We start from the raw sequence: 72089 nt of genomic DNA, 5'->3' as shown, positions 1-72089 counted from the left end.
ACATGTTTTACTACAGTGTAATGATCTAGAATTGTGTTTTCTCTTAAATATAACTACAAATAACCATCTCTGTTTAGAGGAAACATCCAAGAACTTTATTGATGCAAGACACAACATCGAGTCAGTCTGATGTTATGGAATCTGCAAACTGCAACGCATCCGCAAACTCCTCTACCACTGTGGCTTCACAACCCCCTTTGAAGCAAGCAAGGATAGAATCAGGGCTTAGCGTGTCACAGCAACGTGTGAACCAACTGGTGTTCAACTTTCTAGTTGATGATGTACAGTGCTTTTCACTGGTGGTGCAGCCATCCTTCAAAAAATTGATTGAGTGGATCAGTGGCGGGAAGAAAGTAATGTGCCGAAAAACTCTGATGCAGCGCATTGACAGAGAGTTTGCTGTAATGAAGGAATCTGTCATCTTCAAGCTCATTAATGTGGACACTGTCTGCATGACAGCAGACATTTGGTCAGCACAAAACCGCAGTTTCTTTGGGGTCACATGCCATTGGATTGACAAAGACATGCTGGAGAGACATTCTGCAGCATTGGCGTGTAAATGTCTCAAAGGTCGACACACCTATGATGCAGTTGCAGCAAAACTAAACGAAATCCATGCTGAATACAGTATTGATTAAAAAGTAAGTTAAATTGTCTGTGACAATGGAAGTAATTTTGTAAAGGCATTCCGTGAGTTTGGTGTAAGAGAAGATGAGTCAGATGATTGCAGTGATAAAGTGAGATTTTTGGATGTGAGTTGTCTTCTTCAGGAAGATGGAGATGGAGAGCAGTTTTTTCTTCCACAGCATCAGCGCTGTGCTGCTCATACATTAAATCTAATTGCCACCAATGAGATACACAAAGCAGCATCGCATGAGCCATCACGTAAGATATACAGAAGTGCCATGGCTAAATGCTCATCTATCTGGAATAAAGCACATAGATCTTCATTGGCCACAGAAGTGATTCAGGAGATTGCCAATATGCATTTTACTGTCCCATCAGTCACAAGATGGAACTCAGAGTTCAGGGCTATCACAAAACTTGCAGGTCTCCCAGAAGAAAAGCTGATGGAGATCTGTGATAAACTTGATGTGCCAAGGCTTCATCCACAAGAGTCTGCATTCCTTAAAGAGTACACAGATGTTCTGAAGCCTCTAGCTGTTGCCATTGACATTCTACAGGGTGAAAACAAATGTTACCTAGGATTTTTAATTCCTACTTTGCTTAGCCTCAAGACAAAGCTGTTTGAAAAGATGCCTCATTTGCTTTATAATGCACACATTGTCACCAGTATCAGTGAGGCCATAGAAGAGCGCTTTGGATCAGTGTTAGCCAGCCATGAAGCAAAGATGGCAACCACAACCCTGCCAATGTTCTGCTTAAGCTGGCTTAGCCCTGAGAAGAGAGAAGACATGAGGAGAACATTACTGCAGGAAGCTATTGCTCTGGAACCACTGCACAGTCCAGCTACAGTGAGAGATGACAACTCTGTGAAATCTGATGAGTCAGAGGAAAACTTTTTTGTCTTTAATAATGCCAAATCATCATCTGACAGCACAACTTATGATGAAGTCAGAAAGTACTTAGAAGATTCAGATAACAACCTGACTTCTCTTAAGGCATTTCCCATAGTTAAGAGACTTTTAATCAAGTACAACACCACATTGCCTTCCAGTGCTCCAGTGGAGCGTCTTTTTGTAATAATACAAAAAAAGCCCAAGATGACTGATGTGTTTGTGTGGACACTTTATCTGTTGCTCTATTGTCCAGTTTGATTTTTGGAGGATAAAGAGCACACACACCCCAGATTTAATTTCTTTCCCTAATTGCATTGATGGCTATGAGACACCAGTGTTTTTTTTATTTTATTAACCGTTTTAATAACGGTTTTATTGCCTATTTGGGTTTATGTATATGCTTTCAGGTTTTTTTTTTTTTTTTTTTTTTCAAGGCACTGTTACTTGCCAGCGTGTCCTGTTATAGCTATGCAAAGAGTTGATTCCTAAAACAGTATTAAACAATTTTTTTTTGTTATGAACTCTGGTTTTTTGATGGGTGTGCTTTAAAATTAAATTAATATGATCTTAATTCAAGTGATCAAAGATTTTGAAATTCTTTAGTTATAGTTTAGTTGAAAATATATATTAGAAACTTAAAAGTAATTAAAAAGTAATCAAATGTAATCAGTTACTTTACTTTTATAAAGTAATTGAAAAGTTACAATACTTATTACATTTTAAATAGGGTAACTTGTAATCTGTAAACTATTACATTTCCAAAGTAACCTTCCCAACACTGAACACGTCTAAGATCTATGGGTGATAAGGCTTTCTCTTTCTATGCTCCTGTCCTTTGGAATTATCTGCTTTTGAACTTAAGGACACTCAGAATTATGATGTTTTTAAGGTTCAACTTAAGACATATTTTTTAAACTTGCATTTGCTTGTTGATTTTGTATTGTTTTTTATTGTATTGATTATATTGTGTTCAGTGCATTGAGAAGCTGCTTTTAAAGGTGCTCTATAAAATAAAGTTTATTATTATTATTATTATTATTATTATTATTACAACAGCGAGCACAAACTAGATTAAATTATTATGTTTTAAATATGGATATTGTATGTGTTTGTTTTTTTGCGTGTTTATTGGTAACTTGTTGTTGTGTTTAACGTGTTACTAAGTAACGTGTTACTGTAATTAAATTACTTAGCCACTGAAAAAGTAAAGTAAGGGGTTACTTATAAAGTATTTGCGTTACACACAGTAAATCATTTCAGCAGTTCTAAAATCAATATTGAATTTGAAATCTAAATTTACAGTCTAAAGATAAAATTAAATGCAGCGTCTTTAACCCTCTGCACGCTAACCATTCACTTTCAGTCTTTCCTGATTCACAGAGAAACCTTAAATACTCAGATACAGACTAAAATCAATCGAATCTAAAAAGGGCCTACTTTTATTTGTGTACACTGACAATAACAACAAAACATTGTGCTTTTGCAAAAACAAAACAAACGGTGCAATTTCTGCCGTCTGTTTCTTCGTAATCAACTTTCTACATGTTACAAACTCAGCGAATATTTGGCACAGAGACATGAGAAATATGTCTATAGAAACCTTGTGTCTACTTTTAAATGAACGAATTCAAAACAAAAACGAATATTCTCTGATTATGTAAACCATATGAAACTAAAGCGAGACAGTCTTTCCCGTATCTGAGCTTTATGTGTCTACTTTTAAATGAACAAATTCAAATCGAAAACGAATATTATCTGATCAGTAATCCGTATGAAACTAAAGCGAGGCACAGTCTTTCCTGTATCTGAAAGCTTGAAGTGTCTACTTTTAAATTAACAAATTCAAATCGAAAACAAATATTCTCTGATTATGTAATGAAACTAAAGCGATGTGCAGTCTTTTTCCTTATCTGAGCTCATTGTATGCAGTCACCTGCGCGCAAACACCGTCTAATTTTCCGTCTAATTTTCCGTCTAATTTTCATCGTTTTTTGAGGGAGTACTGCTTTGTGTAATTTACTTCAGAAGAACAGCGCGATCTGACACGGCTTTATTCAGCAAAGAAGATAATTTAGGTAATTTATACTTACCTACATTAGTTAACGTTATTTTTACATAAACCTGTACGGATTTTACTACTTGGGCTTTTCCTGAACATCTTGCCAAACTGAAATGTATTGTTTAACTTTTCTTAAGCTTTTTTGTTATTCAGATATGTTATTATTCAGAGTATTTCTATTTGTTAACCAAAGGAGGTTACATTTTTTTTATAAAAATGTTTAAGTATTACAGTTGTTTTAAAGCTAAAAGGCTAAACTATTCTATTCTACTCAAATTGAAAGAATAAAGAGTTTAATTTCTATTAAGGTTTATAGGGATTTTAAGATGTAGCCTAATTAGCGATTTGAATAATTAAGTTACTTATTGAGTAACTAAGTTACTTTTCAGACAGAGTAATTAGTAAAGTAGTTTAAATACAATATTGATGATGTAATTAGTAATTAATTACTTTTTGAAAATAACTTACCCAACACTGGATATTGTCTTACAAAAACGCATCGATTCTCTACAGGAAGACTTTGTTTACCCCCCAGAGCCGTGTGAGACACTTTTTTTATGGATGGGTGCTTTTTATTTCACCTCTTTTGGACTGAAGCACTGCAACACCCGCTGAGTGCCATGAAACAGCTTGAAAGATCATAGACCATTTTTAATATAACTCAGACTGGATTCGTCTGAAAGAAGAAAGTGATATACAACTAGGATGACTTGAGGGTGAGTAATTTATAGCCATTTTAAATTTTTTAGTGAACTAACCCTTTAACTCTGGTTAGTTGGTTGAAGCAGTGACCGCTATATTGAGTAAAACTGTTTTGTGTGTGTTCCCACCGAGCGGCAACCTCCTGCTCTCTCTGGTGAGGCCAACAAGGAAGTGACTAATTCATCGACTGGCCGCTTGAGGCTGGCTGCAAAAGGGAGTCAGTCTCATAGACTCCCCATGTTAAACTGCCCAACTTTACAGCACAAAAAAACATGTTTACAGCCTGGTTCAAACAATGATTTTGGTCTATATAGCTAATTTTGCCCTTCATGACAACTGTGAGGGGGGTGAATTTTTTTATAACTCATCCGTTTAAATTATATTAAGCCTTAAATTTCTGCATAATTAAGGGCATGGTCACTTGAGTGACAGGTGGATTTCTACTGTTGACACTGCTGTCGAGCTAGGTGGGCATGGTTTCAGCAACCAACTCCCGCTTTTTTGCCCATTTTCGATTACCCGGGAGAGCCGCGCGGTGACGCGCTGCCAAGATGGCGACGGCCCGCTATGCACACTTTGAGTTTCAAAAACGCTCTTCAGGAGTCTACGGGTGACGTCATAGACACTACGTCCATGTTTTTATACAGTCTATGGTTCCCATTCACTTTTCTGACAAGCAGGACTGACACATCGCAAGAAGAAAAAATTTATATGTCATTTTAGTACCCCCTTACGACTGGGCATATGGTATGGTCGTTTCTATGCTCTACGGTCGTTTCTACATTTCTACTGCCTGTTTGAGTTAAGCCCAGGACACACTGCACAATTTCTGGCTGTCCTACGCGAAAGATTGCCATTGTGAAACATCAGTTTCTATGATCGTGGCTCAGTGGTCCTATGTCATACAGTGAGAGAGTTTTAAAGACGGCCATTGTCACAGTTTTTCGACCAAAGAGACCAGCATGATCATCGCACAGTGTGTTTGCTGCTATGACCTACATTTACTGCAACAAACTCCACAAAAAGTACAACTGCTAAACTGTGGTTTGCCATGCTCTTTTTGTTTACCACTAGCACATACTGATGTTTTATTCTTCAATTCTTCAAAAGTATAGTAAATAGAAATACTATGTTAATAAATATATTCTTAGTTTCACTTTTAAGGAATATACTAAACTTAAGCATACTTTTAGTGACATTTTAGTGTATTTACAGAAAACACACTTATGTTACTCTTACTTAAAGTATATTTTATGCCTACTTTGCATAAGAACATAACAAAATGATTACACTTTTAGTGGGATTTTAATGTACTTTATAACCATGTGTAGGCCTGCTGGAATATATTTTAAATATTTATGTATTCATAATTTTAATATTTGGAAAAGTACAATATTTTGAAAAAAATTAATAAAAAAAATAATTTAACAATGTATAAAGGTTTGTCAACTATTATTAAGCATTGCAATACTTAAAATCTGTTGTTTAATATGTTGTTCAGTTTTACTTAAAACGTTATACTTTGGTTGATTAGGCTGTTGTCGATTGCATTCATTTTAATAAGCTACTACTGAAATTCCCACAAGGATTTCAACGTCATATCTGAAATGCTTTAAAAAAAAAAAAAAAAAAAAAAAACTTCCGTTTACTTGTGTTTAAATTCAAACAACACACTGAATAAACCTGATTTGTTCAAGAGCCATTGAACGGCTCTGTTTGGTTCGTATGATAATGAGCTAGCACCGGAGAGCTTCGTAAATCAAATATGATGAGCGTGCAAATGTCCCTTGAATATGAATACAAGTCTAAATTAAACAGTTATATTATATAGAGCGATCGTGTATCTTTAGAGCACTTGGAGGAAACCACGCAATTCATATGGATTACTTTGGCAATGTTTTTTTTTTTTTTTTTTTTTTTTTTGTGATTTACTTTTTGAAACTTGAATATCTTTGGTGAAACGTCTTTCATCGGAGGGACATAAATCTCTCAGATTTAATTAAAATATTTCTTAGCATTTCTGCTTTAGCTTGTCTTGCGAAGATGAATGAATGTCTTACAAGGTTTGGAGCATCTTAAGGGTGAGTGATAACAGAATTCAAACAGAAAACTATGAAATTAATTAGAAAATATTGTCTTATTTTTACAAGCTTCTGCAAGCGTGTATGGCGTCTGGCTTTTGGAACCTCACTGTGACTTCAGGTAAGATTTGTATTCAATTAACGTTATTCGTCTGTGCCAGTCGTGTTTTTGACACATGGATTGGCAGAAAAAAAATAGTCATAACATGTACAACATTAACATTCTTTTATTTGCAAAATGAAGTTGTGTCTTTATTTCTGATTAACTGAACAATTTGGCTTCATTGTAATGAGGTTAATGATCTTTGAAAAAACATGTTTATGAAGATACAATTACATTGTCTTGAGCTGATTAGCCAATTGTGGTAGCGTTGTTGATTGGTGTTTATATTTGTTCAAGCTTGACAACCTTATTGCCTTTATTTTCTAATATATATGTCTCATTACTGGTAAGTACAAAGATCAAATTGTAAGAAGGGTTGCTGGGAAGGTTTTAGACTATATTACCGACCATGGTACATTGTTCTCAGCGTACTGTCATTCTTAAAAAGAAAACAAATCATCAGTCATCATTTGCTTTTTGTGTGTGGAATATTAACATTTGTTGTTTTTATGATCAGCTGCTATAGAAGACAATCTGAAATCTGAGTGCAAAGACAAGCAAGGGAATAGTAAGTATATTTTAATGTGGTATCACCTCTTATATAGAGATGTTTGAATCAGACCTATTGGAGGGTGATTCGGTGTCGAAGTGTCGAAGTGTCATTTCCAGCTGGCTACTTTGTGCTTCCTTTCAGTCATTCATGTAAAAATCTGTTATTTAAAAGTTTTGATGTTTTTTGTTTTGTTTTTTTGAACGACTAGGACAACTTGTACTTGAATTCTGCTCACTGTAAGTGCTGTTGTTGGGCTTCTTCTAATCTTATGTTCAATGTAACTTATAGAGTGCTGTACAGTGACGACAGACAAGAGGATAAGAATGGACACTCATACAGGTTATTCAAGCTTGATGAGGATATTGTAATCTGAGACGTCAACAAAATTCTAATGAATATCAGTGCAAATTATAATACATATATTAAATCATGGATGCAAAACTGTTATTGGCTAATTTTATATCAATTATTTTTCCCATTCCCATCCTGTGATAAAGCAGTCTTCAAATACTACAGTGTCTAAATTGCAAGCCCTTAGTTGCAGAAAATGCCAGTCGTACTCAAAGAAGTGACTGCATCCCACCGACTCCCCCTTGGTCAGTCCTTACTCTACTTCTGCCAGAGACTCGCAGGCCGTCTGCTACTGTACGCTAGCTTTTTAGTAATACAGATATAACTGAAATGTTCTACAAATTGGTAAGATATCTCTGCCATTTCAGTCTTTTTTCATTTATTATAATGTTTTTTGTGTAATGTATTAAAAACGTACTTGAGTATTTTTGTAGTAACACAAATATACTATAAACATACTTGTATTTCAAGTGCATTTTTAATACATTTAATAGTATGTTTTTGTTTTTCACCAAGGTGTAAATAATGCTGCTGTACTTTTTTACTGTACTTCATGAATATTTGTAATGTACAGAACAATATATAATACATTAAAGTTTTCTAGATATCAAAGCGTGTGCGTGTGTATATACTGAAAAGCAGCTTTATAATATACTAGTAGTGTAATGCTAATGCATTTCTAATGAGCTTAAATACAATTGAAATGTGCTTGAAGCACATTAAAACAATGCTTCAAATATACTCTAACTGTACTTCATGAAGTATTAAAAGTACATTTTAAATGTATTTTAAGAAATAGACTTAAATTGCACTGAATATACTTAAAGTGGTTCAATTTTAACACAATTTCAATATATTAAATATATTGCTAATAGATTAAATCAGCGTAGCGTAATTTTGGCAATTCTGAGCTGTACGCAGATGGCGTACGCTCTTCTGTATCAGCCACACCACAATGATGCGTTTTTTATGTGTATTACGCGTTGGTTTAAAAGCAAACAATGCATTGGCGGGTAGTGCGGGTGACACAGAAGAGCGTACGCCATCTGCGTACAGCTCAGAATTGCTGAATTGGTTTTGCTCTGATTCTTGGATGCATTTAGGAGAGAAATTGTTGAATAAAGTAGTTATTTTTGTTTTCTTCGTGTACAAAAAGTATTCTCGTTGCTTCATAACATTATGGTTGAATCACTGATGGCAGATGGACTTTTCATACTTTCCTGGACCTTGACACTGTTATTTATTTGGCAGTCTATGGGACAGTCTCAAACCTCCCTCTTTTCATCCAAAATATCTTAAATTGTGTTCTGAAGACGAACAAAGCCTTTACGGGTTTGAAATGACATGGGGGTAAGTGATTAATGACAAAATTTTCATTTTGGAATGGAGTAACCCTTTAAACATATCTTGAAATACACTTAATATACTTAAAGTTGTTTCAAAATAATACATTTAATATGCACTTAGTGTAGTATAGTTTAAATATTCAGCATCGCGTTAGTTCAGGCAGGCCACGTCAGTCAAGCTCGCATCATCTTGTTTTGCTGCTCTACCCGCTCTGTCCAAGCATGGCTGCATGGACAGGCGTGCGGAATGTTGCCCAGAACATAACTACACCGCCAACACTAACTGTATGCAATATAATTGTAATAAATATACTTGACAAAAGTGGTCCTGATTGAAATATTAAGTGTGTCTGAAAAAGCACAATTTAAATATATTTCTTTTCACCTGGGCAGCTAAGATTAAATGTGAAATAATGCAAATATGGCAAAAAGAATGCTGAGTCTAAAGCTAAATTCTATCACACAAATCAAGTAAATGTAGGCGGAAAAAGGATAAATATGGCAAACAGGAGAGAAGAAGAGGTATAGTCAAGATTGAGTATGCTCATACTGGACTGAATGACACACTGCAGATAGTAGGGAAGAGTAATGGATTATGCACAAGATGTCAAACTAAGGAAAATGTAATGTAGAACTAGGGCTGCACAATTAATCGAAATTAAATCGCAAAGGCAATAAATCGCGATTAGGCAGAAGCTGCAATTGTCATGCGTATCTTTTAGTGAAGCACAGTTCTGTGATCAGCCGTAAATCTCCATCCAAAGGCCAGAGGGCGCTCTCGCGATAAAAATCCAAATATGCCCAGAAGAAGAAATCCAGGAAATGCCTATAGCTGCAGCTGAATAAACAAGATTTAACTGCTTTCATTGATTCAACGTGACTAATAAACACACCACTACGGCAATATATGGTTTATCTGAGTTCTTATTATTATAATTCTTATCATAATAAAGTATATCTATAATGAAATGCTGATCGACATAGCCGTTATCACTGCTTAGAATACAATGAAATATTGTGTGCCTTAATTTTTCTGTTTAAGAAGCCACATCATCTCACTGAAGGATTTATTTCAAACACTCCACTGACATTTCAAAGTGAGTTTGGAGTAAAAAATTTTTATTAAATGTGGTATTTTAGCGTGCTCTCAGATGGAACAGCATTACTATACAGAACCATAGTTCACTGAGAAGATACGCAAACAGCTGTCATTATTGCCAACGATTTCGTCAATTTCATAATCCAACGATTATATCGTCTGCAATTATGAACACGATATTGCATAGCTTGTCAGATAACTACGGCTCTGTGTAGTAAATACTGGACCACCTGAAAGCAGGTGATGATGATTTACTGCTAATAACAGAACCGGCTTTACTGACTAAATGTGCATGACAATCTCGATTAATTGCGTTCGATTAATCGTGCAGCCCTATGTAGAACATGTTTTATGCATTAAATATCATGAATACAGACAGAAATGGCAGGAAATGGAAGAAGAGAATGAAACTAAAGATATTCTTAGAGAATGAGGGATGAAGGAAATAGACTCAAAGCTTTGTGTATATGCCTTAAAAATTTAGGATTAATAAGAAGAATCCAATTTTTTTTATTATTAAATAAAGTTTCTGCTAAGTTCCTCTACACACTCATGTACAGTAGATGGCAGAATGCAATAATTTCAAGCTGCAAATGGCAGAAAAAAGAAGAAGTAGAGTCACTAGGGCTGCATTCCACTCCACTTTCAGACATGCATTGCGAACTTCCCTAAGCACTTCCCCTCGTGGGAATCCCCACTGCCATTTTTAAGTGCGTTCCACTTTGTGAAGTGGACGAGGGAAGTTTATATGGACAAACCTACGACCTCTCGATTTTGACACAGGGAACGAGTTTGCTTCATGTGAACACTTCATGCCGCTCCATTGACCACAATGCAACACGGTTATGACGTCATCGCAGATCTATTAATTTATCCCCACCCCAATCAACCCTATAATATATAAATGTTTTTTTGGTTTTTTTAAACATTTATAATATCCCAAGTGTCACAAGTCGGTCAGGCTCACCACCCAGCCAATCACAACGCACCCTCTCACCTGAGTACTAATCAGCAGCACCTGATCATGATTACCTCATCAGCTCTACACTACATATAAGCACATACCTCAGTCACTTTATTGTCCGATCTCGTTGCTACTACACGGAACCCTCCAGTATCTAGCTATTTGTATTGACTCTCATACCAGCCTTGCTACTTACCTCTTTGTCAAACCCAATTCTCCTAGACTCCTGTGTTTCTCCAGTGTGCCTCCAGCGAATCCTCTTCCAAGATCTCCTCTCCAGTGTTACCCTGAGGTGTGTGCAATGGATCCTCCATTCTGGTCACCCCACCTGCTTTACGGAGTAAGCCCTTATCCAACCAAGTCATCCAAACCCTGCTTAACAGTTCCTCCGGACTCAACATTTTCCTCCAGTTCCTCCAGACTCGACTGCTTCTCAACATTTTCACATACATACCTGCTTTTATAATAAACCTGTTGAAATATAACCTTCTGTCCCTGAGTCCGTTTGTTACAGAAGATCGGACCAATACAGAGGATGAGCAAACCGGACCCATTCCAAGAGCTGGTGAATTCGCTACGGTGAGTGTTACAACCTACCATCCCGCCAGCAGTTTCTCCGGCCCGGTCTCAACCATCACAACATACCACTTGTTCTCCACCTCGAATTGTGTATTTAAGCCCGGTTGTCAGACCAGCACCCTACGCTGGTGCGGTGGAAGAATGCAATGGGTTCCTCCAGTGTTCTCTCGCCATACACACCCAGCCTCAATTATATTCTTCAAAGCAAGCTAAAATCGCCTTTGTGATTTCGTCCCTCACAGGTCCCGCACTTCGATGGGCTGAAACAATCTGGTCACAGGCTGGTCCTGCAACACAATCTTTCCAGAATTTCATCACACACTTCGGGGAGGTATTTGGTACAACCAAGGGTGATTCATCAATTGGTGAGCAACTTTATAAACTCAAACAGGGCAAAATGACTATGCATGAATATACCCTGCAGTTCAGAACTCTGAAGCGGCCAGCAGATGGAATGAGGCATTGCTGATCACCGCGTTCTGGCAAGGTCTAGAACCCAGACTCCGCCTCCAGCTGGCAGTTTTATCCAGCAAGCCACCAGATGTTCTAACCGTCTACAATCTTGCCTCCAGGAATGCTCACCAGCCAGCCTTACACCACACTACCACCGAGCTGACACCCAAAATCCTCCTGAGACTGACCCAGAACCCATGCAAACAGATACCAACCGTCTGACACCCAATGAACGTCGAAGAATGACCCAAGGTTTATGCCTCTATTGTGGCACTAGTGGGCATCACATTATGGCCTGTCCACTTCATCCTCCTCGTCCAGTGGTGAGTTTTCTACGACCAACACCCATTAAAATGTATCCACTCACCACTACTGCCCATCTTACTGCTGCCCACATCACTCTTCCAGTTACCGCCCTCCTTGACTCTGGGTCAGTCTGGAACTTCATCTCGGCAACTTCTGCCACCAGCTCCACCTACCGACCTCCAACAATGAAACCACCTACCAAGTAATCTCCATCACAGGCAAACCGTTAAGTCGAAGGCATGTCTGTTCATGTGTGGGTCCAGTCCAGCTGACGCTCACCCTGCTGCACACGGAATCCATCAATCTCCTCGTCCTCGAAGACTCCACAGCAGACATCATTCTGGGTTGTCCCTGGCTGGTGCAGCACAATCCTATATTATCATGGGCATCTGGTGAGATCTTACGGTGGGGTGACCAGTGTTTCCCTTTGTTTTCCCAATCATCCAGCTCCATTGAAGTCACCTCATCAAGACTTACCCCTGAACACCACCTCCATTGAAAGCCCTCCTGAGAAGCGTTCAGTCAACATTCCCTCATGCTACAAGGAATTCCATGATGTCTTCTGCCCTCACAAAGCCTCACAACTACCTCCTCACTGCCCCTGGGACTGTGCGATTGATCTGATTCCAGGTGAGCCAGTGCCTTGTGGAAAGATCTATCCCCTCTCATTACCAGAACAGAAGGCCATGCAGGAGTATGTGGAGGAAGCTCTTAAACAAGGCTACATCGTCCCATCCAACTCCCCTGCCGCATCTAGTTTTTTCTTTGTGGCGACGAAGGACAGAGGCTTGCGGCCCTGTATAGATTATCGTGCACTCAACCAGATTTCTGTCAAGTTCCGGTATCCTCTTCCCCTCGTCCCAGCGGCACTTGAACAACTCCAAGGAGCCACCATATTCTCCAAACTAGATTTACGCAGTGCATATAATCTCATCCGCATACGCAAGGGAGATGAATGGAAGCTGGCATTCGTGACCCCTACTGGCCACTATGAATACCGGGTCATGCCGTATGGTCTAGTTAACGCCCCTTCCATCTTCCAGGACTTCATGCACGCAGTGCTCCGGGAGTATCTGAACCGCTTTGTCATTGTGTATATTGACGACATCCCCATTTACTCCTGGAGCCTTGAAGAACATCGCGTGCATGTAAGGACTGTCCTATCCAGACTCAGACAATTCCAACTCTTACTAAAAGCCGAAAAATGCTCCTTCCACCAATCTTCAGTGCACTTCCTGGGGTATGTAATTGGAGAGACAGGAATCCACATGGACGAGGGGAAGATAGAAGCAATCACTTCCTGGCCACAACCATCCACAATCAAAGAACTCCAATGCTTCCTAGGTTTTTCAAACTTCTACCGCCGTTTTATAAAGGACTACAGTGCCATCACGAGTCCCATCACCAACCTCCTACGTAATAAACCCAAGTCTCTGTCCTGGACTCCAGACGCCACTGAAGCCTTCACCACCCTGAAACAGGCCTTCACAACCACTCCCCTCCTAGTCCACCCAGACCCAGAACTTCCCTTCATAGTGGAAGTGGATGCCTCTACCACCGGAGTGGGAGCAGTTCTCTCCCAACGGCAGGGCTCTCCTCCTGGACTCCATCCATGTGCCTTTTCACGAAAGCTCAGCCCGGCGGAGAGGAACTACGACATTGGGAACCGAGAACTGCTGGCCATCAAGTTAGCATTAGAGGAGTGGCGACATTGGCTAGAAGGCACGGCTCATCCGTTCACCGTACTTACAGATCATAAAAACCTACAATACCTTAGAGAAGCAAAGCGCCTATATCCCCGCCAAGCTAGATGGGCACTCTTCTTCACAAGGTTCAATTTCACAATCTCCTATAGACCTGGTCCTCGTAACGTCAAAGCCGATGCCCTGTCCTGACTCAATGCTTCTGAAGAAGGTATGGATGAGCCTGAAAATATAATCCCTATTCAACTCATTTCTAGTCCTATTCAGTGGACCTCAATGCCAGTCATTGCGGAAGTCCCTCCTGCTGCTCCGCTGGGCTGCCCCACCGGACGTCAGTATGTTCCACAGACCCAAAGCACTCCACTCATTCTGACCACTCATACCTCCTTCGGCACTGGCCACCCTGGGGCTGACGCAACTTTCTCGCTGCTAAAGGACCCCTTCTGGTGGCCCAACATGGCAGGAGACATTAGAAGGTTCGTCAGGGGGTGTACCGAGTGCGCCACTTCCAAGAGTCCCCATCATCTTCCAGCCAGCAAAGTGCATCCACTACCCATTTCTAACCGTCCCTGGTCACACTTAGGAGTGGATTTCATTACAGATCTGCATCCCTCTGACGGTAATACCTGTATCCTGGTAATAGACAATAGATTATCTAAATTCTACCTTCTCATCCCCCTACAGGGTTTACCTACAGCCTTGGATACAACAGAACTCCTCTTCAATTGGGTGTTTCGCCAGTTTGGCCTCCCCGAGGACATTGTTTTGGACCGTGGACCCCAGTTCATTTCCCGGGTATGGAAGGCCTTTTTCTCCCTCCTAAGTGTGACCGTAAGCCTCTCCTCTGGGTACCACCCTCAATCCAATGGCCAAACGGAGCAGAAGATACAAGAGGTAGGACGATTCCTCAGAACCTTCTGCCATGGCCACCAGAACTCCTGGAACCAGTTCCTGGGCTGGGCCGAGTATGCCCAAAACTCACTTCGTCAACCATCCACGGGTCTCACACCATTCCAATGCGTACTCGGGTACCAGCCCCCTCTCTTCCCCTGGTCAGGAGACCCCTCGGACGTTCCAGTGGTTGATTACTGGTTCTGGGAGAGCGAGCAAGTCTGGGACGAAGCTCATCACCATCTCCAACTGGCAGTGCGTAGTGCCTGCCCTGACCTTTGTAAATAAAGCACTTGGATCCTCAACTCTGTTGTCATGCCTCCCACGTTACAGCAGACTAGGTGTCACCACCATCGTCTGCATACATGACGTACCCAAGTTTATTAGATCCATGGTGCACAGTGTGATTTGTAATGATCTTATGATTGCTGAAATTGCAGTCTGTAGAATTCTTTAGCCTGAATTTGCATGCAGCACGGTAAATCTGGCTGAGCATTTTATAATGACTGTACTTTGTTCTTTTAGATTATTTTCCTGACTGACAACCAAAGCTCATTAGTCGATCATTAACCAGTAAGATTTGAATGTCTAGAAATTCTTCTGTGAACAAAGAAAAACATAAATTAAGTATATAAAAGGAATAAAATAAATAGGACTATACAAAATATATTTCTATTAAATTATTGTGGAAGTAACATTAGCTGCAAGGGGCTATAATATTTTTGTTCAATATTTTCCTAATGACAATTTTATGATTGGTTTAAAAAGGCTACTACGTACAACTTTTCCCCATTTTTATCACCGAATAAGGCAACAAATATATTTTATAGTAGTCTATAAAAAAAGATATCACAATCAGTACTGCATTATTCATATAGATTATTTATTTATAACCTGGAGATAACTTGAAAAACACACATAAACCATATATTTTTACAATTGTGTGTTTATTGTCTTGACGTTTCATCTGTAAAAATGTTTCTGCTTTTTATTCAACTCAGCTACACCAATAGCCACATGCTTTTGTCCATATTAGGAATTTCCTGCATGTCATAAGTAATTACTTCTATGTGTCTGTTTTGGACTTGCTGCATGAGAGCGCCCTCTGGCTTAGAGTATGAATGAAACATTCACTGCATGAGAGTGTTCAGCGCTTCTAATATTCACATCTCTTCATTTTGGATACGAATAAAACGTCAGGTCATGCAAAGACTATCCATACTGTCTCTTTGAATTTTAGATTTGAATCTAGATAGCTCTACGTGAACATACCTGCCCGAATAAAGTGTAGGGGATGAATTTACATTTTATTAAAATTAAATATTTATAAAATATAAAAAATGCAGCTACCGTTGTTCTACATGCAACAATATAAACAAAGGTGCCTTTTCTCTTTTTCGTTCTTGCTGTTTGATTGAGAAAAGTTTAAAGGGCATTGAGGGATCTTGTCTTTTTATGTTATCTGTCTAAAGAAAACTAACGTGAATTATTATTTGCTGGACCCTTTCATCATGATCCTGGCATCTCATTCGGGGGTGAGGAGGAAGACCAAATGTCAATCGCTGCATCACAAGGCGGGCTTGAGTCCTCGGGAGATGACGATTCGGCTGCATTGCCTCCCTCTGGAATGCCAGCGTTGCCCGAGTCTGATCCCAAGCTAATGGCCGTGCTTTCCCGGGCAGCTGAGAGCATCAGGCGCGAGTGGAATCCTCCACCCTGTCCCGAGCGCTCGAGGTTGGATGATTGGTTCCTGGGGGGCTGCATGCGCTGATCATCAGCGCCCCCCTCCGGTACCTTTCTTCCCGGAGGTGCACCAGGAAGTGACCTGTTCATGGGAGGCACCTTTAACTGCCCGAAACCGTTCTGGCGCTTCCTCCATCACTGTCCTCGATGGCGGAGTGGCCAAAGGGTATGCCAGGATACCCCCAGTGGAGGGTTCTGTTGCGATGCAATTGTGTCCTCAGAGCACCTCCACATGGTGTGGTGGTCCCAAGCTTCCCTCCAAAGCCTGTAAGTTCTCATCCACGCTTGTGGCCAAGGCTTACAGAGCTGCGGGTCAGGCCGCTTCTGCCCTGCATGCCATGGCCATCCTTCAGGTCTACCAGGCCAAGGTGCTCAAGGAGCTGCACAGGGGCAGTGCTGACCCAGAGATTTTGCAGGAGGCGCACACTGCTACCGACCTCACTTTCCGGGCGACGAAGGTCACTGCACGCTCCTTGGGTCTGGTGATGTCCACTTTGGTGGTCCAGGAGTGCCACCTATAGCTGAACCTGGCAGACATGAGGGAGTCTGATCGGACTCAACTCCCCAGTCTCCCAGGCTGGCCTCTTCGGCAACGCGGTGGAGAATTTTGCCCAGCAGTTCTCTGCTGCCCAGAAGCAGTCTGAGACCATCAAGCATATTCTGCCCCGGCGGCCCACTGCTGCCTCCACACTGCCACCGGCTCAGCCACCTCAGCCTGCTTGTCACTGAGGGCACCCCCCTGTGGTCTCCTCCACTCCTGCTCGGCCACAGCAGCAGCCTCCACCCTGGCCGCAGCGAGGAGATGGCAGCAGAATGGTGGTGCAGCCCGTTTCTACCCCCAAACCTGCCAAGCATCAGGCCAAGTGGCATTCCTGAGACGGGCGACCCGGAGTTGGGATGTTAAAGCCCAAGCGCATTTTCGAATGCATTCGTCCGTTGGATTGGTTTGCAGCGATTGACCTGAAGGATGCATACTTTCATGTCTCCATTCTTCCTCGACACAGACCGTTTCTTCGGTTTGCTTTCGAGGGGCAGGCATATCAGTACAAGTTTCTCCCATTCAGGTTGGCCCTGTCTCCCCACGTCTTTACGAAAGTCACGGAGAGAGCTCTGGCTCCTCTCAGGGAACGAGGAATCCATATCCTCAACTACTTCAACAACTGGCTGAATCTAGCTCACTCTCGAGCGCGGTTGTGCGAGCACAGGGATCTGGTGCTCAGACACCTCACCCGTCTGGGTCTTCGGGTCAACTGGGAAAAGAGCAAACTCTCCCCTTTGCAGAGGATCTCTTTTCTCGGTATGGACAAGACCGGCTTTCTCGGCTTACAAACAAGCGCGCGCAGTCACTGCTGAATTGCCTGAGTCAATTCAAGGGCAAGAGAGCAGTTCCTTTGGAACTATTTCAGAGGTTCCTGGGGCATATGGGATCCACAGTGGCAGTCATACCGCTCGGGTTGCTTCATATGAGACCGCTTCAGCACTGGCTTCATGGCCGAGTCCAGAGATGGGCATGGCAGCAGGGCATGCTCTGAGTGACCGTCACTCCGGCCTGCCTCTGAACCTTCACCCCGTGGTTGGACCTCTCATTTCTACAGGCTGGCATTCCCCTAGATCCAGTGTCCAGACATGTTGTTGTGTCAACAGATGCCTCTGCCACAGGCTGTGGTGCCATGTGCAATTGGCATGCTGCGTCAGGCTCCTGGACAGGACAATTGCCTCAAGTTGCTAGCAGTATGGCTTGCTCTGCACCGCTTCAGGGCCCTGCTGAGTGACAAGCAAGTTCTGGTCCGTACGGACAACACTGCGACCGTAGCATACATCAACCGCCAGGGTGGTCTACGCTCCCGTCACATGTTGCAACTCGCTCGCCATCTCCTCTTGTCAGTTCAGCTGATTTGGGAACGCTTCGGAGACGCTCAGGTAGACCTGTTTGCCTCTCCAGAGAATTCCCACTGCCAGTTGTTTTACTCCCTGAATGAGGGGACCCTTGGCGCACAGCTGGCCGCTGGGCCTTGGCAAGTATGCGTTCCCTCCAGTGAGCCTTCACGTAGTGAAGACCCCTGGAGATGCCCGATCGGGTCAGTGCTTTCCTTTCTTACGGAAGGGTTGGAACCCTGTCTCCTTCCACCCTGAAGGTCTATGTGGCCACAATTTCGGCTCACCATGACCCTGTTGATGGTAAGTCTCTTGGGAAGCATGATCTGGTCATCAGGTTCCTGAGAGGGGCCAGGAGGCTCAATCCGCCTTGCCCTCATCAAGTTCCCTCTTGGGACCTCGCAGTGGTTCTATCCGCACTGCAGAGGGCTCCCTTCAAACCCTTGCTCTCAGTAGATCTAAAGTTTTTATCATTGAAAACTGCGCTCCTGACGACTTTGGCTTTGGTTAAGAGGGTCAGGGACCTGCAGGCATTTTCAGTTGACAAAGTGTGCCTGGAATTCGGGCCAGCCAAATCTCACGTTATCTTGAGACCCCGGCCTGGATACATGCCCAAAGTTCCCACCACTCCTTTTAGAGATCAGGTGGTGAACTTGCAAGTGCTGCCCCTGGAGGAGGCAGACCCAGCCCTGGCGCTGCTCTGTCCAGTACAACGTTTTATGTTTATGCAGCACGATATGCAACATAACTTGTAAAAAGACAGTATAAGTCATTATAATCAGTAATTATGTCCCCACTGGATGCAACAAATGCCTTGTTTGTAATGTGTTTTATTGGTTTTGTCTCGTCTAGTGATGTCCGGATCGCGAATGAAGGCCATTGTAAGCCCGCAAGTGCACATTAAGTCTTCCATTTGGGACAGGGCCTGAGTCTCGTGCTGCTGGAATGGGAGACGGCATATTATGTTAAGGGGCATTACATTTCAGTCACACGCTTGAGGCATTCGGCCAATCACAGCGCACTGGATAGCTGGCCAATCAGAGCACACCTCGCTTTTTCAAAATGATGAGATTTGTAAAAATTGATGCGTTTCAGAAAGGCAGGGCATAGAGGAGAAACAATAATGTACATTATATGGAAAATAATGTGTTTTTTGAACCTTAAACTGCATAAACACATTGCATTACACCAAATACACCAAATAATGTTCTTTTTAGCAGCATCATATGATCCCTTTAAAAGACATTTCTTTTAAATATATAGAAGAGTAATGAGGCAGCAACATATGATAGATAATACGAACAAGAAAGGCCATTAATAATCTTACATTGCGCAAAAGTATTATATAACCAAGGCTCCAAATAAAGAGCGGCGCAAAGCGCTTATGTGCATACCTTGCATAGAATGATGTGCTTGAAGCAACACGGAGTCACAGCGCGCAGCGCTCTGCATAGAGAAGTTCAAAGCACAAAGTGAAGAGATATTGATGAGTAGTGTATTAAAGCAGCACTATGTAACTTTTGGCGCTCTAGCGGTTAATAAACAGAACTGCACACATCCCGTGGAAGAACATTCTAACCGGAGCTACTTCTCTAAGTTTAGGTCTATGGCGATTCACGCAGGTATGTGTTATTCCAGAGAAGTGACGACCCAACCAAGCTACAATAGTGCAAATATAAGCCCTTATTAGTGTACAGTAGTTATTCGGGATAAGACAAAACGCGGTTTGGAAGATGAATTTATGATATACTCGCTCATTATAAACATTTAGCAAATTCTGAACACAGAACAAGTAAGTGCTGCTTTAAATATGTGTGTTAGTTTATTGAGCCTTTTCTTTTAACAGTTTTAAATTTCAGTCACTGTGCTCGGTGGCAAAAAATTCATATTGCTCTCTACTCCAGTCTTGTGATCTAACCAGATACCCTGTAGAAATGTACACGATTTTGAAACAGCACAAAACTCCAGCAAAGATAAATTCATTTTATGCAAAACCATTTATCTTTATTTACAGATCAAGTATAACATTAGGAACATTTAATCATCTTGGAGAGAGTTTCATCTTCTTGACTGTCGTAACCAAACGCGACACCCAGTTTGAATGCTGAAAGGATGACTGACAGCTGCAGCGGAGAGAAGAATTGATGTGAACTTGACTTAAATATTTACCTGTACCTCACATTAAATGGTGAAATGGCTTCAGAACAACACTTCAAATATAGTGCACGAAAACTTCATTGTGCTTTATAATGTTTATGTGGCTTTCATGCAGCTTAATAATAACACAGAATAGTATACGCACTAGGCCTATATCGGATTTGGATCAGTCTCTGACCAATACCCCGATCCGGCAGAAAATGCCAGTATCGAAGCGATACCGATACTGAATATCGGATCGACGCACCCCTATTTTTGATACACGTATCCACAAGGAGCACAGCCCTATTAAAACCCGTGTTCCATGTGCCCCTTTTATACTTTGAGCACTTATTCCTCCAAAGGTCTCTGCATGGCCCTGCAGCATATGAATATTTTATGAATCACACATGACCTCTGTCGTAAGTTGATTTGTGCGCTCGGATCGTCACTCATTTCTACGTTAGATTGATAAATGAGGCCCAATGTGTTTATTAACTCTTATTAGCCCAGTTCTAATGTAGCTTCATCATTAATATTTTTAAATTGGCCTTTATTAAAATGACTTATTTTAAAACTAAAAACTCACGATGCAGCTTCCCTTAATGAGACACCTTTGTTACACATTGTTTGTATTTCACAGGTTTTGATGGTTCTAGGGAAACATCCTCAGAGAAACCATACCTAACAATACCTTTATTTATAAAAGCAACTGTTATAATGCTAAAATAAACTATTGAACCATCTGTTCCCAGCAACTTGTTTAAACCAAATTTAGGTTTTAATGAACACATCCTACCTAGAAAGCTGTATTTAATAAAGTGACCATTGAGTGTGTACACTACATATTAACTATATATTTTATAAAACACCAGGGGTTATAAATATTACCATGCACTCATGCAGTTTGTTCTCTGCAGCAATACTTAAAGATCCCGCTACAATGAACTATAGAAGAAAGAAAGAAAAATAAACATTATTAGTTTTATTTTAGAATTTGCTCACATTTTGACTTTTGAGCATTTTGTGATAAAAGAAAATATGGTCAGACATGACTTACAATAATGGATCCCCAGTACATGATCCCAGTGGCAACAGCAAATGAAAAACTGAATCCTTTAATTATGCCCAGTGAGACTGTCAACACGCCAGTCATTATCTGGACTGCCTGTGATGATAAAATACAGACAGATAAATAATGATCATTTTAGTCATTGCCATTACATTCAAACTAAGTAGGAGACATCAAAAATTTAGTAGTAAAAATATAGTATTAAACACATTGGTATTTTGAAAACTTAATTACCCCAAGGGCCTTTGGCTGTGTTTTAAGAAACTTTTCCAGATGATTCACATTGTTGAGTGCAGTAGTCATGGACATCCTTAAAATTTTTTATTTGGGTGTAAGGTAACAGAAATCCTTGTGTAGCTAGAATTTAAAAAAGAATCTTACAGTAATGTTATGTACTCTGTGAGGGACAAAATAGATAAAGAAAACAAAATCTCCTAAATTAAAAAAGAACATTATTCTTTTGATTTCCTGCCATAAATTATCTATTCAAAAAGAGTTTAAAGTAAAACATTATTAATGAGCACCAGCACACAATAACAAATTATTACAGGACATCTGCCATTCCCAACCCTAAGTCTGTGATCATACAAAAAAAAAAATTAGAAGAGCTGTACTCTTATATCATGTGAATCAAAACATTTTACCTGAATGAAAATCTGTTAAACAGTTGTTCCTCCTTCCAGTTGCCTTCTCTGAATTCTTTGCAAATGCTGCCACTGTAGAATGAACCACAAATATAAGCACTGCTTTTAAATTCTTCTGTTCTTCTGCTTCTGTTTTTAGTGTTTAAACTAAATAAAAAAGTTTAGGTACTTTCAATGAACATCAAAATGACCAGTCTCTTTATAGTCCTTGTTCCTGGATATAAATGCAAATGATTTATTTTGAATTGCAAAGTAGACTGTAGAAGTAAGACTATTTAAATACTGTAGCTTTAAGTACACTATATGGTCACACATCCTTTTGAGAGTGTGAGATTGTCTGTTGACTCATTCCTCCTTTTACCTTCGAGCACCAGCTAAAGAATTTCACCTTGACGATTAAGTCAAGGATGTGAGACAGATAACTTGTGGAGTCTGTATCTTATCAACATAAGTAAGGCACAAATGTAATAAATTTTATTTACAAGTATATAGACGAGTAACTAGCACAACTACTAAATAAATACCATGAATGAATAAAGAAATAATGTGCATAAGATGCAAGTGATTAAGTTGAATGTTGCTGTGGCAGCTGTCAATGCGTCGGTATCACAGAATGTTTTCTCACATTATAGTACATTGATAACCCATAATTATTCATTAGACTGCATGTTCTTGTCCAATGAGAAGATGCTTCACTTAATTATTCACAACAGCACCTGTTGTTTGCTTATTAGTCAATAAAAGAATAGTTTACAAAATGTAGAGGAGTTTGGTTCATCATAAAAGCTGTGAGGAAATTTAGCATGCAATAAAGGCTAAATGAAATGGATCCTCTGCAGTGAATGGGTGTCATCAGAATGAGAGTTCAAACATAAAAACATCACAACAATTCACAAGTAATCTACATGACTCCAGTTCATCAATTAACATCTAACATTTTAACTTCAAACCTTCACTTCCAAGTACGATTCCTCTATTCATATTATAGCTTTCTCCATTTAAAAAGTTATGAATCAGGAAAACAGTAAGTACAGATCAAACACTGTTTACAAGGAAAAATACATAAAAACAGTTTTTAATAAATATTTTAGTGAAAATACAAAAGAGGATGGATGTTTGAACTTGGTGTTGAATGGTGTTGATCAACTCATCACTTTTGACTTCACCTTTCCATTGCAGTTATGGCCCTCCTTGACTCTGTGTTGGCTGCCAACTTTCACTGCAATCAAAACAGTAGGAGAAAAGAGTATGTGAAGAGAGTAGTATGTTTGAAACCTCAGGAATCACAAATAAGTAGGCGAGAAATCTCCAGATGGCATAATGCTTCAGCCTAGATTCTGAAGTGTGCATCTGATGGATACTTCTCTATCCCTGGAGGCCACAGCAGAGGATACATCATAATCGAACAGGGCGGAGAACAGCGATGAGGGTGTTTTCAAATGTGATTATTAGAAATCAAAAACATGGTTCCTTGTGTTAAAATCACATTTGTTGAATCACTGTGGATTAAACTGTTGAATTGCATGAATAGTAATTTTGTGATTTTGCTGTAAAAACACGTTTTATTATGTATAGCTAACAGGGGAGCTTCAGTAAGCACATCTCCAAAGAGGATTTACATAAATCATATACAGTACATCTTAAAGATGATTACTAAATGTCTATTTAACATCTGACAGGATAATAATTGCAGATGAACACACCTAATAGACTTGAATTAGACATTGGAGTAATGTATGTGTGCTATTATTTAGTAGAATTTACTGTTGTCAACACTTACATTACATGAATGTGTGTAGGAGAGAGTTGGGTGATTTGCGCCTGTGGGGAAGTTGAGCGACCCTTTGTTTCTAGACAACATTTCACAAAATTGGTGACCACAAATATATGATGTTATTAATTTTACTCAACCTGTGATGGAGAGAGTCCCATGGGATAATTGGTAACTACATTTAAGTCCAAAAAATTTATTATTATTATTATTATTATTATTATTATTATTATTATTATTATTATTATTATTATTATTTTGTTTGCTGTTCCAAGTGATTTTTTTTATGTTCAAGGACTCATGCTTCTGGTGTCTGAACAATTACAGACAAATCTGAAAAAAGATCACACACGTGTTTGTGCTTTAGAAAGTTATAATATGAGGCTATACTGCATGAGCAGTACAAGTTTGTTAAATGGTTGGACTGGGAAAATTTGAGCCAAAAGTCCTGGAGTAAGTTGAGACAGATTCTCACCCGTTCTTATGTTTATAAAGTATTAGAAAACTTATCTTGTTATTTCGACATACTATGTCATTATTTCAACACAATAACTCGTTATTTTGAGATATTAAGTTGTTATTTCGACATAACTTGTTATTTTAACATATTACCTCATTTCGACATCATCACTCGTAATTTAAGATATTAAGTTATTTCAACATAGCAACTCATTATTTTGACATAATATCTCATTATTTCTACATAATATCTTGTTATTTCGACAGTAACTCATTATTTCGAGATATTAAGTTGTCATTTCGACATAACTCTTATTTCGACATAAGTTATTTTATGGTTTGTATTAACTTTGATGTGAGCCACTTTAACAAGATTTTTTTTTAAACAAATGTAATTTTACTCTATTAGTGTTTTACTCCACATCTTTTCACAAGTTTTATCAGTTGAATTCATATCTACATATTATGAAACGTCTCAGTTACGTATGTAACCCTTGTTCCCTGAAGGAGGGAACGAGAGACCAACGAATCTACTTCGAGTGTAACTAAATGAGCCAGTGCACATTGGAATGCTGCAGGTTTTCACTGCTCAGGTGACCTGGCTGCTCAGCGGTGGTACAGCAGCCATGATGACGGGACCTGACGTCTACGTTCCCTCCTTCAGGAAACGAGGGTTACATACGTAACCAAGACATTTCCTTTCAGTCGGTCACTCTCGACGTCACGTCAGTGACTGACGAATTGGGATTCCATGCCAATGCGCCATGGATGCTGCCCCTTTCAGTGCCCTGTGCGAGCCACCCACGCCCCTTTTTGTTGTAGGCTCACAACAAGAAGACCATTCACTGTTGTCGTAGCACTACCCACTCAGTGAGATTGGATAACACTGGGAAAACATACCCGTTCCCTTCGGAACAGGGACGCTGCAGAAGTCCCATTCTTTCCGAAGGAGATTTCGGAAGCAAATACACATATGAACATCTGTTTAGGTCCATATGGAAGATTAGAGGTGATTAAAACCCTCATGGAAATGGCAGGAGTCTGCCGGTGAAACACGGGCTATACCGTGGACTTTACACATATAGGGTCCACTTAGGTCTCACATATGGAACTCAGCCTTCTACCGGTTCTCAAGGATTCATCAAATGAAGGCCTGGCGCCAAACGTTCTACCACGTCTGGCTGCTGAGGGGATGGAGGAGCTCGACAGGGTCTACAGTACGGACACTCTGGCAGTGTTAATTTCGTTGCCGAATCATTTTTGTCATAATATTCTTCAACAACATTTTTTTCACTGACGACAACGAGCCGATAACGAACTAAAACTCTTTTTGAATGACAAAAACGATGACATAAATCTATTGACATTTTTGTCAACAAATAAAAACGAGACAAAAATGTTAGGCAGGGACGATTTGAGAACTAAATTACTCGTCAAAATTACTCTTTCGCGCCACTTGAATGGAGAATAACACACAAAATAATTTTTAATTGTCCGTTCTGATGAGTATTCACGTAAACACATTTGATTATGTCTAAAGCAGTGTTGGGCAAGTTACTCTGAAAATGTAATCAAATTACTAATTACTGATTACTCCTTTTAAAAGTAATCACGTTACTGTTCTGATTACTTTATTTCAAAAGCAATTAGTTACATTACTACAGAGGCGGACAGAGTACACAGCTTTATTACTTGAGTAAAAGTACTGATACCCCTTGCTAAATTTTACTCAAGTACAAGTAAAAGTACTACAGTCAGATGTCTACTTAAGTAAAAGTACTGAAGTACTTGTTTTTAAAAGTACTTGAGTATCAAGAGTACAAGAGTACATTTTCTAAATATTGCATTACTACTGCCACAGTGCTTACATTTATGTACAGAAACGTCCTACATGGAGTTATGAAAATGTTTAATGTTAATACCTTGGAGAATGTAAAAGGAATTGAAAGTAAAATCAAGTAATTTTCATCTTTTTACCATGTTGCTTTATTTAACATTTCTCACTTGCGCATAATGGCAACGCTCTGACAAACCTCTGCTAGAGTTTTAATGGAATTTTTGCACCCACATTTGAACCTGACTGTGTTAAACATACCGCATACTCAAGAACATCAAAGAAAATGCTCAGCTTACATTAATGTGTAATATCAGAAAAGAAAATTCAGCTAAGAATTGTGTGTACATGTGAGTTTCTCTGTTTTTTCATCAATCAAATCAATAAACCTAAATCAGCAAAGAAGACAATATAGCAATGTTCTGACACACCTCTGAACCTGACCGTGTTATACACGCAGCATAGAAGAGAAAATAATAATGATTAAAGAAAATCAGCTAATCAGCTGAGTTTAGGTCAGCGTACAAAGAAGAAAAAATAAAATTCAGCTAATTTGAGTCACAGTATTAAGCCCCTTCCTCTCACAGACATACAGGTAAAGGCAGGAGAAAATACTTTCAGATGAATAACACCATTCTCACACACACAATCTATGTGTGACAACTCTGTGTGTGTGTGTGTGTGTGTGTGTGTACTGTACTTCAATTCAATCAGATGTCATGAAGTCTTTATGCGGATAGCTGAATGTGATTGCTGATAGGCTGTGTCCCAATCAGTGGCGCCTGCACAATCCAATCACGTTTGAGAGGGAAACAATACATTTCCAAGATTTTTCTTTTTTTCCGTCACACAAATTTTTTTTCGCGGATAGGCGTTTCGTCCACACGGAATCCGGCGTTTTGGAAGAGTGAAACCGATGTTTTTTGAAACCGGGTCCCAGAGTGAATAAATTTGAAAATGCCGCCTTTGCGTTTTCGTCTGGACGGCGAATCCGTATATTTTCTGAAAGATGAAGTCATCAGCCCACGTCTCGCCCTAATCAGACACCACTACGTCATGTAACAGCAACAAAAACATGAACAAATACTGAACGATTGTCTTTTTATTAACTAACATTAACACAGTTTAATAAATGTATTGTTTCATGTTCGTTTGTGTACCACGCGCAAGGTTTATGAGCATAGTCCAAGCCATCTTCTCCGTTTTTAGTGTATCTCTGTGGCAGAATTACAGCACCACATGCTGGTCTGGCATGTATACTACATCGTTTTGTGGTTTCGTGTGGACGCGGATATTTCTTGAGACGAGGAAAAAAAAGATCGGATTGGGGTAAGCTCCGTCTCCGTGTGGACGGGGCCGAAGAAGTAACGGGTACTTACGGTTATGGATAGAAATGTAGCGGAGTAAAGAGTACAATATTTGCCTCTCAAATGTCCTTGAGTAAAGTCATGAGTACTCCCCAAAAATGATACTCGAGTAAAGTACAGATCCCTCAAAATTGTACTTAAGTACTGTACTCAAGTAAATGTACTCCGTTACTTTCCGGCTCTGCATTACTAGTTAGGCTACATTACTTTTTTCTCCATGAAATTTATGAAATCCCAGCATAACACGCTTCCGTTAAATATTTGTTATTAAAGCATCAACATTCACAGAACACTGTTATTTTTAACTAAAGCAATAAGCGGCTGCTGCGTGCATGGTTTGGATGGCAGAATGCCGGCAAAGAGCGCTGCATTTACAATCTCTAAAATACATCTCAGTTCATTGCAATCTCACAAATCTCTGTTATAACACAATAAATATATGCATGATGAATCTTTTATAATGTCTACAATTCGTTTGTTATAATGAGAGGATTCGTGAGGACGCAAATTTCAGTACTGCATTGTTCAACGCTGCAAACACGTGTTATAGCCTAAATAGAAATTCTGCATAATGCTTGCAACTGTTAATCGTTTATATTTAATATTAGTTCATGTTGCTTTTGTGCAATAGATGAATAAAAATGTATTTGTTTTAGATATATTTTATGTTTAGATATTTCTATTTTGCGGGAGTCCCGCGAATCATTTTATTCTCCTGCATCTCGCACGCACACACACACACGATCGTGTCTACCTGCTTGCAGCAGCACTTGCTCATCGTGTCCTGCACCACGCTTTGTTGCGTCGGGTCTCGCGGGAGCAGGTCTCTATTCCATTGGGATTTGACTCGACAGTGTGTGTGCTACATCCTTTTTATCTCTAGATTATAAAACACTGTATTGTGTCACTAATGTAACACGACAGTAACTTATAGAGACCTCTGCTTGTAACTATACTCTAATTACTATTTTGAAAATTATAACGTGTTAAATTACTGAATAGGAATAGTTACTAAAATAGGAATCAAACTAGAAAAAAACGTTTGCTGAGACAAACTTTAAGTTGGCTTGAGAAAGCCTGACCAGAAAGTTTGAAGAAGTTTAAAGAAGTTAGAAGTTTAAAGTAGTTCGAAGTTTAAAGTAGTTTAAACTTAGATTGATAGATTAATTGAAAGAAAGATATATTAGTTAGAAAGAATGATAGATAGATTAGTTAGAAAGAATGATAGATAGATTAGTTCAAAAGAATGATAGATAGATTAGAAAGAAAGATTCATTAGAAAGAAAGAAAGAAAGAAAGAAAAAAAGAAGAAAGAGATTAGCATGTCGCTAGCATGATTAGCATGTGACTAGCATGTTGCTAGCATGATTAGCTTGTTGCTAGCATGTCGCTAGCATGTTTCTAGCATGATTAGCATGTGACTAGCATGTTGCTAGCATGATTATCTTGTTGCTAGCATGTCGCTAGTATGTTTCTAGCATGCAACTAGCATGTTGCTAGCATGTTTCTAGCATGATTAACATGTTTGTTAACATGTTTCTAGCATGATTGACATGTTGCTAGCATGTAGCTAGAATGTTTCTAGCATGATTAGCATGCTGCTAGCATGTTGCTAGCATGTTTCAAGCATTATTAGCATGTTGCTAGCATGTCGCTAGCATGTTTCTAACATGATTAACATGCGACTAGCATATTGCTAACATGTTTCAAGCATGATTAGCATGTTTTTAACATGATTAGCATGTCGCTAGTATGTTTCTAGCATCATTAGCATGTTGCTAGCATGATTAGCATGTTACTAGCATGTCACTAGCATGTCACTAGCATGTTTCTAGCTTGATTAGCATGTTGCTAGCATGTTTCTAGCATGATTAGCATGTTTCTAGCATGTTTTGCTAGCATGTTTCTAGCATGATTAACAAGTTACTAGCATGTTGCTAGCATGACTAGCATGTTTCTAGCATGATTAGCATGTTGCTAGCATGTCGCTAGCATGTTTCTAGCATAATTAACATGCGACTAGCATGTTGCTAGCATTTTTCAAGCATGATTAGCATGATTAGCATGTTGCTAGCATGTCGCTAGCATGTTTATAACATGATTAGCATGTTGCTAGCATGTTTCTAGCATGACTAGCATGTGACTAGCATGTTGATAGCCTGTTTCTTGCATGTTGTTAGCATGACTAGCATGTTGCTAGTATATTTCTAGCATGATTAGCAATCGACTAGCATTTTGCTATCATGATTAGCATGTTGCTAGCATGTTTCTAGCATGACTAACATGCGACTAGCATGTTGCTAGCATGTTTCTAGCATGATTAGCATGCGACTAGCATGTTGCTAGCATGTTTCTAGCATGACTAGCATGCGACTAGCATGTTGTTAACATGTTTCTAGCATGGTTAGCATTCGACTAGCATGTTTTCTAACATTATTAGCATGTTGCTAGGATAGATAGATAGATAGATAGATAGATAGATAGATAGAAAGATAGATAGATAGATAGATAGATAGATAGATAGATTAGAAATATTAGATGAGTAGATAGATAGATAGATAGATAGATAGATAGATAGATAGAAACAGTCAGATAGATAGATAGACCAATAGAAAGAAAGGAAGAAAGCAAGAAAATGTTTGAAGATAGATAGATAGATAGATAGATAGATAGATAGATAGATAGATAGATAGATCGATAGATAGATAGATAGATCGATAGATAGATAGATAGATAGATAGATAGATACTAAGAAAAAGTTTGAAGATAGACAGAAAAAGTTTGAAGATAGATACTGTAGATAGATGATAGATAGATAGATAGATAGATAGATAGATAGATAGATAGATAGATAGATAGATAGATTATAGCACTAATGGTCCACCGTAGTCTTGGCTCAATTTGAGCACTCTGCAATGTAAGTCTATGGGGGTTTTATGATTTTTAATATAAATTTTTAAGAAAACTGAAAGTCAAATCAGTCTGAAAAGATATAGCACACCAAGTCAGAACAGTATGAAAGTCTGACCCGAGTTTGGAGTTTGTAGAGTTAAAGCTCTAGGAGGAGTTAGAGTTGCAAAATTTTGGGTCAGAAGAAGAAGAAGAAGTTTAAATAGGATTTCTTTCTCAAGCCAACTTAATTACAGTAACACGTTACTAAGTTTACTAAGGGTTTAATTTGGTTTTGTTTGTGTTTTTTTTTTTTTTGTTTGTTTGTTTTTTATTGTATGTTTTAGCCGTGATTCCCATCCACTTACATTATAAGAGTGATAGACTGCAACGGTTTGAGTTAAAAAAAAAATCTTGGTTTGTGTTCTACTGAAGAAACAAAGTCACCTACATTTTGGATGCCCTGGGGGTAAGCAGATAAACCTCAAATTTTCATTTTTGGGTGAATTATCCCTTTTATAAACAAACTCCAGCTGGTCCAAAATGCAGCAGCTAGAGTTCTTACTAGAACCAGGAAGTATGACCATATTAGCCCAGTTCTGTAAACACTGAACTGGCTCCCTATTAAACATTGTATAGAGTTTAAAATCTTGCTTATTACTTATAAAGCCCTGAGTGGTTTAGTACCTCAGTATTTGAATGAACTTTTATTTCATTATAGTCCTCCACCTTCACTGCATTCTCAAAACTCTGGCAATTTGATCAAAATCAACTGTGGGTGGCAGATCCTTTTCCTATTTAGTGCCAAACTCTGAAATAACCTACCTAACATTGTTCGGGAGGCAGACACACTCTATCAGTTTAAATCTAGATTAAAGACCCATCTCTTTAACCTGGCTTACACATAACAAACTAACACATTTTTAATATTCCTAATATTTTGAATTAATTAGGACAACCGGAACCGAGAACACTTTCCATAACACCCAATGTACTTGCTACATCGTTAGAAGAATGGCATCTACGCTAATATTAGTCTGTTTCTTTCTTATTCCGAGGTCACCGTAGCCACCAGATCCAGTCTGTATCCAGATCAAATGGTCACTGCAGTCACCCAGATCCAGTACGTATCTAGCCCAGATTGGGGATCAGCACCTAGGGATGACCTCTACAGCCCTGAATGTCAGCGGAGACCAGGACAACTAGATGTGCCCCAGAGACAGATCCCCAGTGAAGACCTTGTCTCAGACGACCACCGGGACAAAGACCACAGGAACCAGATGAGTATTCTGCACAATGTGACTTTGCTGCATCCTGGAATTGAACTGCTGGTTTCCTCTGGCCAGAGAAGAACTGGCCCACCGACTGAGCCTGGTTTCTCCCAAGGTTTTTTCTCCATTCTGTCACCAATGGAGTTTTGGTTCCTTGTCGCTGTCGCCTCTGACTTGTTTAGTCGGGGACACTTAATATCCAGTGATATCATAGACTTGATTGCACAGATACTATTTAAACTGAACTGAGCTGGAAGATGACAACATCACTGAATTCAATGATGAACTGCCTTTAACTGAAAATTGAGTGTTTACTATTGTCATGTTGCATTATTGACACACTATTTTCCTATTTAATACTGTAAAGTGCTTTGACACAATATGTATTGCAAAAAGTGCTATATAAAGGTGACTTGACATTCAATTAACTTCACTATTTATCTGCTTCACACTTTGACCCAATTCCACAACAAACTCCTTAAACGGTTTCTTCTCCAGTAAGACAGGGTCACAAGATTCAGAATGTCAACAAGGTGGTACATGGCATTGGCTGATTGATTGATCTTGGTCTATTGGAATACTCAACTCCGGCTCAAAGGACCATGTAATAGACTCTTATGTTACTGACTCTTATGTTACTAAAAATTCCAGAGCAGCTAAACATCAAACAAGGAGCAAATTGCTGCTCTGAAGCAACACCCTTAAAGGCCACTAATTGAAGTCACAACAGGTTGCAGCTGTCAGCAGTGGTCACGTGAGAGGAGGCAATGCCTCCATCGTGATATGACTGGAAATGACTGATTATGTTTGGCTGTGATTGGTTCATGCGATAAATCCCGACTTTTGTGTTCGTGCGGGTTCCGTGTTCGTGAATCAGTCTGAATGAACAATATAATGCCGTGAATGGGAATACTAATTAAAAAAGTAGGTAAACAACTCACACACTTAGATATAGCCACTTTGTTACGTCACAATAAGACATAAATTGGCATGAAAACATGATTTGTAGGAGCTTTTAGTGAGCAATCAGCATGGTGAAATTTGATGCCTGATGATCTGAAAAATTCAAAAATAGTTAAAGGTTAAATATTAAAACGAATAGCTGAACATAAGTTCACAAATGAAATATATTGTTTAAATTATACTGCTGAGTTTTTATTTTAATAAATGTAAAATGCTTAAAAACTAACACATGAGATTAATACATGGCTTAAATAAATTGAATATTGATTACATTGCATGTAATGTAAAAATATAAAAGAGAATTGAATTGTTTTTGTTTGTTTGTTTGTTTTTTGATAGTGTAAATAATGTTTATTTATTGAAGAAAATGTGACTGAAAAAAAAAAAAAAAAAAAAAAAAAACCTTTGAGGACTTTACCTCCTCATTTACGAACACCACCACCACACACCACTGGTACAGCTTAAGTGTTTTTTTTTTTTTTTTTTTTACCTGGGTATTTGGATTTGAAAAAAAAAAAAAAATTATCTTTGAAATACAGTAGGCCTATTCTAAAAAAGGGACTTTTTTTTCAGATTTTATATTTATACATATACTTACTACCAATGAGCTCCCTTCATCCGTTTTTTACATGGAATTTGGTTATGAGTTGCATAAAGTTTCCAAATGCTTCAAAGCACCTTTTGTTCATGTAAAAAGATTGGGGAAGTGCTTGTGCATATTATTTCCATACAAATGTGATATTATCTACAAGCCAGGTTACAGGTCTGGGACTATTTAATCCCCCTTAAATCAATGAGGCAAACCAGCAGGCAGGTTTGCATTTTATGCATATGAAAGCTACATAGTGATTCACATATGTATACAATTTTCACTGGAAAGTGCATCTGTATTTTCTGTATGCAAATGTGTTGTGTATTTTTGTGTATGCTTGTGTGCTGTTAAACACAGTCTTGACCATGCATACTTTTACTGGTGTGTGCAATTTGTTAACTCCAAGTGCTAAATTAAACTGGGCTGCATTTCCCAAAATCACTGTAAGCCTATGAAAATCATAGAAATTATCATCCTTAGAATTTATTGTATCTTTACTTAAGTTAGCATCCTATGCTGAATTCATAATTGCATACTAAGATACTACTATTTCTGCTATAACTTTATATTGAATAATAGTAATAGTTGAAATAACAATAGTGAAATAATAATAAGAGTAGAATGCAAGTGCTATTCTGAGCTCAGTCGACACATGCAGTCACTGAATAAATGCAGAATTGCCAACTAATAACAGCACCCTTGGCGTTTTGTAAAAACAACAAGATACTCGGAACATGCTGTATTATGAAAAGAGGGTGCTTCTTGGGGTTTTGCGTGGTTTGTGTGGTGGTTAATACTGCCATCAGCATTTGTCAAAATGGCTTTTATGTCCCACAGAAGAAAGAAACTCATACAAGTTAACAATAACTTGAGTAAATGATAACAGAATTTTCATTTCAACTATTCCTTGGAATCTGCTGTGGAGCAGATTTATTATTTATTATATAAATATATTATTAATTTATTCATTTTACTTTTCTTTATTAATTAGTTTTATGCACCATTCGATTAAACCTAGTTGTTTCAGCCATATGGAGGTCAGAGGGTACTACACACCATCTAGACTTTATAGAAAATGTCACTTTATTGACAATTTAATCCAACAAAATAGAAATATCTTTTAAACAACATTTAACTGCTAAAAATGCCTTATACACCCTCACTAGGACACCAAGCAAAAGTGAAACTCCAAGCGCTGCAGTGTGCTCTAGTGGTTACACACCAAATTGCATAACCTTAATCCCCCTAAATGAAAGCTGTGATCACACACAAATCATTGCAAAACAGTGGAAACAATCAGCGTTTCCCCATGCAGCTCAGCATGTACAAAATAATGTTTACAGTAAAATTCAAGAACTATAACATTTATTCATATACACACACACTCAAAGACAAAAAAAAAAATTTAAATATAAAACACTTCCACCTCCATGAAACAAGATCCTACCCTGGGGTCTAGGAGAAGAAGACAGCCTTTTCAGGTCTGTGTCTACAGGAAACATCCTTCTCCAAAATCACGGCATATAGGCAGAGACAAAGGGGACAACGGGACAGAAAAAAGACATTCTCAAACTATTTAAAGTATACTCCTTGAGGCATGTATGTGCAAAAATTTTTGCTGTTTCTGGAAACCTGTTTGCTTTGACCTCATATCTGGTGTTAATGCATTTATGTTTTTGTGTTGTAGCCTGGAATAATTTTATACTATAAAGAGAGAGATACCATATATCTCTGTTATACAAATTATCTTGATTCTTGTATCTTGGTTGCTTTACAATTAATTTAAAATAAAAAAATAAATAAATAAAGACAAAATTGTGATAGGCAATGTTCAGACTCATCATAAGTCATAGTAATCTTAAACTCTTTCCTATCAAACAGTCCACAAGACATATTATTTGAAGTCAATCATTTACAAGAATAATAAACCAGGGAGGCCAGGTTGAATTCTTGCAGGTCCTAGTGGATAGACTACATATAATGCACACCCTACAGCACTGGCCCGATCGGGCAAGTGACGATTCTGTCTACTGTCCCGAGCGTCATTCACACTAGCCTCGGGCAATCGGGTAGTCCTTATTGTCGAGCCCTGGAAGGGCCCCTCAAGAGGTAAAGCCCAGGGGCCCCTTATAGTCTTAATGTGGCCCTGGATGTAGGAGTAAAGGGAAACGAGTGTGCGGCTGAGGTGGCAAAAAAAATAAAATAAATAAAATAAAAAAAATTCCTCAAAGGAAGCAAATGTAGAAATACAAAAAAGAATTAGTAAAGCAGAGATTAAATGTGATGGAGAGGGGAAAGGTAAACATTTATATCATAAAAGAGTATCAAATGGAAACAGAAGAGGAAGTAGTATTGACATTAATCATTAAGAATGGAGGAAACATCAGACAAGCTTGTTAGTGTGAGCACTGTCAGAAAAAGAAATCGGTGTGACGTCATTTAGAGTAGCAGAAAATATTAAATACAGAGGGATATAATGAAAAATAATCTGAACAAATTAGGGGTACAGGAGATCACTTTAAAAGCAGCCCTGGAGATGGATAAGAGAGCACAGGTTAGGACTGGGCTCTTCTACAGGGGTTGATATGTTTAAGTATGCTCCACACTCCTGAGCAGAAGGTGGCGGCGATGCACAAATGAGCTGGATGTCAACGGCCGTTAAAAAAGGGAGGAGAAGAAGAAGGAGACGCTCCCACTGAAGAAGAAGAAGAAGAAGAAGTATTATTTAGATGCAAGAACTCTGTACTGAATATGGGGTCATACAGACGAATCGATTGTATATTTTTTAGTGAATTTCATCCAACTTTAGGACCAAAGATCACATATCAGGTAACGTTATAGAAGCATAGTCCTATATATTATATTATACATAAATAACTTTATACATATTTGGGAGCAAAAGAGAATAAATGCAGTTTGTTTGACCATAGATATGAATAGGTATTGGTAAGAAAACTCAGTTAGGGATGCATGCATTATATGGTTATATATATACATACATACATACATACATTTACAGTTACATATATGCAGTTATATTCGTCATGATTTTTTTATGTTTGATCGAAGGTTCCTGAAGAATATATTTCGAGGGAACTTTTTGATACTGTGCAGGTGTACATCATTACCAAACCTGAACTGCAGAACAAGCTCATAACGGTGTACGTACTGAATTTTACCTCATCTTATTGCTGCATTGTCATATTTGTATTTGCACTATAGTTATACAAATTATAGGCTTATACATTTGCTTTCAAAAATGCTTCCTTGTGTGTATATATATATATATATATATATATATATATATACACACACACACACACACAAACATACGTACAACTATATTGACCATTTATAATACATACATTTAAAAATCTTCGTATCAAACCAAAATGAAAAGCACATTGAAATGGCAGTCATCCCAATTTTCTCTAACTAAAGTCATATAAATTATTATTTGGTTCTTGATTTGGAATGGTATATAAATATGGGATGCTATTAGACTCAAAATGATTAATAGATGCACGCACAATTATTCATGTACAGCATAAATTTTATGCATGTATCTTACTAACCACAAACAAATGCTTTTCAGTTTGAGTCTGTGGAATTCAGGATTAAATGATTGTGCGGCGATTTGAACAAATACAGACATGTTTGCGAATAAAAATGTTCTGTTCTGCATTAATATATTGTAAATTGCTCAGGCAAAAAGGAATCCATGCATTTGTGGATCATGTGACAAACATGCATTTATTGGCATCTTGTTTAAGTCTCAAAATTTAAATGAATCAAATAGAATCGACTCGGAAGAGATGTAAATGAATGCATGCGCGTCACCTGACCAACAAATAACTAACATTTGTAATCACAAATATGTCTTTATTTGAACAAAATGCTGCACATTAATGTAATTCTTAACTCTGCAGACACCAGTTGAAAAGCATTTGTTTCAGTGTAGTGACACACATTTCGAATTTTTCAAATTGTGTACACGTTAATGAATTGCACTGGGCCTTGTTCATTGGAAGTTTTGTGTGTGAGTGTCGTGAAATGCTGCAAACTGTGAAAATTAAGTCTCAAAATTAAGGCTGCACAATAAATCGCATGAGATATTTATATCTTGTCAGTAAAGACAAGATGCTTTCACATCTGCGTGCTTTCACATGGACCAGCATTAATTACACAGGGCCATTGTTTATTGACAAGCTGCAAAAAATATGATCGTGTTTTTGCGAAGCTTGTCAGTGAACAATGGCTCTGTGTGGTAAATGCTGCTCCATGTGAAAGCGCGCAGGTGATGGAGATTTACCGCTGATTACAGAACAGGCTTTACTGACAAGATGCGCATTAAATATTGCGTGTGATTTATCATGCAGCCCTACTAAAAATTCAAATGAACTGAACAAGATTGACTCAAGATGTCAATAAATGTACACGTCACCTGATCCACAAATGCACGGATTCCTTTTTGACTGAGCAATTTATAATATATTAATGCAGAACAGAACATTTTTATTCTCAAACATGTCTGTATTTGTTCAAATCGCTGCACAATCATATAATCCCAAATTACACAGACTTAAATTGAAAAGCATTTGTTTGTGGTTAGTAAGATACATGCATAAAATTTATTTAGTATATGGATAATTGTGTGTGCATCTATTCATCATTTTGAGTCTAATATCAACCAATATATAAACAGTTACATAGATTTCAGTCTTTCAGTCTTTTTTAACTTGGGTGATTAAACGGCTTTAGCTGGCACCCATTGTAGATTTTTTTTTCTTTCCTTTATTACTTCTTTGTTTGCATCTGTGATTTTTATAATTTGGTGTAAATATAGCTTTAGAGTTATTAATAATGACACTGTTGTGTTATATCTGTGAAACTGATTAGACTGCCATGGAGAAGAAACTAATAGGTTGTCCAGTGTGCATTGAGCATAAGAAGTACAGCCGGAATGCCTTGCTCTTCAATTTGGGTTTAGTCTGTGATGCCAGGACAAAAACATGTGCTTTAGAACCTATTGTCAAAAAACTGTCTGGCTACCTCACAACTCTGGAGGTAAAAATACATTTGATAAGTGTTTATGTTATGATATCTTAAAAATTGGCACTTATTAACTGTTTCATTAAATTTCTTTGATTAGCTTGAGAGTGGATTCATTTCAAATGAGGAGAGTAAACAGAAGCTGTTGCCTATCCTGTCCACACTTCTGGAGGAACTTAATGTTACAGGAGCCTGCACCCTACCCATTGGTTATATATTTATTTTCTATATCTCTGTTTCCCCTTCTGTGGATGTCATTGTTTTTATAATCACCCTTTCTCGCTCTTTCATGACAGATGACTCTAACACCATCCACTTGAAGCTAATTGAACAAAGGAAAGATCCTCTGGTGGTTCAGGAGTATGATGTTCCAGTATTTACCAAGAATAAAGACCACTTTACAAAATCACAATGGGATCTTACCACACAGCAGGTCTACAAAAAATGTTTCCCACCATTTATTTTTACAGTCTTAAATTGCTTTTATTTGTCTTTTGTATCACATTTTTAAAAAATGTTTAAAAAAAGAAACCCCTGCAATTAGTAAGTCCAAAAAATGGAGGAAAAAAATACATAATGAAAAAATGTACTTATTGTTTGAAATAGTTATTTTGTTCAACAAATTACACATGGTGACACGACACAGCACGTTTTACCACAGTGTGACAGAAATGAGATGAGCTGAACAGTTTATAACACTCTAATTGTAAAGAATTTAGAAGCAGACATACTGCCTTCAAACATTAATTATGTTACCAGTAATTTTGCATTTATATTATTTTTCATGAATATTTGAATGACTTTTTTTGCAGATCTTACCCTTTGTAGATGGTTATCGACACATTCAAAAAATCTCAGCCGAGGCCGATGTTGAGCTTAATTTGGTGCGGATTGCTGTTCAGAATTTATTGTAAGTATAATGTTGTTTCTATTTTGAGCTGCTGCATTAATCTCAGTAATTTATTTAAAGGAAGATTCTGTGTTAAATACAGTTTAACCCACTACCTCATTGGTTCTTCAGCAACATGTTTTTATTCTGAAAAATGTATAATACTACACAAGTACACAAAAAGTCTTTAAAGCCACAATGAAATGGAAATAGGGACCGATCTTATATTGTTTATTGTAACGTGTATGCAACTTGGTAGGGACTTGGTTCTATGCATTGGTTTTTGATGGGATTTTGAGATGTGGGCATTGAACATGCAGTGTTTAAATGGACTAAATAGTTGGAGAAATCCTGCATTCATTACCAGTCTGTAGTTTTCACTAGAAATTGGAACATTTTAATTATACCTTACAAGGTAATTTAAAAAAAAATATAACGTATGCATGGATGAAATGTTCACAATCTGAATTCACATGTTCACATAAGCCTATACCACGAAGCCGGTTTAGCCGGCTAGCCAGGTAAGTTTCAGTTTAGTTTGTGCCTGGGTTTTAGGCACCATGAATGTGGCTCTGTTCTTAAAGGTGTTCATTGCCAACTTACGCTCTGTGGCTAAACTGCTCTGGTGCAGGTTATGTTCTGGGTAAGACTTTGCAAAACAAAATTTGACCACTCAGCTGATGTTTTTATTATTATGGGAAATAGCAACCCTTGCAGCTCTACATTTGGTAGTCTAATGGTCGACATGTGCCTTGATAATCAATCATTATATAATTGAAATGCTGTCGGAGTTGTATGACAGTTATGACAGTTAGTTAGTCACAGCTGTGTCTCGTTTTGAAGGCTGCACCTTCTTGATGTAGAAAAAATTCTACCCATTGCAAAATTGTCTGCAATTTCTCTTATAGAACAGCCACTTTTCATTGTGAACTTCCAAAACGAATGTTTAATGGCAGACATGGTAAAGATTAGATAACAGGCTGTGTGTACAAAATGTGTACACTACAACATCCCATAGATGCTAGATGACAGCTCAAGTTGTATGTAACCCACAGTGTTATTGTAATTTTGATATACCTTGTGTTTCTGGCATAAGGTCTCAATCTCTTGATTGTCGACAAAAATGTATAGATACTACGATGAATTTATCAAAATCTAGCACCTAATTAAAATGTAAATAATGAAATGTTCTAAAACCATAAAAAGATAATTACAATAGTTACAGTGATGCAGAAAGTACAATTTCATCATGGACTGAACAATGGTATTACATTTCACAGGTATTATGAAGTGGTAACTCTGGTATCCATATTCCAGGTAAGGCTTCTGTTGTTACTGTTGTTTCTTCAGAATTTTATAATACTTTTTCTTAAATTGCTTTTGGTTTTCATATTCTACAGTACTCAAATGTTTACTGCACAACACCTAAAGTACAAAACTTAATAGATAAGAAGTGCCTTCAGGAAGAGTGTATACATTATGTCAGTAAGCTAGGTAAGCAAGTTCAGCAATTCCAAATGCATCTTTTTTTCTGCAACATGTACAGTATGTATATGAGTGTGAATAGATACAGAAGACATTTTACTGTGTATTTCACCAGGCCAAAGGACAAATCTCAGGGATGTATTCCAGTTGTATTGTGGTCTGACCCCAGGTACAACTGTACGTGACCTCTGTTCCCGCTATTCTCATCAACTACAGAGGGTGGATGAAAGGTAAGGCCATTTGAATTTGACTCGTTCACACTTAAATCCCCACAGTTGACATGCCATCTGTAAGGCAAGCTTATTTGGTTATTGGTTAAGTACTAGTGTGATCTGTAAGAAGATAAATATTCTATGTAAAATAATTAATCTACTTATATCTTTTGTGTTGCTTTAGGAAGTTGATTCAGTTTGGCTTGATGAAAGGTCTGATTCGGCGCCTGCAGAAGTATCCAGTCAAGGTTGTTAGAGATGAGAGGAGTCGTCCACCTAGACTTTATACTGGCTGCCATAGTTATGATGAAATCTGTTGCAAAACTGGTATTATGTATATTTTTCACAAGAATATTCCTTGATTTTAACCATTTTAAAGAAAGTGACATTATTCCTTCCCTGTGTTTTCAGGAATGAGTTACAAGGAGTTGGATGAGCGTTTGGAGAATGACCCTAACATTGTTGTTTGCTGGAAATAACTTTGCAGATCCAGAATTATAACTACAGACTATTTCAGTGAAAGAACTCATTTGTAACTTGAGAGAAACAGATCTGGTTTCTGGCTTTTTGTTCTGTACCTTTATTTATTGTAAATCAATTGCCCTTTGTGTATATTTGAAACCATTATAGGTCAAAATATGAACACAAAAATTGATAAAATATATATATAGTAATGATTTAAGATGCATAAATGCAAAAATGACTGTTTGTACATGAAAAGCTAGGTTACTGGTTTTGAAATAATTAGTTTGTTACATGGCTGGATGTGTAACTAATTCTATAGTATGTTTGACCACAGTTAAAAACATTTAAGTTTTCTTACTCTGAGAAAAAAAACTGGAAAAGATAGACAAGATAACCCCATTGATCGAAAATACATGACTTTTAAAGTACCTTCTGCATTAACTGTTAAATTAGCCTTAGAACAAAAATAAATTATTATAAACTGTCAAAAGTTTTTGCTTTTATCATGTGTAAACTGCAGTTGCACAAATACTTGATTACATCGTTGCATGAAATATTATGGCTGTCCAAAGACATTAAAAATGTATGGACATGGCAGAGTTTGCACAATAGTCTTAAGAATATATTTTCTTTTAACAGTCAGTCATTTTTAACAAAAACTTTAACTTTAAAGGCACAGTGTTATTTTTCGCCGCTAGAGGGCGCGTATTCAAAATAAGCAAAGAGTGTGGAATCATGAGAGTTGTGGACTTCATCCCCACAGGCTATGTAATCCGACGGGCAGAAATCATGTTCATGGATGAGCTAATGATTAATTAACGAAGTAATTAGTTTCTACAAAACAAAACCGGAAATCGAGGGGTTATTACGTCATTAGCGACACAATGGCACTATGGACACGGTCCGTGTTGGTGTCACTAGTTAAAATTGCTTATTTCTCTGGATTTAAACATTCTTCGAAACATTCGGGATAACGTAAGTACGTTACACAAGTCAGCAAAAAATATAATACTGTTGTAGTGATTTTTGGATATTTTAATAAAAAAAAATCTTACATATTGTGCCTTTAAGGCACTTTAAGTCACTAGATTGATATTCCCAGAACACTCACCAACATAAATATTAAAATGAACTGCTTATTTTGATATTGGCAAGAACATCTAAGCATCTTTAATTGGAAGAGGAAATATCTTAACACAGCTGTCATTTTAACGTCAGCCAGCCATTCTTCAACTATTCCTTTAACATACCTTTCCATTATCTTCTTAACCCACAGTTTACTGCCTGTTTACTGGATACACTGAATGGGTTTATTTTCTCTGAAGCAACTAAAATAAATCAAACAAAAACTTGATGTGACGGTTTTATTTGAAGTTGGAATGAGAGCTATTGCTATATACAAAATGGACAGAAACAAAACATCACATATTTTCATAAATAGCTCTGAGCCATGTCTGACATTCTATATGTAAATGTACCAAATTCTCCTCTCTCTCCATCTCATCTTGGAAAAGGATGGCTAAGATAACAAGTGGGCAAATATGCTACTCATCAAATTCATACAAGCAAAGGGTACGAAAATGGTGAGAAGACAAAAGTTGCAAAGAGAGACATCACATCAGTGAGGGCTGACAGCCCAAGGAACATTTAAAATCGGAGCCAGTACATAGCACTTCTCATTCTGTTATAATCTGGCAGCTGCTCTATTGGACCTGAATAAAGAAAGAAACAATTGCAAGGTTACATAAATTCAGTTGTTAATACCAGTGAAATTTCATAATTGGTAATACCAATTTCAATACCACAGTATTAGGATAGATATCTAGCAATTTCTAGGAAATTTCCAATTTCCAGGAAATTTCCAATTTCCTTCCATTAATGTCTGTTAGCATAATTAATTATTGTACCAAATGTCTCCGTAAATAAGCTGCAGCTAGATCCAGAAAATACACTGGTTACTAGTTAAATTCCTTAACTATGTGTCATGCTAATATAAAAGAGAATTCCACTAAATATTTATTCACTCCAACACAAAATAATAAACATAAAAAATACATATTAAATATAAAAAATAAACTAACTCACCAACTGCAGACACAGCTGGGCATTTGTCATAGATGTATTTAGAGCAGACATCCCGAACAATTCTGGGAGTTACAGCCTATCAAGAAACAAACAAGCAAATAGCTATTCTTAAAATGAAATTAAATGTCATCTCAAACAGTGGTCACGCAAACATGGACAACTTACCTCAATTCTGGCATCCCACTCTGCCAATGGGATGCGGCGACCATAATTTAGTATGTGTCTGCCAATGTCATCACAAACAGGTGTAGTTCCTGAGGACAGAAAGAAGAAACATGTTTTAAAGTTAGAGTGTGTGCGTGTGTGTATAGAAGCAGTTAATTTGGTTAAGTCAATATTACAGCAAAAACATGTCTTACTGTCACTATAGTTTAAAGTAGAGGTGCACGAAATATCTGCAGCTGATGTACTATGGCACAACACCAGATACAATTAAGTGATCATAATCATATATTTTTCTCCATGATCTGCAAAAACTGGTTGGTATGTAACAAAAAAAGAAGGCGCATTTAGCAAAAGTTAATCACGTTGTGCTAATGTTGTTGTTTGGGCTTGTTTTAACCACAATCATCTGCTGGAAATAAAAATATTCTGTTTTAAAGACTTTCTGTCAAGTAGTAATAAGTGATTGCTTATTTATGAAAACATTATTACTCACATCAGAGGAACACAATTATATCCAAATACTATGCTGATTAGATTTGTAAATAATCCTCAAAGATTAACATGAGATGCTAACTTGTTTAAAAACATATATTAAAGGTTTTTTACACAAATACTTGCTGCAGCTTAATGACACTAATGTGCTTGTTGTATAACTACTAGGGATGGCCCAATAACACTTTTTTTTTTAAGTCTGATCCAGATCTATATCTATTCCTCATATCATCAACCTATTTTACAAAATATATATTTATAACAAGACTACTTGATACAGCACTATAATTAACAGTAATTCCAGTGAAAATCTGAAAAATCAATGATTCCTTTATTAAGATTATGACTACGTTTTGATGCAAAGAGAGAAGGTATAGACAGACTGTCTATAAGAGTACATATGTTTGCGTTTATTACCATTGAGCTGTCCCACTAAGCTAGCCTTCAAAGCATTCTTGGCTCGAGCCACATCACTCTCAGTCACTGTGGTGCACAAATTCATCCTGTAATACAGAAACATTAAGAGCACATCACCTCAAATACAACTACAAAACATCAGATGACAATCCTATCTTCTCTGTATGTTATAGCTGGACTTACCAGGCATTCTGAGCCCAATGCATCATGTCCTCTATTTTATGTTTGTCTGTAACAAAATAAATACCCAGCAGTCCAGTGTCACTGTATGAAGAGTGGAAAGCCTGGAAACTGTGACACAGGTTCAGCTCTGCAGCCAGACGAGCTAGGCGACTGCTTAAGTGCTACATACACAACATACAAGAAATGAAAAATTAGCATTATTTCATGATCCTAATGCAACCACCATTTTACCTGATAAATTTTAATTTGTATCATGCTCAGCTAATTTACAAATTAAACCACTGTGTATGCATGGATAACAACTAATCAACGTAGGAATGCACAATATATTAGTATGACATCAGTTATTTTTTTATGGAGACCAATACTAATGAAATCTACCAGTATTGGCCAATATTAGATATACATAGGCCAGTATTGGATATTTAATGTTGTATAACAATTTTTCCTATTTTTACCTTACCTTTGTTCTCTAAGACTCACTTAAAGTAAACCTTTAAAACTATTTTTATTACTGTACATTGGAATGTTGTGATGCCCAAATTCCCCTTTTAGCATGTAAAACTTTAAATTTTGCTTTCAGTATTTATTATTTAGACAAAGTAGTATAGAACTTTAATATCGGCCACAACATTAAAATAATTATCAGCTGATAGTATCAGACATAAATATAACACCTGATATTTAATATGTAAATGTACATCCCTAAAAATCTATATTCTGCATCATGAACTCTTAATATTTAAATGGAATAAACAGGAATCACAATTGTGGGACAATCACATGCCTGTGAGTTGATCATATCGGTGGGTGAAGAAATCAACAGACTGATTAACAATGGCATCATTTAAGCTTGTTCTGTGCCGCATTTCATTAAAACAGAATGAATTCTCATACTTGATTATAATATCCTGCTTAAACCATTTCTACTTTCAAGATATGGAACAAAGCTTATTGTGCATTTTATAACAGGTGAAATCACTGTACTGAATTTTCAAGGAGCCTTCTTAACTTGTCAAAGATTTCAAGAAGTATTGAGAATCCCTGAAAACGCTAAACAAATGTTTAGGAAATGAAAATTTAAGCAAAGTTATAAACTAACCTTGCCACCCCCAAATGTGATGTCATAGCTACCAATGATGGAATTGGCAACCATAAGTGGTACAATATCAGGGCTTGCAACTCCAGCTCCCTCTACAGCAATAGCAATGTGTGCTAGGGGCATTTCATCATCACGCATACGAATCTGAAAGCAAGACAGGATCAGACCAACAGAAAGTCAATCAATCCATCCGGCATGAAACTGAGACCCTCTCATGCACACATGCAATTTATAAGCTACCTCACTCCCAGTGAAACGGCATAGGGATGGAACAGGTACAGCATCACCTTCATATTCAAAAGAAACGCCACTGAATTGCTGCTTAGCCAGAGCTACAAGATCATCATGGTTTACTCCTGCAGCAGAACAGAGAGAGTATTTAATCAATCAACTCAGCTTTATGTGGCTTTTCTATTAAAAAAACTACAGTATGACACGTTTGATAACTGTTTAAGAGCAGTACCTCCAGCTGTAGCCAGGACCATGCGAGGAGCTTTATAATGGCTATTGATGTATTCCACTAAATCATTACGAGTTAGTGTCCTTGAAAATACAAAGAGCAAAAAAAAGTTTCCATTAAATTCTTTAGGAACATGTTTCATTAGGTATTTTATCACTAATTTTCATCAATGAGAATTAATCCAATCCGATTTTAGATTTCAAAAGTTTCACATTTTCATTTACGTGCATTTATGTATTCCGAACAAAAAGTCAGCATATCTACAGTGCAAGCATATGTAACATATGAAATACATTATTTTGAGGCTATGTGTGTACCTGGCATTGGCAGAGGGACCAAGAACACTGTGGCCAAGAGGAGTACCCTGGAAGGCAGTAGCATGGAGCAGATCCAGGCAAACATCCTGCAAGCTACCTTGCACCTCTTCCAGCTCTCTTAGCACCACACTTCTCTGCTGCTCTATATCAGCCTCACTCAAAGATGAGCTCATCACTACTTCTGCCAAGAGCTCCACCGCTAAAAGGAACACAATAAAGAGGTGACATTAAAAAGACAGAGTAGCACTTCCAGATTATTCAGAGAAAGACAACATGATCTATGCCAACATGACATACCCCATTCTAGAGCTCATCTAGATCAATCAGGTTATTTATCTATCCACATTACTATGAAAAAACTGCGCATGTTAGAAGAATTGGCCTATTTTAAAGTGCCCCTATTATGCCATTTTTAAGGTTCCTTATATTTTTTTGGGAGTATCCTACAATAGGTTTAAATGCAAGCAAGGTCAAAAAACGCTTTCATTTTCTCAAAATATGCATTTAATATCACCACATTTTCCAGCGTTTCTCAAACAATTTGTTCGAAGCAGTTCAAAGATTCAAGCTACGTCCACACGAAGCTGGAGCTTATCCCAATCCGATCCTTTTTTTTTCTCGTCTCAAGAAATATTCGCGTCCACACGAAACCATAAAACGATGTAGTATACATGCCAGACCAGCATGTGGCGCTGTAATTCTGCCACAGAGATACACTAAAAATGGAGAAGAAGACATGGACTATGCGCATAAACCTTTCGCTTGGCACACAAACAAACATGGAACCAATACATTTATTAATCTGTGTTAATGTTAGTTAATAAAAAAGACAATCATTCAGTGTGTGTTCATGTTTTTGTTGCTGTTACGTGACGTAGAGGTGTCTGACTAGGGGGGAGACGTGGGCTGATAACGTCATCATTTCAGAAAATATACAGATTCGCTGTCCACACGAAAACGCAAAGACGGGCGTTTTCAGATTTATCCACTCTGGGACCCGGTTTCAAAAAATAGCGGTTTCACCTTACGAAAACGCCGGATCCGTGTGGACGAAACACCTGTCCGATAAAAAAATTGTGCGTATTCACAGAAACGCGTCTCTGTGTGGACGGGGCCTCAGTCTCTCTAAACTCCTCCTTTCCATGAACCTACTCATTCTGCTCTATGAGTAGTTCTGATTGGTCAGATGGCCCAGGCTGTTGTGATTGGTCTACCGCATACAGCGCATGTAGAAAACGATCCATATTTTGAATGCTTGATAGAAAATATAAACATCTATTATTTATCATACTTACAGGTTGTGATTCAGTGGAGCCAGCTGTCCCAAATGAACTGGGTACTGAGCCATCTTTCAAGAGCAAGCGCTTTGTGAATCCCGCGCTGAACTCCCCGTGATTAGAGAAGCAATCAGTAAAATTATGTGTTTGAGGGCGGGGTCAAGTTATTTGCGGCCGGCCAACATAGAACTAGGGATGCACAATAAATATCAGCACGATATTTAATGCGCATCTTGTCAGTAAAGCCGGTTCTGTAATCAGCAGTAAATCTCTACACGTGCGTGCTTTCACATGGAGCAGCATTTACTACACAGAGCCGTTGTTAACTGACAATCTGCGCAAACTATGATCGTGGTTTTGCGCAGCCGGTTCAGTAAAGAACCGGCTTTACAGACAAGATGCGCATTAACTATTGTGCAATATTTATCATGCATCCCTACGTAGAACATAGGCGGAAATTATGGAAATGCATTACCCGTGACGATTCAAATTATTAACGACTTGTTTAGGCTGTACAGACGCAATTCTTTATTTTGGGAGACAATAACTTTATTTATCGTGCACTTTTGGCTTTACAACCTTGCAGATCATTTGCATTCACATACAGCTACATTACACACTGCATGAAAGGAAATATTTAAAATGGCATAATAGGGACACTTTAATAGTTAATTTGTTTGTTCTCTTACCTTTAGGCAAGTCCTTGGCAAGGGTCTTCATGTAGTAAGCAGTATGTTCCCGAGAGGTATATGCACTCAGGTGAGCTCCCATAGACTCCACTGCCTGTTCAAGGGCAGACTGTGGGTGCTTCTTTGTGCCTGATCCAAGAAAGGTTTGGAATAGAATGAACGTCGTTCAAATTAGTGAAACAGCATTACAGTTTTTAAATTGCCTTCATACTACAACCAATTCCAATCAACAATATTCATGTTTTTCTCTCCTACAATAAACAAATTCAGCATTTTACATCATGTGCTCATATGAAGTCTTAGAATTCAATAATTATTGCGAATGTCATCACAACCTGACCTTACAATTCCCACTATGTGAACACTCGGGGTACGTTCCACTTTTAGACACATACTCGTGAAATTCCCAAAGCACTTCCCCTAGGGGGAATCCCAACTGCCATTTTGAAGTGCATACCATTTGGTCAAGTGGATGAGGGAAGTTTATATGGAAAGACCCTCGGCCCCTCAATTTTGACAAAGGACGTAAGTCTATTCATATATACACTTGAGGCAGCTCCATATACCATAATGCAACATGATTGTGACACACTTAAGCCCCTTTCACACTGCACGTTGGTCCCGGAAAATTGCCAGATCGCCTTCTGTGTGAACACAAACACGTCCCAGGATTGATTCCGGGATCGATCCCGGGTTGGGGACCTAGTAACATTGCCGGGTTCAGTCCCGGACCAAGCTCTGTGTGAACAAAAGCCAGAATCAATGCCGTAAAGGGTATGTCGTAGTGATGATGCACGTTATCGTGTGACTCTTTAACCAGGTGTTTTGAAGGCAGATCAACGTTCGCGACGAAAAAATATGTGCAAACTGTAATAAAGCAGAGATCAGTTAGCTCCTCACTATCCGCGCTGAAGCTGAGATTGTTCGCCAGATTAAGTGAAAGTTAACATGCCTAGCGTTTTCGTGCCTAGCGTTTGTCACATCCTGATGTCACGTGTCATTACAGGACCATTATGGGTTGTGTGTGAACACACACTCATTTTCCAGGAAATCACTGGCAATGTGAAAGGAGCAAAATCTAGCGACCCAGGAACAATTGCCGGGACACATTACCCGTGTATTTTCGGGAATCGCAGTGTGAAAGGGGTTTTATTGTATTGATACTAATACAGCCCAAACATACCTATAGACATACAGAATATAATGGTAATGTAAATACAAATAATAAATCGGCCCCGTAGCAGCTTCCAAGTGATCAGGGGCTTATGACATTCCAATTCAACCCACTGCAAAGGTTCAGTTGTTACCACCAACTGTTTAGTTACTATTCTTCAAAATATCTTCTTTTGTGCCCAACAGAAGAAAGAAACTCATACGGGTTTGGAACAAGCGAAGGGTGAGTAAAATTACATAATTTTCATCTTTAGGTGAACTATACCTTTAAGTTTACGCTACACTTAAACAATTAAAGACTTTAACTCTTTTCCAAACAGCTTACCAGAAGTTAAATACCCACACAGAGATACCATGGCAAAGCTACCGTATTTTTCAGTCGCACCTAAGTATAAGTCGCATCAGTCCAAAAATACGTCATGACGAGGAAAAAAACATATATAAGTCGCACTGGGCTATAAGTCGCATTTATTTAGAACCAAGAACCAAGAGAAAACATTACCGTCTACAACCGCGAGAGGGCGCTCTATGCTGCCCAGTGCTCCTGTAACCTATCAGATCGGCTGCATATTTTACCATATTTTACAGTTTTGTAATCTGCAGAATGGGATTTTCTTTTGGGGGGAATTTTGTTTGAATTCAGTCTTTCTCAGTTGTCTTTAAGTTAATATTTCAGTTAACAGTTTTCAGTTGTTTTTCAGTTAATGTTTTCAGGGGTATGCTACAGGAGCACTGAGCAGCATAGAGCGCCCTCTCGCGGCTGTAGACGGTAATGTGTTCTCTTGGTTCATTTCTCTTGTTTCATTTCAAATTAATTTTGATAAATAAGTCGCACCTGACTATAAGTCGCAGGACCAGCCAAACTATGAAAAAAAGTGCGACTTATAGTCCGGAAAATACGGTAGTAAATATTCAATTTGCTTTTTCTCATTACAATAAATTTGCATTTTTATTAGATCTGAACTGTAAAAAAAAAAGTTTTCAGGGGTAAGAATCATGATCTAATATGATGTTAAGATTATATAATGCTTTGTGCCATATCATGACATGATCGTGAAGCAGCGACACCCAATCCTAGCAACAATGTTCATTCAGAGAGAATGAGGCCAAGTAAAGGTTTATTGCATACTTTAAATGCCATGTGCTCCAGGAAGAATCCAGCTCCATTATTCTTCTCTGACTCGTATCTGCTCCCACAACCTATCCAAAGGCCAACCTGCCAAGCCAGACAGATGAAAAGCACAAAAAATTACATCAGCAGACAGGTTGATTTACTTTTGAGTTTCCTTTTGGTTAAACATTTGAAAATGGAAAAATTCAAGTACAGTTGTTCAGGCTTTTTCAATTTCTGTTATTTTTATGACACATGCATAACATTCACTTTATTTGACTTTTTGTTTAGAAATTTTATATTTCAGGCACTTAAAAATTTATTTGTACAGCCTAAAATAAGCTATTCACCGTGCATGTGGCCTGGTTGGTCTCTTCAGAGGCAATCCTCAAGCCATTGCTTAGAGTAGTTAGCCGTGTTTCTGGAGCTCCTAGCAGGCTCTGAGCATATGACACAGAGGCCTGTCCTCGTCTCAGAGACAGCAAAAGAGGCTAAAATAAAGGAAAAGGTAGAAATAAGTATAAGGGGCAATTTCCATGCATTCAATTATAAAAACAAGCCAAAAATCATCATTGCATTAGTCTGGGATTTTTGGCTTGTTTTTATAAATGAAGAGGTTGACCGATAAGACAACATTTGAATAAAGTGTTTGATTTGGCCCAGTAGCCAGAGGTTTATTGCTGTGATAGCAATGTTTTTCAGCAATAAACACTGCTAATAAACAAAACTAGAAGTGAAAGGGAGAGAAAATAATGTTTTAAAGAAACAAGAATTTGGTAAGAAAATCTATAGATTCATAGGGCATTCCTATTAGTTACTCATGGGATATGTTATTTACTCTATCAGAGGACCAGATCCCAAGTGCACAGTAACTGTTGCCTTATTCATAAAAACCAGGAAAAACAGAACACAGTGGACTGAAAAAAGCTCTTGTTACAGATTTACTTTATTTTTGACCCCCTACATTCTTTATTTTTATGACCAGACAAAGACAGTTAAGGCTGCTGTAAAATGTCATGTGCACTACTAAATTGCATTTACATACACACATATATATATATACAGTCAGGTCCATAAATATTGGGACATCGACACAATTCCAATCTTTTTGGCTCTATACACCACCACAATGGATTTGAAATGAAATGAACAAGATGTGCTTTAACTGCAGATTTTCAGCTTTAATTTGAGGGTATTTACATCCAAATCAGGTGAACGGTGTAGGAATTACAACAGTTTGTATATGTGCCTCCCACTTTTTAAGGGACCAAAAGTAATGGGAAAATTGGCTGCTCAGCTGTTCCATGGCCCCCCTGTGTGTGTTATTCCCTCATTATCCCATTTACAAGGAGCAGATAAAAGGTCCAGAGTTCATTTCAAATGTGCTATTTGCATTTGGAATCTGTTGCTGTCAACTCTCAATATGAGATCCAAAGAGCTGTCACTATCAGTGAAGCAAGCCATCATTAGGCTGAAAAAACAAAACAAACCCATCAGAGAGATAGCAAAAACATCAGGTGTGGCCAAATCAACTGTCTGGAACATTCTTAAAAAGAACGAACGCGCCGGTGAGCTCAGCAACACCAAAAGACCCGGAAGACCATGGAAAACAACTGTGGTGGATGACCGAAGACTGCACGTGTTCTTGACTTTGGAGTAAACATTTATTTTGAATCTTGTGATTAAAGTATGTTTTACATAAAATGCCCCTAAGTTTCAAACATTATTTTTAATATCACAAACAGGAAATAACTTGCATATTACAATAAAACGAATAACTGTATAGGCCTACAACTAAATAACACAAGATTGAGGTTTATAAAATGCTTAATATATCATTATAAAATGCATACATACATAACATATCGTGTGTAATAAAAGCAAATTACCCCTTAAAAACCGTAAGCTTGCGCTACTTTCTTAAGAACGGTTACGGTTCTGAAACTGCTGGTCTGCAGCTGGATACTACTGTATGTAACAGACATGAACTGTGTGTACATTTCTGAGAACTTGTCACCTGTTATAATATTGTTTTTTTTTTTTTATAACCTTTTCCTTATGTGGACGCTCTTGTATGTAACTGACATATTTATAGAAGATTCTTTATTAACAGTCATTAGAAATTAGTTATTCGTCAAACCAGATTTCATGTTGTTTTGTTGTAGTTGTAGCTACATAGAGGAGGACACAGCACTCAGTCTAACTTGTTTCTCTTATTTGATTCAAATTAACGAAAGGGAAATGTCACAAACAGTACGAAGTTATACTCTTAATGTCTACAGTTTAACAGAGTTACAGAGTATAAGACGAACAAATAATCTATATATCTCCGGGTGACGTCAAATTTCCATGACCTTGTCAGATGAAATTTCATGTTAACTTAACATAATGAATAAAAAACGTACAAGTGCAATATTTAAATTTCTAGAGTTACACAGTGACTTGATACAGAACTGTTTATAACTCGTCTCTTGCTCCTCAAAGCTCTTACACACGGGAAAGAGACGTAACCTTTAGTGTATCTGAGCTATCAGCTAGTCCCCCGGCACCGACAAGGCCAATGACAGTCACTGCGATTATGGAGATCGACTTACTGGTCCGTGTAATTAAATATAATGTTTGAAATTACAAACGCCGGTTAAAAAATAAAATACAAATACAAATCAAAGCCATGCAATACGTACGTATCCAGCTTTAGCAAAAGCTCGATTCACTGCCCCAGTGACCCGCAACAGAGAGGCAGCCATCTTGTCTACAGTGTGCACCACCACCGCTGACTGTCTTCTTCCTCTTCTTTTTATTTAACGGCGGTTCGCAAACCTACAAAGCTCAGTACCGCCCCCTACTGTTAGCATGGACCAGATAGCATGGACCGTAGACTGTAAAAAAAAAATGCAAATGATGACATGCAGATGTCATTCATGAAACTTTGCAACGTGTGTGGCCGAAAAACAGAAGTTCTGTAATTTGAATGGATTATAGCAAGCTCACAAAGAGCGCTCCCTTTATAATCACTAAAAAGCTGTCACTCTTTGTTCGCGATCTCGGTTGTGACCAATAAATCTCTCTGCACTGCGCGATCAATATATTATTGACATTGTGTGTTGTAATCAGAGGATTCGACTGTATAACTCAGCACAGAACAAAAACTGGTTTAGACTTTAGATGTGAGACAAAACCAGCATGTACTGTCATGAGGATGATGAAAATGTTTTCACTTGAGTAAAGCTTTTAAGTCCCTTTAAGTGTTTTTCTTTATTGAATAGCCTATGTAAAAAAATTCATGTGGTAACATCTAATTTACTTAATTTTATTCAAGCCAAAAATATTAACCTTATTAATCTATAACTACATTAGGTTACTGTGATAAAATGAAATTTAGATCAAGTAGAAATAGCTCCCTAAGATAATATTTGCAGGTAGCACTTCTTAATAGTGTACCATAGATTCTACAATGTTTTTCTTCTTCTTTTCTAATCATGCTCATTTTGGTCATTTTGCAGCCACCCTCTTTTGATCACGCCCCTGATGATCAGATTGGTGTAAAGATTCATTTTGCGTACAACCCAAAGACCAATTCAATCAGCAACGCATAAATAGCAAAATTACTTTTAGGCAATTTATGTACTTCAAAGCATATCCCAAGTACTGTATACTGGTTGCCCATTGCACAAGGTTCCCCATCTGTGGTGACAACCTTGTTCCAGGACACTGATACTATTTGCTTAAGGCGCTAGAATAGACAAAGTGGCAGAGGCCTGGCTAAAACAAGGTTGCTTTGATATGTGTGTCATGTGAGGGGCAAGCCATCATAATGTTTGAATCAACCTCCAGCCTCAGAAAGGACACTTTTTAAACTTTCTGACTAATTTACTAGCCCTAAAACCTGCCAAATGCACAAGTGGCAAGTGAGCCCTTGTGAGTGCCTTCCAGGTTAAAAGGGTCTCAAATAATTAATTTTAAGATAAAATAAATATCTTTATAGATAATCTATTTTAAAAAGCATGTGCAAAGTTCTTAGAAATATACTCTTTGTATTCATGTTGGTGTCAAATGGTTTTGAAAAGTTTTACAGTATTTAAAAAAAAAAATAATAATACAAAGTGACTTATAAATGAGAACAATATAAGTGTGTAAAATATATATATGTGGTATAACAGTCAAGTGATAATTAAAAACATTTTCCTTACACCTAAACTTTCTAGAGTTTTCTTTTTTTTTTTTTTGCCAAAAACATTTTACAACCTGAATTTTGCCATGTCATAAAAATGTTTCACTACTTCACGCTTACATATTATTAGCTGAGGTATGGAATGCATATTTGGCTTGCTGTCCGGGGAAGGGCTCCGAGCTCGGGAAGGGCCTGAACCAAAGTACCCCCCCTCCCTAGTTGTAAAGTGAACTCGAAGTGAGGAGATGGGGTGGAGGAGGGATGCTGATAAACTGTCAATGGACAGAGGTAAGTCAGCGGTATTTATACTGTGGTATTGATTACTTGATTGTGGTCCACCGGTGCTTATTAGACTAAGTATCTGACGCGCTCCTCCCAAACCTTGTTAATGAAACCTCATTAAATTATCTAATATTTTAGGAGACTTAGACTTTTTTTTTGTCTCTGCATCTTTTTCGCACGTTTGTTGCACTTGACATGACTGACAAAAGTTTTAGAACTGCTTCAATACAAAATATGCAAAACTTTTCAAGGTTTTTCATAAATTTCTCTTTTTCAATGCTTCATCAATGATAGTAGTTTTTAAGAGCAATGTGCGTACATATTATATATATATATATATAAAAACACACACACGACAATAACACAAGCGCAATGTCAAAATGCAGAGAAAGCTTGAGACAGATTTATTATTGGTTACACAATCTGATTATACACCAAGCAGAAAGAAATGTAAAGGTGAAGATGCATTTCCTTTGTAAGGCAGTATCAAGACATAAAAGAGCTGCAAGTAACGATGAACTTTATGAAGAAAGAAAAAAGGTACACCAGAAATACTGAAGCATGGCTTCCTTACTTGTATCAAAAGCCACTGCTCACATTGCTTATGAGCAGTTGGCCACCTTCTGATTTGTCCATAAAAATTAACCAATTGCCATGCCATTGGTCCAGGTGTTAGCCAAATTGAGGTCTCTCTCCCATATTTACACACAAACGCAGGTCTTCCGAGATCTGATGCGAAGCTTGACAAATCTAAAGACAAGGAGGGGCAGGCGTCAGTCAATAAAGAATTCTGTTTTTCAAAACAGATTTATTTTTGGTTTTGTTTTCCCATGAACGAAAGTGCACACATGGTCAAGAGAAGCATAATTCTTAACATTTATTACATGTGTATTCTCTGACAGGCCAATTCCAATGGTTCCAAGTTTTACAGGTCATTCTCTTGTATTAAGAGATTTATCTAAAAAATAGATCAGTGACCAAAATGATCATAGAGCTTCATCTGCATATAATATTCATGCACACAATCATCAAACACCTGATACGAATCAATTTATCAGTGTCATTTTCTTAAATAAGCCCTTTCATCTTGTATTAGTAAAAATTTCAATATTTTTGATGGAAACAAAACAGCTGATTCCTAAAGAAAAAAAAAATCAAATTAAGACATCCAAAGAACTATATATTATAGGTAAAAATTGATAGCCTGAATGCACTGTAAGTCGCTTTGGATAAAAGCGTCTGCTAAATGCATAAATTTAATTTAATATTATAAAACTAAAGCTTATATTCTGTATAACTGCACTGCACAGTGTTGCGCAGAGCTGCATATGCTGCTGCAGCCAACAGCAGATGTTTCTAAAGACCAGTGATCTGACTCCCAAATATGTGCAAAAGTGTCCATCATTTTACTGTCTGCTTTGCCAAGCTATCTAACATTAATCAAGCTAAAAATTTTCTTTGTAAATTAGAACAATTTAAGCAGAATTTTCATCCAAGAAAACCAAAATCATTAAAAGCATGCTTCACTGTAGAATACCAGTAGAAAAGTAATTTATCTTTTAGAAATCTTTCCATTTCATAGCTTATGTCATAATTATCATCTTTGCAAAATGTGAAGCAACAAATTATAAATGGAGTACTGAATCATTCTCTTCATTTCATTACTTGACTAATGGAGTCACCTATTAGCTTCCAGTTAGAGAGTCAATAAACAGCTCAGAGTGTGTGCAGTCAGTGCACAAGTGGCAAGTTATTTTTTTAAACCGATTTTCCCGATATTTGTAAGGGAAATGTTGTATGTAGTTTCAAAGCCTATTTTGAGCACACACAACGATACATCAAGCCCCAGAAATTTCAAGAATTGAAGAAGTGTACAGGTGCATCTCAGTAAATTAGAATGTCGTGGAAAAGTTCATTTATTTCAGTAATTCAACTCAAATTTTGAAACTCGTATTAAATAAATTCAATGCACACAGACTGAAGTAGTTTAAGTCTTTGGTTCTTTTAATTGTGTTGTTTTTGGCTCACATTTAACAAAAACCCACCAATTCACTATCTCAACAAATTAGAATATGGTGACATGCCGATCAGCTAATCAACTCAAAACACCTGCAAAGGTTTCCTGAGCCTTCAAAATGGTCTCTCAGTTTGGTTCACTAGGCTACACAATCATGGGTAAGACTGCTGATCTGACATTTGTCCAGAAGAAAATCATTGACACCCTTCACAAGGAGGGTAAGCCACAAACATTTATTGCCAAGAGAATCTATGGTGGTACTGTCAAGAGGAAAATGAGAAACGAGACCAAAAAATGCAGATGAGCTGAAAGCCACTGTCAAAGAAACCTGGGCTTCCATACCACCTCAGCAGTGCCACAAACTGATCACCTCCATACCACGCCGAATTTAGGCAGTAATTAAAGCAAAAGGAGCCCCTACCAAGTGTTGAGCACATGTACAGTAAATGAACATACTATCCAGAAGGCCAACAATTCACAAAAAATGTTTTTTTTTTTTTTTTTATTGGTAATTTGTTGAGATAGTGAATTGGTGGGTTTTTGTTAAATGTGAGCCAAAATCACCACAATTAAAAGAACCAAAGACTTAAACTACTTCAGTCTGTGTGCACTGAATTTATTTAATACACGAGTTTCACAATTTGAGTTGAATTACTGAAATGAACTTTTGCACGACATTCTAATTTGAGATGCACCTGTACATTACTAAAGCACTGCAAAACAAAATATTAATTCCTCGCAAAGTGTTACTTTTTGAAGGCTGACTTTTCATAATATGGCTTTGATTTATATAACTGCTTTCCAATAATAATAATTTAAAAAAAAATTAATAGTTCACCATTATAGTCAATCAATGGTCAATCCACGCCAACGCTGAAAAATCAGAATGAAGTAGAACCTCATTTCTTTATACCATTTTAGAAAATATATGTTTCTTCAGAATTCATCCCTGTGAGCTAAGAGCAACTTATTAATGCATAATGAGATACCAAAGAAGGACTCCGAAAGCATCACAGCTGCACAGAAAGGAAAGTTAGCGCAAGTCAGGCATCACACCTGCCCCTGCCTGGGGAAAGACACCTTCTCCATGGTAATGGATATCCTGCTCTCACCATTTCTTGTTCCGAGGCTTCAGTTCCTCAGCCGCATTCCTCAAGAAGATGTAATTCTTTTTCTGGGGATTGTAATATTCATGACCCTGTGAAAAAAATTAGAACTTCAGTCAGTTCTAAGTAACCAACATTATACCAAATCATAAAGGGAAGACACCCCAATTTTAAATGGCAGTAACAATTTCATTGAACTAATCACTTTCAGAACTTTTTTCCCTCCCAGCTGAACGATAAAAACATTGACAACCATTGACAGTGTGCCAAGTTTAACTTCAGCCAACATGGTTCAAGACTCCTGGATTCGGTTTCATTTCGCTGCACTCTGTCTGGCTATTTTTGAACACAAGAATGCATCTTATGCAAGCTCTCCCTCTGAAAGCATCTGATTGGTGTCAGCTGGAGCTAAATCCAATCTAATAAACAGGGCTTCTGTCATAACAATTGGTTAACTAGTCAATCAGGCAACTCATGGACTAGTCTGTTTTGAACGTAGGTATTCACATTCCTGAAAGGAAATCCTTCGCAGACATTTTTATTCAAGTAATATTTTTCTGGTCATATTAGCATTTAGCTTTTCCCTCAAGGATTAATGTCTGCTTTCTAGCTGATACATTTACTAATGCAGAATTTGATATTGCAATACTTGTACCATTGTTAAACGTTCACCTCTATTTGACAGTGAGATAATCTAGGTTAGAGAATCTAAGCTGTTTAAAGGGCTAAATAAATTATTTATGCATGTTCAAAAGCATGAATATTACGTAAATGTTTAATTTCTCTTCATATTTAAAATACAGTGAAAATAAGTGAAGCTTAATCTATGAAACATCCTAACTGACCATAATACTTACTATACCACAATAACTTTTAGTATGTCAACACACAAACTTAAAATCTAATCTAAAGACAACTATCGGAACTTAGAAATGATCAGCAAGTGAATTTATTTTCTTGGACAGTCAAAAACTACAATTTGTGAAGTTAACAATGACATTCAAATGTTACATATGTATTGAAATTGTACCTTAGACCAGTCATAGCTGGAAGCATAGGCAAATATGTTCCCATTGTTATTGAAACAACAAGCTGTTATTGGTTGATCTAATTGTTCAGAGGTCTTCAGCTTAGTGCGGGCATCTTTATCCCAGAAACTGAAGCGCCCATCAGATCCTACTGTCGCCAGAGTGCCATGGACAGGGTGAAAGGAGATAGCATTCACCTACAACAGAGAAACAAACAGCAAGTCCACAGTTTCTGTTTATTATACTATTTACTGAATATTGACTTTCATAACCTCAGACTAGACTAAATGCCCAAGCAATCCACTGCATTTCAAAAATACACAAAACCTAGAACACTTACAGCATAAATATCTTGGGGTGTGGCAGTATTTGTTCCATTGGACCTGTGGCACTTAAAGGTGAAATTGTCCTTGGCTCTGGGTTAAAAGATGAATATTAATAAGATGGAAAGATAGTGAACATATTCAATATTACACTCAAAAAGAAATGCTGCTTGTTCAAGTTAATTGAAACATTTCTTTCACAACTTAATTTCATAATGCACTTAAATTTGTAACATTTAACTTATAAATTTTTTGTAGGGACTACATTAGGCTTGCTGTGATGGTCGGTGATACTGGTGTTAAGCCGCAATACTGGTTACGTCACTTGCCCGCCACCATCTTTTTAAAAAAAAATTTTTTATAGTAGTAAAAATAATTTAGTTCAGTTAGAGAACAGACACTACAATTAAAGGGTTAGTTCACCCAAAACTGAAATTACTCACGCTCAAGTCATCCTAGGTGTATATGACTTTCTTCTTTCAGACGAATCCAGTCGTAGTTATATAAAAAATAGTCTTTGATCTTTCAAGCTGTTTAATGGCACTCAGCGGTTGTTGCAGTGCATCAGTCCAAAAGAAGTTAAATAAAAAGCACCCATCCATAAAAGAAATTAAAAAAGGGTGAACAAAGGCTTCCTGTAGCGAATCGATGCTTTTTTATTTAATAATCACTTTAATGTATCTTGAGCCAACAGCTGTACATGGAAGCAGCTCCGGGCTGATGACGTATGGGGTTGGTGTTGTGCATGCGCCGGTGAGTCTTGTGAAAACCAAAGTTTGTTAACAGAAGCAAAGGAAGCAAAGTTTCCTTACTTTAGCAAAGGAAAACCAGTCTCCTCTTGGCTTATATCGAAATCCTCCAACATTCTTCTTTACAAATCCTCGTTTTGTACTTCTAATTAGTGACCGTTGTTTTGTTTTGATCTCTCCCCTGTGCTTCCGCGTTCGTCACTTCTGAGCGGCACATGCACAAAGCCAAGTTCATACATCATCTGCCCGGAACTGCTTCCATTTACATAAGTAAGCGCAAACTACATTAAATTGATTATTACGTTTTAAATATGGTTATTTTTCTTACAAAGATGCATAAATTTACTACAGGAGGACTTTGTTCAACCCCCCTCATTTTTAACTAGTGACACGGAACATGTCCATAGTGTCATTGTGTCACCTGCCAATGACATCCTAACCCCTCGATTTCATTTTAATGCGTTTTAATAGACCGGTGACAACTGCACAGAGTAGCATTATAACAGAACTTTCCAACATATCTAGTATGATAAAACAGGGCTGCTGTCATCCTCACTCCGCTTCATTCAACTACGTTAATAAATCATTAGCTCATCCGTGAACATGATTTTTGCCCGAGTCCCGTCGGCTGTGGGGATGAAGACCACAACTCCCATGATTCCACACTCAGTCACGGTGGCATCAAACTACGCTTTTTCGTTTGTTTGGTTTGAATACACACCCTCTAGCAGCGAAAAATTACATATTGTGCTTTTAAACAGCTTGAAAGATCAAAGACCATTTTTATTATAACTCCGAATGGATTCGTCTGAAAGAAGAAAGTCATATACACCTAAGATGACTTGAGGGTGAGTGATTTATGGGCTAATTTTCATTTTTGGGTGAACTAACCCTTTAAAAACTGAATGCGGCAGCTCAATGCAGCGTGCTGAACGACAGTCGCATCACAGATCAGCAGCAGGAGTCAGATTTTATTTATCAAGTGAGGAGAGTGAGTCGAGCTGACTGGCAAGAAGAATGAGGTGAGAAAGACAAGATGATGGCGGAAGATTTAGTTTCGAAACGAAATTCAAAAGCACCTGTTTGGCAATATTTTGAAAAGCCCGTTGAGTTTGCCATTTACCTTTCGTACTTATTTATTTTATTTTTTTACATATGTTTCTTATTTATTTGATTCCACAGTGTTCGCTGCTTTTTACTTTATTTAAAGTTTGTGTAATTTATTTATTTTACATCAAGGTGTATGCTGATCCTCCAAACTTTCTTATTCGTTTTGCTAATAAACGTTCAAGTTTCTTATTTATTTGGTTCCACAGTGTTTGCTGATTTTAGTTTATATATATATATATATTCAGTTTGTTAACAAAAGTTATGCTTAATATAAGCATTTATATTAAGAGTTTGTCGTTGTACCATTTTGCTGTTGTCCATTCTATAGATATGTATAGCTAGAAGCCCAATTAGTGGCTGTTTCTATGGGTCGCTATACACAAGCAAAATATGTAATCTGCAAAATGTTTATTATTTTACCAAAATACGAGACACCATACAAAATGCATGTTACTTTTTATTTAGTACTGACCTGATTCAAATATTTTACATAAAAGACGTTTACATATAGTCCACAAGAGAAAATAAGTTGAATTTATAAAAATGACCGCATTCAAAAGTTTTCATATGCTTGATTCTTAATGCTGTGTTGTTACCTGGATGATCCACAGGTGTTTTTTTTTTATTTATTTTTTTGATAGTTGTTCATATGCTCACTGATGCTCCAGAAGGAAAAACGATGCATAAAATGCATAATATGCCTAAATATATAAATATATATATATATATATATATATATTTTTTTTTTTTTCCTTTGTCCATTTAGTACTGCCATTTAGGAGCCACAGTAGATACTTAGATGTTTTACAGAAAACAAAATAAGTTTACCCTGATCTTCAAATTCAAAAAGTTTTCACCCCCAGGCTCTTACTGCATTATGTTTCCTTCTGAAGCATCAGTGAGCATATGAACAACTATCACAAAAATAAAAATAAACCCTGTGGATCATCCAGGTAACAACACAGTGTTAGCAAAAATCAGTAAGAATCAAGCATATGTAAACTTTTTAATGGGCTCATTTTTTATAAATTTAACTATTTAACTATATATATATATATATAGTTATAATTTAACTATATGTAAACATCTTATGTGAAATATCTTATTCAGGTCAGTACTAAATAAAAACAACATGCATTTTGTATGATCCCTCATATTTCAGTAAAATAATTAACATTTTGCAGATTCTGCAAGGTGTATGTAAACTTTTGACCTCAACTGTATAGACTGTTCCAAGACGTGTGGCGGACGTGCTGACATGTCTGGAGCGGTCAAATGTGGAATCTACCTATACATATCTATGTACATTCAAGCAATTGACGCTGAATTGCCACTAATTAGTAAAATGCCCACAGCAAAGGAAAGCGAGGAAAAGAGGGAAAACCCCAACGAACCCCACCCCCAGTGATACCGGTATTATCGGTGTTGTCACATGTCAATTAAACCACAACCCTTGAATACATTCATTATTTCTGTCGAAATAACTGGGTAGTAGATCTGTAGTTCCCATCATACTTTATATGGAAATGCATCAGGAGAGTAAATGTTGAATTGTACTTATGTTTTTCAGAGACTTTCTCTTTACTGAATGTGATTGTTTTTAACATGTTATTCGTAGTTGTTATCTAACACAACTTTAGTTGGTTCAACTTAACATTTTTAGTTTGCACTTGTTTTAGTCTCACTGTACAGACCTAAACTAATTGGCGTGGAAAAGTTTTCCTTAATTTAAGTTAATTAAACTTTTTTAGTGTACTGTGTTAGCTGTTAAATTTTTTTAAACCTGCCATGAATTATTTGTGGATTGGAATGGAGATCAGATACAGACTCACGGGTTAGGTGGGTTTATGTAATGAATGGCAACTCGTCCCTCGATACTGCCCAGTGCAAAACCAGTAGGTTTACTCTGCTTGTCCTTAAAGATAGCCACACAGCGGTGCTGTTAAACAAAACACACAAGTTAAAATAAACCTCAGTGGTTAACAACAATATCTGCAGAGAAGAAAAATTTGAATAATGGTGAAAATGGGCTACGAATCAACACAAAAAAACAGGGTTGAGAACTTACACAGGGCAACTACTAAGACGTTTTTGTTGCCAAATAATCAATTCATAATGATAAAAATTTAATTAATAGTAATTTAAGTAGTGTATAACAGACCAAACCATCGCGGACTGGCTCTCATTTCATACAAACGCAGCTGCTGCCATTTTGCAACGACTGTTTTGTACACTGTAATGGATAATAAGTAGGGCTGGGTGATATATCGAATATTAGCGATAATATCGGAATATGTAAAATTTGAAAATATTGTGAATATCGAATATTTCAAATTCAAGCATATATTTCCCAAAAGAACGCGCCGAACTTCCAAAAAAGGAACATGTAACAGCGGACTGCTCTACACACCTCTACTACGAGAGCTTTCATGAGAGCGGTAGTCAGATAACCAGTTTAAATTGCAGAATCAGAGTTTCGCTGTTACAAGTATGCATTTTCTGCCTGGTGTTTCCTTATTTTAAGCAATCTGGCAACCATGCACACGTGCTCACTCCTCATTGCGGATGCGCTGCCGACGATGATCTGAAAACACTAACAAGGTGGAGTTTAGCGATCTAATGAAAGCGTCGTTCAGCCAGTCTGTGTTCTGTCATGAGATCTCAACTGTATTGTGATCGCTGAATAAATGCACTTACTCGACCGCTGATGATTAAATAGAGAAACATAGGCTATGGCCATTTGGATTTACTCTTAGGGAATTTCACTGTTATTTAAATATATATATATATATATATATATATATATATATATATATATATATATATATACATATATACACACGCACACACACACACACACAGTAAGTGATCACTTGGTCTAGATTTTTTTTAACTGGTTAAATTAGCTTTTCAATCTAAATTGTTTTTGTTGTTTTTTTTAATGGGGCAAAATAAAATCTTTTTTTTTTATTATTTAAATACAAACGCAAACATATCGAGATATCGAATATCGTAAAAATTGACAATATCGAGATATAATTTATATATATATATATATATATATATATATATATATATATATATATATATATATATATATCGTCCAGCCCTAATAATAACTAACAAACTGGTAAGATTTTAAAACAGTTTTGTCTTAAATATATTTTATCGCCATAATTAACACTTTACATTGAGGTTTCATTTGTTAACTACATTTAATTAATGAAGTAACATTAACTAACAATGAGCAATACATTTGTTACAGTATTTATTAATCTTTGCTAATGTTAGTTTATAAAATCATAGCTGTTCATTGTTAGTCCATGTTAGTCCAGGTCCATTAAATATCAATGATAGACAAAACTTTTGATTTTAATAATGTAAAAGTAAATGTTGGAATCGAGATTAACTACAATTAATAAATGCTTCAGAAGTATTTTCCATTATTACATTCTTAAATAATGTTAACAAATTACCTTATAATAAAGTGTTACTAGATAAACATTGTGACACACAAATAAATAAAGGTAACATTATTATTCTAATTTGTTTGTTACAATAATAAAACACTGTAATACCATATTTTATGTAAAATGCTAATTCAATGCCAATATTCATCATCCTCCTCAGACAATTTATTGTTTGATTAAAAGATTAAATCACTTCCAGAATGAAAATGCTTTCATCATTTACTCACCCTCCACGTTTACAAAAGAAGATATTTTTTAAAATGTTGGTATCCGAAACAGTTGATGAGCACCATTGACTTCCATCGTATTTTTTTTCCTACTATGGAAGTCAATGTTGCTCATCAACTGTTTGGATACCAACAGTATGTGTTCAACAGAAGAAAGAAACTCATACAGGTTTGAAACAAGTGGAGGGTGAGTAAATGATGACAGATTTTTCATTCTGGAAGTGAACTACTCCAAGTCTTTAAATTGCCATGCAATTACTTCAAAAAAAAAAATAGTATTTGGAAAATAAACCAACACTGACCTGATGCTTCAGAGGTGACTCTATTCGTCGAAACTCTGAAGGCTGATTTTCCAACTGGTAAACAATGAGACCACGTTCTGCAGTGGCTACAACAGCCATAGGATATACCTATAAAAGAACAACAAGACATCCATAAAAAGCTTTCAGAATATAATTTCAGCAAAGGTTTTATGTACCATGTACTACACTACGACAATGTTAGGGCTCAGATGCTCACTTTGCTAATGTACATACACACACAATCAACACCAGCAATCAATCACAGTGTATGAGTAAGACGTACAAGAGCTGTCCAAACTAATGCTACAACAAATTCAATTCAAATCACACTCCTTTACCACATCTGCACAGTAACACCTCTCTGGCATCTGCAGAGACATCATGGGATTTGGGGAACGTGTATCCCAAAACTGTCAAAAATAAGAAGCAGAGAAACAGCTGTTAATCTATTCTAGACCAAGGCTGCAATATTTGGTCAAATAAATATTTTGTAATTATTTTAGCAAACACTGCACGCTGAACTGTGACATAATAAATGTTTAACACCAATAAACATTAATAAGTGCTATCCCATATCACGATTTTGACTTTAGTTCAACTGTGCGACCCTAAAGGTTGTGAAGATGGGTTCCAGCACCTTCAGTGTTTTGTCCCAGCTGCCAGTCATAACACAGCTGTAGTTTGGTGCTTTAATCCAGTGAATTGTCCTGATTGGGCCTTCATGCTGGTCAACAGAAAAGATTGTAGGACCTGTTAACCATACTGTAAACCAACACTACTGAAATACATATACTAAAAGTATGAGCTCAGCATAAGAATATATTAGGAACACAAATTAACAGCTTACTTGTGCTATCTGAATGGTCTGATTGCTGTTCAGATCCCACATCTTGGCAGTTTTGTCACAGGAGGCTGTAAAGACTTTACTGCCATCCTGTTAATAAAATAAGCAAAAATCAGGTAAGACGACGCCTTATGTCAGGAAGTAATAGCCATTCAAAAAGAATATAGAACATAGGGATATTCGTTTCTACTACTGTTTGTGTACAACAACAATTCTGACCAGATATATATATATTTGATTTATAAAATCACAACCCTTTTACAATTACACTCATGTATCTCAGATTTTCAGCAACAGTGTTGAGCAGGGGTCCTCAAACAGCATCAGCTTGGTTCCAACCGGACCGTGAGACATAATGACAATGATAGCACCATTTTACTGTTTAAAGTGAGCAGAACAGCAAAACAAATGAACAGTATACACCAAACTCTCAGTGTTATTTATTGTAATGACCTTTTGGTGCTATATCCACTATTATCTGTATCTAGAGCCAAACACACTTCGAGCCCTCCAAGCGCTACAAGAGCTACAGATGATGCAGTTATTTTAACAACAGAAGCAGAAACCCAGTGTAGCAGAATAGATTAATACTTTGCTAAAACACTACAGAAAAGAGAATGCAGCTAAAACAATTACTTTTGTCTGTCACACTCTGACCTTTCAAATAAACCAGGTTTGTGACTTTTGTTTCCATCTACATTTAGCATTATTTAGCAGCATGTTATAAAAGAGCTTTTCATAATAATGTTAAAATTATTTGTAGATGGCAAGAAAGACAACTAAAACTTTGAAATTACTTGTTAACTCACGATGAAGGTGTTTTAATTATTATGTGTATAGTAATCAAAACATTTGATTTTAGTAGATACTTATTAAGCAAAATATAAAAATGGTCCAGACTTCAAGAGGGAAAACACTGAAACCCCATCCAGTAGATTTTCTCAGTCATATGGCCTTCTGCCTTAGGTATCTAAATGTAGAAATAATAATAACCTGATAAAACATCTGACGTTAACTTTTTGTATTCATATCCAGTTGAGCTCAACTAAAGATTTTTTTGTTTTTTTTTTTGGTAGAAGAATTCTCAGACACCACTGTTTTTGCTCTTGGGGCCCAATAGCCTCATCTTTGATCAGCATTTTGACTGTTTAGGATTTTCTGTTCTTTTACAAAATACTATTGCTGCCCAACTGGAAATGTATAACAATTCCAAAAAAAGTATTGTCCAGACCACCACTGGGAAGGAAATATAGAAACCGGACCTCTTGGATCTTTAGTGCTAAATTCTTCATGTCAGCTCTGACAAACCAACAGCAATAAACAGGCATAACAGCCTAGCATCAGAGGCGGTATTGATGCTTTTACTCTGTGCAAATGTTATGCCAAACCCTAGCAACCAGTATTAGAAGCTTTTTTTTCAATCTGGGTTTTGTGGTTGTGCACAAGACCAATTTAAGGATTACTAAATTTTGTCCAGTGACACAAATACAGATAGACAGATACATATATTTTCATTAAAATAGACTTTATGTTGAAGAATGGTGGTTGGCTGAAGTCTTTAAATAGGCCACTAATATTTATAATGTGTGAATGATCTTACATCACTCCAGCACACATCCAGCACTGGGCCTGTGTGCATCTGCTGGGCTTTAGGGACAGTCTGCCCATTATCTTGAACCTCCCAGCACCGCACCTGAGTATATGCAATACATGCCAATATATCAGTTACAAACTGACAGAAAGGTTCTTTTAACACATCTGTAAAAGATATTTCATCAACTATAAATGAGATGCAATAACATATTTCTAAGTTACAGAAAAGGTTGTCCAAATATAGAAACAGTGACAGAAAGAAATGCATATATATATATATATATATATATATATATATATATATATATATATATATATATATATATATATAGGGATAATTTAGGATAAGAGAAATGGCGATGTCAACAGCTTACGTCATTGGCCCACGAGCCTCCGATGAGAAAGTTTCCAGGCATTGTAGGAGGACTGAATGCCAAGCAGCTTATGCTGTCATCGGGTGGCGATGTTACTTCAACGTCCTGTTATCAACGACGCCTCAAATGAATTAACATGAACAAAAACTTATTTGTAGGTATATTATATTTCTGTATATACCTTCATTGGATTATGACTGTCTGTGGTGGTGTTGCCAAATACACCTGTTCCCCCGGACCCAAAGCCCGTGTTCGTCCCGAATAAACTCATTTGAGTCTGATAAGAGCTGATCAAACAAGAATGAATCAGATCATAACAACGTCACATTCAAAATATCATCAACACGTGACAACTACAATACCTACACGGATTCAAATGGATTTCATTTTAATATTAACACACCGCTACTACACTTAAAGTGTCCAAAGTCACTCTGTTAGTCAGATTACGAAGTGAAATATTAAATTCTACTTCACGTTGACATGCATACAACCACAAAACGTGAAATCGTGTTTTAGTGGCCTTCAGCAAATACAATTAAATTATAGGCCCGGGTAACCTCTACATTAAATACAATGATCTATCAAAATATCTTAATCAACTAAACTCACTAACTGCCGTGGAAATATTTGATTATTCCTATAAAACTGGTTCCCGCTTCTGGAACGACTCACGCACACTGCTATAGGCACTTCCGTCGCTTAGTTACTGAGGATGCGCTTTGATGACGTCACGTCATCGAATTTCCTAACGCGAATTTTTCTTCTCTTCTCTTCTCTTCTCTTCTCTTCTCTTCTCTTCTCTTCTCTTCTCTTCTTAAAATTACAATATTTATGTCGAGAACAAAGACCATAAAAAAAACATAGGTTTATTGATATTGAGATATTCGCGGGGGGGTCGTATGTTTACAATGAAAGTCCAAAAAAGATAACATTTAAAATAAATAAATAATGGGCTGGGCCTAACAAACATGAGACGCCTACCTGATGTGCAGCTCATGTCTATATTGCGTTGGTTTGTCCAGGACCATATCATTATTACCGTAAGGGGACTGGGCTGCGCTTTTACACTCAAAAAAAAAAAAAAAAAAAAAAATCTGGCCCAGTGCCCAGATCCTGGATCCTGATGACTGAAACCATTGTCATTTGAGCTCAGTCAGTGTTTTCAGTCGGTGTTCAAAGACTTAAGAAGTCTCGTGTGCGGTGTCTAAAGAATTAAAGACCAGCTGTTGCCAGTCGTCCTCACTATTTGTTTATAAAAATTTTTAATATAATTTTTGTGACTGACGCCGGCGATTAACTGCACCTGTTTCCTAATTTGTAGGCCTATAATTTTAAATAACAAATTAAAAAATTGAAAAAGAAAATCACAAACATGACATTTCTGAATAAAATAATTTTATACACTTTAGTTACGCTATGTCTAATTTGGTATTTCTAATAAACATAGGCCTGTTACATTCTTCTTATTAGCTTATTAGGCATATTATTATTATTAAGTTAAATTTATTATTAAATTAATATTAGAATACAATTAATTTGCCCCGCAATAATTTCATAGCGCATCAGCTGACGCGCTGCGAGGATAATAATGATTAGGCTAACTTACTGAAAATGTTTTTAAAAGGTCTTTTTAAAACAGGTTTATTATACAATGAATTATAAGCCTATAATTAAAATTATTAACATTGCAATCATAAATGAAAAGGCTTTATTTCACGCACCGACTTTTTAAAAAAGAAAGAAAGAAAAAAAACCTGTTTAACACAAAATATCCTAGCCTACATTTATTCTCTCTTCATTTATTTATTTATTTTATTATTTTTTTTCCACTAGCCTATATTCGGACCACAAGAGAAATATTAAGGGAGTAAATTAAAAAATGTAGCAATAGGCCTATAGATTACCATTCAGCAAATGAAGAAGATTCATCTTTCGTCCTCTCTGAGAGAATATGCGCTGTTAATGCAGCCTCAAATACCGAAAGCGCCATCAGTGCCCATCAGTGCCCTGCAGTGCTCACATGTGCTGCACAGTTACATCAATTCTATAAATCTCAAAAGTGTACACGTAGTAGACCATGACGTTGCCACACAAATATCTCCCACAGAACTCCATTTAGTGCATTGAGACTGTGGCTCATTGTGGGAGTGGGCTCTTATTCCTGTAGGAACCAAAATCCCCTTTCAGCATATACAAGAAATAACATCGACTACCCAATGTGACAAATGCTGTTTAGACAGCAGCATCCCTTGCCTGGCCTTACTGTAGTAGAAAAAAGCCGAAGATTAGTTTTCCTCAAATACAATTACATAGTATGCAATGCCCTCACTGAACACAGGTAAGGTAACTGCTCCTGTTCTGCATGTGAAGAAATGGTTCAAATTGAACCACCTCCAGTACCTAAATTGTTACTGGCGCTTAAATACTTTTGGCAAAATCGCAGGGTTAGGCTAAGTGACACTCCCGTGCCATCTGCTTTCCACCGTTAACAATCTCCACTAACAGAGAGAGCACAGAGCTCTCCTACCTGCTTAGGTAGGAGAGCTTATTAAGAGAGACATATTTCAATCTGTTTTCACAATAGGCCCATACTGGGACTTAGTGAGAGAGTTAAATACAAGAGGCAAGTCCGAACTCGGTTCCTGCAGAGTACGGTCTGGACACAGGTCAACTCCCTTTTGAAACTTACTTCTTAAAGGAAGTCAGCCTAATAGCTTGTCAGTGGCCCTTCATGAAATGCTGAAATAACCAAGGCATAACCCTTGTTTGTACTGGCTGCCTTGCCTTGATCCAGTTGAACTGTAAAAAAAAGGAGAACAAGTGGCAGAGAACTGGGTCCACCTTAGTGTTCACAAAAAAAAATCCAGCTTAGCGAGTAATTGGCCCAAATAGATGAGACTCTAGCATTGCTCAGTGTCTCGTGTGTCATCTAACTGTTGAGAGACAGACTCCACAGAGACCATACCCACAAGTGCAGAGCAGTCAGGTTTGGATGCCAAATCTGTCCGTCTGTCTGTGACAGAAGATCCGCTCGAGCTGGCAGCTGCCATGGGCAACCCTGTATCAGTTGAATCAGGTCTGGAACCAAGGCCTTCCTGGCCAGCATGGAGCCACCATCAGCACAGAGTAATGACCCTCCTTGATCTTGACTTGAAAGAGGGGGAAAAGCATACAACAATCCTGTTGCCATTCTTGAGATTTTGAGAACATCTAGGCAGTCCTCCTGTATCTATAAGGGAGTACCATTCCTGACAATGAGTTGTTTCCCTGGATGCATAAAAATCAATCTGGGCTTCCCCATAATGGGTTCAAATTTGACCCACTACTTTGGGTGCCAGCCCCACTCTCCTGGGAGAGGCCTTGTCCTGGACAGGATATCGGCTGTCACAACTGGGATGTGAATTGTTCTCAGAGAGGCTAGATGGGGCCATGCCCAAGTAAGTAGCTACTCAGTCACCTGGAGACTGCACAGCCTAGCGACTTCGTCCCACCCTGGTGGATTATATGATACACCACAGAGGTGCTGCCACTAACACATGCTTGTGATGAATGAACTGTAGCAACCCCTTGAGGCAAGAAACTGCCTTTAG

General features: G+C 37.5%; 3 protein-coding genes across 5 annotated transcripts; 1 reads left to right on the top strand and 2 right to left on the bottom strand.

The window, feature by feature from the left end:
* Positions 1–36003: 36003 nt before the first annotated feature.
* Positions 36004–41919, top strand: nprl2 (NPR2 like, GATOR1 complex subunit). The gene is made up of 11 exons (XM_042758095.1): positions 36004–36155; positions 36396–36488; positions 38226–38393; positions 38479–38587; positions 38675–38811; positions 39191–39288; positions 40548–40584; positions 40668–40761; positions 40868–40982; positions 41149–41291; positions 41376–41919. The coding sequence occupies exons 1-11, from the start codon at positions 36078–36080 to the stop codon at positions 41441–41443; spliced, it is 1140 nt and encodes a 379-aa protein (XP_042614029.1). The 5' UTR covers positions 36004–36077; the 3' UTR covers positions 41444–41919.
* An 860-nt stretch (positions 41920–42779) lies between these two features.
* LOC109106427 (cytochrome b-c1 complex subunit 1, mitochondrial-like) lies at positions 42780–53741 on the bottom strand. The gene is made up of 13 exons (XM_019119784.2): positions 53585–53741; positions 51251–51391; positions 50920–51005; positions 48617–48747; positions 46651–46849; positions 46337–46416; positions 46114–46229; positions 45874–46017; positions 44772–44932; positions 44589–44674; positions 43680–43768; positions 43515–43590; positions 42780–43141 (listed from the first exon to the last, which is right to left on the bottom strand). Exons 1-13 carry the CDS (start codon positions 53645–53647, stop codon positions 43077–43079), a joined length of 1437 nt encoding a protein of 478 aa, XP_018975329.2. The 5' UTR covers positions 53648–53741; the 3' UTR covers positions 42780–43076.
* A 1993-nt stretch (positions 53742–55734) lies between these two features.
* Positions 55735–69262, bottom strand: rae1 (ribonucleic acid export 1). 3 transcript variants are annotated; one of them, XM_042758098.1, is made up of 13 exons: positions 69109–69262; positions 68678–68783; positions 68497–68601; positions 68130–68222; positions 66533–66619; positions 66323–66409; positions 66024–66095; positions 65686–65793; positions 63519–63625; positions 59845–59920; positions 59507–59701; positions 58483–58568; positions 55735–56103 (listed from the first exon to the last, which is right to left on the bottom strand). In XM_042758098.1, coding segments are annotated over exons 2-13 (1107 nt in total). In that variant the 5' UTR covers positions 68768–68783; positions 69109–69262; the 3' UTR covers positions 55735–56102. The 3 variants fall into 3 exon arrangements, with proteins under 3 accessions (XP_042614032.1, XP_042614030.1, XP_042614031.1); XM_042758096.1 differs by lacking the exon at positions 55735–56103 and having other exon boundaries at positions 58479–58568; XM_042758097.1 differs by lacking the exons at positions 55735–56103; positions 69109–69262 and adding an exon at positions 68863–69070 and having other exon boundaries at positions 58479–58568.
* Between the last annotated feature and the right edge of the window lie 2827 nt (positions 69263–72089).

Source organism: Cyprinus carpio, chromosome A6 (assembly GCF_018340385.1).
Source record: "Cyprinus carpio isolate SPL01 chromosome A6, ASM1834038v1, whole genome shotgun sequence".
Classification (NCBI taxonomy): domain Eukaryota; kingdom Metazoa; phylum Chordata; class Actinopteri; order Cypriniformes; family Cyprinidae; genus Cyprinus; species Cyprinus carpio.
The sequence above is the reverse complement of the archived record's forward strand: the minus strand, read 5'-3'. Positions and strand labels throughout refer to the sequence as shown.

Excerpts from the sequence above, each read along its gene's own strand:
- nprl2 (XM_042758095.1), top strand. The coding sequence starts at position 36,078 with ATGGGGTCATACAGACGAATCGATTGTATATTTTTTAGTGAATTTCAT. Across the intron at positions 36,489-38,225 it reads AGAACAAGCTCATAACGGTG|ACTGCCATGGAGAAGAAACT; the intron begins TACGTACTGAAT and ends GAAACTGATTAG. Across the intron at positions 39,289-40,547 it reads ATTGCTGTTCAGAATTTATT|GTATTATGAAGTGGTAACTC; the intron begins GTAAGTATAATG and ends TACATTTCACAG.
- LOC109106427 (XM_019119784.2), bottom strand. The coding sequence starts at position 53,647 with ATGGCTGCCTCTCTGTTGCGGGTCACTGGGGCAGTGAATCGAGCTTTT. Across the intron at positions 51,392-53,584 it reads CTTTTGCTAAAGCTGGATAC|CCTCTTTTGCTGTCTCTGAG; the intron begins GTACGTATTGCA and ends CCTTTATTTTAG. Across the intron at positions 43,142-43,514 it reads CCCAGCTGTGTCTGCAGTTG|GTCCAATAGAGCAGCTGCCA; the intron begins GTGAGTTAGTTT and ends TTCTTTATTCAG.
- rae1 (XM_042758096.1), bottom strand. The coding sequence starts at position 68,767 with ATGAGTTTATTCGGGACGAACACGGGCTTTGGGTCCGGGGGAACAGGT. Across the intron at positions 59,921-63,518 it reads TACATAAACCCACCTAACCC|AGCCAAGGACAATTTCACCT; the intron begins GTGAGTCTGTAT and ends CTTTTAACCCAG. Across the intron at positions 59,702-59,844 it reads CACCCCAAGATATTTATGCT|GTGAATGCTATCTCCTTTCA; the intron begins GTAAGTGTTCTA and ends TCTCTGTTGTAG.